The 61,499-nt window shown below is 40.3% G+C and overlaps 1 protein-coding gene and 1 non-coding gene across 2 annotated transcripts; both read left to right on the forward strand.

Moving 5' to 3' along the window:
• The first annotated feature begins 5,732 nt into the window (after positions 1-5,732).
• On the forward strand, positions 5,733-55,381 carry LRIG3 (leucine rich repeats and immunoglobulin like domains 3). Its single transcript, XM_039224908.1, has 19 exons — positions 5,733-6,061; positions 11,652-11,723; positions 11,936-12,010; positions 35,910-36,041; positions 36,838-36,981; positions 37,988-38,131; positions 38,442-38,585; positions 38,982-39,125; positions 40,057-40,137; positions 41,273-41,344; positions 43,687-43,758; positions 44,246-44,409; positions 46,914-47,234; positions 48,687-48,968; positions 49,942-50,394; positions 51,169-51,327; positions 53,140-53,283; positions 53,378-53,653; positions 54,854-55,381. The coding sequence occupies exons 1-19, from the start codon at positions 5,817-5,819 to the stop codon at positions 55,096-55,098; spliced, it is 3,369 nt and encodes a 1,122-aa protein (XP_039080839.1). The 5' UTR covers positions 5,733-5,816; the 3' UTR covers positions 55,099-55,381.
• On the forward strand, positions 40,802-40,886 carry TRNAR-UCU. Its single transcript has one exon. It is a non-coding gene; the product is annotated as a tRNA-Arg (tRNA).
• Positions 55,382-61,499: the final 6,118 nt, after the last annotated feature.

Raw genomic sequence — 61,499 nt, forward strand, 5'->3', positions numbered from 1 at the left:
CTGTTCATGCAAGAAGTGGAAGAAAAATATTCTGTAGAAAAGCTCCCAGGAGGGATATATGAGTCTTTTTAGTAAATATGCCTAATGATTCTTTTTGACCTCACAACATAAATCATAACAAATTGAGTCATTCAGTAACTTTTTGAGATGGCATAATAAAAGACCTATTAAAAATCTCAGGGTATGTATAGTGCGCTGTCATACACATAGATTAAGGCTCTTATATTAAGGTTATAAAATATTTTTTGTTGTTGGTTTCCATTTTAAAATCAAATATTATTTTCCTCAGGACAAATAGTTGAGGGTTTCCTTAATTCCAAAAGCCCATTGGTCAAAAATCCCAGCGGGAGAATGTTACTATAGTGAATTCACTTTACTTCCCTGAAATATTATCAGAAAACAGCAACTTGGGAGTTAAGCCACAGGAACTAGAATCTATGCAGGACTTTGTAGTAATGCCACACTACTGTTCAGCAACGTGTCATTCTTCACCTGGTTTACAGGCCAATGCGATGAGGTATGGTACGCCAGAGCTGCAGCGTGTATGACCTCCCTGTCAGACTTCTACCTTGCAACGTCTGTAACAAATTCTCAAGCATTTGGATTTCTGCATTTCTGACAGGGTGGGCTATTTTTTGTTTGTTGAGATTTCCAGTGGAGTCTTAGTATTACTGCTGGCAACAGAAAAAGAAGAGAACAGACACTGAAAGAAGAGAACTCATCTTGAAGACTCTTAAAGGAATGGAGTCCACTGAAAGGATCTATTGCTGGGGAAGGACACACCTCTGAGGAGAATCTAGTGGAGGTCACAGCCCTGAGACTTCACCCATTCCCCACCCCCACCTCAGGGCTCCCAGCTCCCAATGGCTCCAGGCTGGCACCTAGGTGATTTCCAGGGTATCCAGTTTTGTCCACAATATGAATTTTCCTCAGAGCACATATTATTCGCAGCGGGTGACTTGAGAAATGGGTAAAATAAAAGACAGCATATGTGTAATCTGTGGTTAAATGAATAGAATGTTCAGATAACATTGTTTGCTTTCAATTACAGTAATATCGCACGGTTGGCCAACTTGAGAGAAACAGATGGGTGGCTATCTTCATTTTTCTAAATATTTCCTGAAGAGTTAAGACATGTTCATGGTGTGGCTTTTATAAAGTTAAGAGTTTAGTCTCCTGTTCTCTAAGCAAAGCACTGCACTTTTTGTGAGAAAGGGGGGTTATCTATTTCTTCTAAAATGCCTTAATGAATGGGAAAAGATATGGTTAGGTTACAGAGTACAGCAACATTTGCTTTTGGCATCATTATCTGGGGATTTTTGTGCTTTTCTTCCTCCTTTGCCTTATCTCTTTTCGCTTTTCACAGTTCACACTTACACAAACTGTGTCATTCATTGTAATGATAAAGCAAGTACTGAGTGTTTAGCTTTCATTCTTGCCCTGGGATGTTAAAACTGACAGCTTAGCACCTCTATTACTTTTTATCGGTGAGTCATTGCCCTTGCCAACACTCAAGATAAGAAAGTCTCACACTTGCCAGAAGGAGAAAAAAAAAAAACAAAAAACCAGGAAAACTGAAAAGAGAACTGGGGCGGGGTTATACTAACCACAAAATGGGCGGCAGGAAGCTGTTTTAAAAGTGGATGGGAATTGCCATTCACCAGGACAAAGTTATAAATGAGAAACTGTCTGGTGTGATTTAGGTCATTTCCAACAGAGTCAATTTTCAAGTACCCAGTTAACCAGTGTAAACCTCTGAAGGAGTACAGAAATCCAGCACTTGATCTCATTTTAATTCAAATGTTAAAAGACCTCCACTCAAAATGAATCTGGCTACTTCTAAATACTAAATCCATATTTATGAGATTAGCCACAAGAAGAGAGAATCAACATGTGATACTACTGTATTTGTGTGTGCGTGTGCGTGCGTCCATACGTGTGTGTGTGTGTGTGTGTGTGTGTGTGTGTGTGTGTGTACAAACTACCTCATGAGAGGATCAGGGAATTCAATGACACAGTAAGACTATCTCTGAATCTCTGCTATTCACTGATAAATTTGGGAAGATTAAACAAAGTTTTATGTTCCTTTTCTTCCTCTATTACAGGCCATCTTTCCTGGCACTCTGCCTCCATTCCTATTGTCTGCATACTTAAAAAAGACATGAACAGGTCTGTGAGGAACCTTCACATTCAATAGATACCCCACAGATGTTCTGTCTGGTGGTTCATAAAGGGTTTGAGAAGTCCCTGAAAATATTACGGTGATTTAAAGTTCCCATGTACAACTAGTTCCTCTTTCTATCAACTGAATGGTTGAGGTCATATTGAGATGAAGAATAGCCATATGTGACGTGTGCTAAAACCTTTGCATGTCATCATAGTTTGCGTGCTCAATGACCATGTGAAGTTCTGAGTGAGCATAAGCCGCATCCATAAAACATCCGCTGCTGATTGATTCCCAATTACAATTACTTCGAAGTGAAATAAGAACTTAAAGATGCCTACAAAGCAATCTATGTGAAGAAATCTTCTAATCTATAATTTCTCTCCAGTTACTCAATTGCCTTGCCCATATCTAATCTGAGAGCATTGTGTTTTAGCGATTAACTTTTAAGAATACTCTCCAAGTTTCACATTCATCATTAGCTATCCAAATCAGTATTCATTATAAGGAATAAAGCTACTTTCTGGTTGCATTCAAATTTATTTCGTTAACATAATATTTAATTCACTTGTGTAATTACAGATATAAACAAGTCTGGAACTACTATGGATCAACATCCTACGAGTAGGAGCAAACATGCAAAGAGTACAATAGGGAGGGGCTGGTAGCCTCTAGATTTCAGCTAGCCATGAGCATCAGTCCTTAAATCTCACAGAGGGAACAGAGGGTGATGACTAATCCAGTGAACTGATAACCGAAGTCAGATTTAAATATTTCTTATTGTATTCCCAACTCACAGATGGAGAAACTGAAATACTGAAAATTTAAGTAGTTTAATTACTGCCACATATCTGGTAAAAACCCTTAAAGAATATACAGGAAAAATGATTATCTGGAAATTCTAAGCATTATCTAGGAAGTAGCAGAGTAAAAATGGCCAATTACATTCCAGGGAATAGTGGATATGCTAAAAGCGTAGGGATAGTTAAAATAGGACTCAAGGAAGCCTTCTAAAAAGAACAGTGCTTAAGCTGAAGTACAAACCAACCAGACAGAAGAAGGACATAGGCCCCAGGATATGAAGGAGGGCCAAGGCAAAGAGCACTGCATGGGAAGAGAATTGTCAATAATTCCCGGAGTGAAATGAACATGATTAAATAAAATGAGTTAAAGAGATGAGTAGAGGCCAAATACAAAAAAAAAAAAAAAAAAAAGATATGTTATGCTAGAGAATTTAAACTTAGGAATTAAGCATTTGAATCCCAGGCTCAGATTTGAGCTTTTGCTTATCACCTGAGTGCACTGTGGACAGAGGACTGGAATGCCAGATAGGAAGGGGGCTATAGCACTAATCCAAGCAAGAGCTGATCGTGTCCTGAGTTTGCATAACATCTATGGAGATGGAGAGGAGATATACATTTAGTTGCTAGCTTCATCAGGACTTGCTAATTAATCAGATGCAGAGGTGGTGGTGAGAATGAGGAATATTAAGTGTGAATGAGGCTTCTGGAGTAGTAGTCATCTAGATAGAGGGAGGTATCCTCATTCCTTGAGATGTCCAACTCATGAGGAAAAGGAGTAAGGTTCAGGGGTGATGAAATTTAATTCTTAAACATGTTACATTTGAACATAAAGTTTGAGATGACCTAAGAGTGGGTGAATAAGTCTAGAGTTTAGGAAAAAGATGTGGGCTGGAAATATGGATATGGTAAGTGTCAGCACATAGGTGTAAGGGAAATTCACAGAAAATGAAATAAGGAGAGTGGAAAATAGGGAAATAAAATGAGCCAAACTGCCCCCAAATGGTAGTCAATTTCTGACTGCTTCCATCACATGGGTGATAGGTCAGTCAGCAAGCCACCACACTTATACATAAAGGCACGTGTATAATGGCATACTTTTTAAAAACTCAAAAGCACTAAGCCTGATTTTCCTTACATGAAATAGATGGGGGAGACTGAACTGAACATAGGGGGACTCTGGTGTTTCTTGACCACTCCAAGCAGACAAATCGAGATGCCATCATTATAAATATTTCCTAATTGTACATCATCCAAAAAAGTGGTGGAGTTGACACTAATAGTAGTGGAAGGAAAAGGATGGGATATCATATCCAAAGTGTTCTTCGACTTCAAAGTGAGTCTTTACTCTCCTCCAAGAATGGGAGTGCTTATTAACAGATGATTTGCTGCAGTAGAAATCAAAGAGCACTGGAATTGGAGTTAAAGTCTCCACTGGACAAACTACTTCCACTCCTCCATAATGAACAGTTTAAGCAGTCCCTAAGGAATGCTTTGGCAGACGGCCTGCAAGAAACAACTGACTGCAGAGGTTGAACTATAAAATAAGCTTCCTCTTTTCACCACAAACAGGTTAATTACCTTTTCTGGGTCTATGTGCTCACCTAGAGGAGGAGGGTGTTCACAGATGATCTCTGGGGTTTCCAAAATCCTGTAGCCCCAATCACCTGCAGGAGTAAGTCAGGATACAGATTTCACTGGGGAAGTCCAATATGCCTGAGTCCTCCTCCGCCGCCACCACCACCACCCATGGCCCTCCTGGCTGAGCAGGCAGACAAGTACTTTTAGCCTGGTAGCATTCTCAATCAGAATTTGTCATCACTCAAAGCCCAGGTAGACTATGATGCCTATATTAATCTCTTCCTCCAAGGCCCTAGTTTTCATTTTGCCTTGAAATAACTGTTGACTATTTTTACTATTCCTAGCTGTTGCATACACTCGACGATTGCCATCACAGCTTACTCGAAGGTCATTTCCCAGAATTTCCCCCCAGCTCGATCCAGTGCACTAAGGCTGGCTATTTTAACGCAATATACCGTTTCCAATGCCATGACTTTTACATTGTATTGTTTTTATCTTTTGAGCTGACATATGTGGGAAAAAAATCGACCACTATTAACGTTAAAGGAACTGTATTTTCACAGAAACCATTGTTTCATCTGTGGATAATTTCTAATTTTTTTTTAAATTTGGAATTGAACATTTTCCTGTTAACAGAACTAACTTTACTGCTCTCACGTTCGCCAATATACCTCCAACTGCGAGAGCTGGCCTAGTGTTTGTTCAATTGTCTGCACACTCCCTTTTTCTCTTCAGCTCCATTTGATATATGTTTCCCAGGACGTAGTGGAGACTGCTGGCCGGAGAGGCTGGAAAATATAACTCCAAATTTCCTACAATCTCAGCTCCACTTTCTCCCGCGCTCGCGCAGGGGGCTGGAGCCCTGTTGTGGTCACGTGGACTCGGGGAGACGGGGTCTGGCCGGCCAATGGGCGCGCGACGGCTCTGCACGCCCCGCCTCCCGCCTCCACCGCGCAGGGACTTCGCGCACCGCCGCGGGGAGGAGGCGAAAAAGTTTCTTCGCGGGCGAGAGGGGCTTCGGCGCGCCGACGCTGCCCGGGCTGCAACGCCGCCACCGCTGGCCGTCCTCTCAGGTTTTCTTCTCGCCGCTCCGGGGCATGAACGGGCTTCGCTACCGGGCGTAAAAGAAGAGTTTGCCGAGGAGCGTCGGAGAAGGGCGCGCAGGCGCTGCCCCTCGCGCGGGCGGCTACTCTCGGCTGCAAGTTTGTGCCGGGCCCCGAGCACGCGCCGGCTGCGGAGCGCTGGGCAGAGCTAGAGGCCGCAGGAGCGCGATGGGCGAGCCGAGGCTCCGCGCGCCGGCGGTGGCGCTGGGACTGCTGCTGTGCGCGGTGCTGGGGCGGCTGGGCCCGGCCGAGGGCAGCGGTCGCGGCGGCCCGGGGGCACTGGGGCAGCCTTCCGGGGCCGCCGCCGAGCGCCGGTGTCCCGCTCCCTGCCGCTGCCTCGGGGACCTCCTGGACTGCAGTCGCCAGCGGCTGGCGCGCCTTCCCGAGTCGCTGCCGCCGTGGGTCGCTCGGCTGTAAGTATTCTCGAGGACAGTGGGGGAGCCGCCGGAGAGTCGCAAGGGGCCGGGGCGCCCGGCGCGCAATTGCCTCTGCTGGGGCAGTTGCTCCTGGCTCAGGCCTCGAGCGGCGGCGGGGCGTGGGGGTGGGAAAGGAGCCGTCGAGGCCTGTTTCTCTACCCAGTGCCTGCCTGCAGGTGGGCAAGGGGAGGGAGCTAGTGACAGCTCCGGAGGGTAGAGCCTGCGTGCCGAGCCTTGAGCTTGCCCAGGGGATGCCACTGCGCGCCCCTGCGAGGGCGGGACGGACGCGAGAGGTGGCAATCTGCGGGTTACCGGGGTTCGCAGTTCTCCCCGAGTGTATGATCCCGTGGCTCAGCCACAGCTTCTAACTGGTTCTGGTCCCCTTTACTGTTCCTAACCAGTAATTGAATGAGCTCCTTGTATGTGAGAAGTCCCCCTCAGCAGAGGTCCGTCACCGTCCAAGCTATAGTAGACACCCTTTTGTTGTTCTTTCCCCTGTGCTTAATTTCGCTCAGAGAAAACTCCGTAAATCCTGCACCAAATTGTAACACATCCTGGCTCCAGTAAGAAGTTGGCGAGACTGATCCGTAGATATGGAAAGGAAGGAACTAGTTTTCAGAACGAAGGGCGTGATTTCTGGAGCTTCTCAGCAAACAGTTTAGGACAGAGGTCTGGACGCTGTTATGCAAGTTTTTGGAAGCTAGCTGTGAAGTCTGAAAACCTGAAATCCCTGCCAATTGCGTGGAAGAACAAGGAAGAAAATGTAGTTTAGTTGGAAAGGCTGATTCCTTCCAAATGTCATCTTATTCTCTCCCGACCCTAGTCTTTTGTTAAAATTGGCAGACTTGTGTAAAATGTAAACAGTCAAAACTTATTTCTTTTTTAAAAAAAATAGTTTAAAAAAATTGAAATACAGCCCATCCTTAATCCTTAGATTTGGGCCTAGCAGAATTGCAATGCAAGTCCTACGTTCGTCCTAATAATAGTAGTAGAAAGTTGAGTCTGGTAGTTTAAGAAATTATGTTTTTAAGTCATTGTGCTAATCAGAATCTTTATTTGTGAATTGTGGGACTGTTGGCATCAAAAGCATATTATTTGTGTTAATATACCTTACTTTAACAGAAAAGGAGAATTAAAGTTTTAGATTATTTAATCTCTTATCATGGATGTCTTAATAGTTGTTTTGTTTTGTTTTTTTAAAACAATTGAAAGGAGATTAGAGCTTTAACCTGAAGCAGGAAGACTTTCAATTAGTTGTGGCTAATTCTGTTCAATTGCTTCTTGTGGAGGTCATGCTGCCTTATTCATGAAATGTGAATGGCTCTATTGACAACATATGGAACTGAACATTTGAATGACTGGAGGTGAACATGTATGAATAATAGAGACGAGAAAAAGAAAGTGAATAGTCCTTCCTGGGGGTGTGTTTAGAAATGCTTGAATCATTCACCAAATCTAACTTACATTAGCAGTTTCTCATCGTCAGGTAGTCTGTTGGGTCATGCCAGTGTGCAATATATATTTTTGGTGTGAATTTGGATGTCTGAAAAAAATAACTGTACTGGTCTTGATTAGAAGTTGAGTTAAACCAAAAGGGGTTTGATATCTATTGAAACATTGTCTTAAAAGTAGCTGACCTAATTAGGATTTTGTTTTGCAGACAATTTGGTGGCACACTAAAAAACAAATTACAGTTTATTTAGTTAGCACAATCTTTAATTACATTTCCGCCAGCAGTAAATTGTCTCAGTACAAGTCCACATTCCTTAAATATATGTGAAAATAAGTTCCACTTGTATAAATAAGCACTCGGTCTGTTGTCAGAAGCCCCACTGTGATCACTCATTGGACATCTCTGTCGTTCTATTACTTGTGTGACTTTTAACCAACTTTGTAGTCGTCACCAAACCATGTGCTCTAAATTCTTTATTGTAGATGTTTCTTTTGTTTGTGCCTAAAGCTCTCGAGGTCTCCTAGTTCCACCTTTGAAAGGAGCAGAAAAACACGTGGAAGTGGGCTTTACTTCTCTTACTTGGTGTTTGGAAACATAGGCATGAGATCACCGTTTCTTCGGAGTTGAGAACTAAATAGAAGAGTACATATCATTCTTTCCCATATCTTAACTTCTCGGGTAATTAAGATAGTAAACATTTGCCTTAGGACTAATTTATTGAGAGCAGCATTCAGGAAAACTTTGTCTTTTGTGTCATTTGTTGAATTTGCCAGTTAAAGAGTTAAAAAAAAAAATCAGTCTCTCTAATGTCCGTTCGTATGTATCTTTTCTCACTATATGTAATGTATTGCCCTAAGAATCTCCTGTGTGAAAAATTGAATAGTTTGAGCTGTAAAATAATAATACTATAGTTCTCTTTTCAAAAAGTAACTTGTACTTTACTGAAGGTGGCTTTTAAAACAGTAAGTATTGGAAGCCTCTGCTTACAAACTGCCTTTACAGTCAGACCTGAGTTTACATCTAAGGTTTGCACTTACAAAAGAGTTCTGAACCCAAAGAGGCGTGCTTGTTGGAATGTTACTTTAGCCAAGAGAGAGAGAAATTGCTCAATTGCCAGTGAGCGCCTAACGTATTAAAATCTCCCTGGAGTTTCAGAATTATTTATCTTATCACATAGAGATGTTTGAGTTAGCTGGGCTGAAGGCGAAAGTCCGAAAGGTACTTTCTGCTGGGGTGGCTTTAGTGTTCTCCTGTTAGAAATCGTCTGCTCTGTAACAGAATTGGGGCTGGGGTGGGGGTAATGGGCCTTATGGTTTTCACAGCTGTTTTTCTATATTTTCCAGACTAAAACTTGAGCATAGCAGGCTGATTTATGAGTCACTTTGGATCAGTGTCTTAAAACAGCTACAGCCTGGCTTTTTGTTTTTCAGCTTTCCAGATTTCTGCTGAATTAGCAGCTCTGCAGGCCCCAGTGGGATTGATTAAGAAGCTGAGCTGGATTTGCATTTTAAAATTTGACTTGGAAGTCAGACTTCCAAATGCTAAAAGGAACAAAATGATGGCCAGAACCAAATGTCAGTGAATTATTTTCATATATATTTATTCGCTTGCTCATGTCCAGGAAGACTTTTCCTTACCATGTAGAGTTTAATTTTCAAGCATTTGGCTGGCTGAGTTCTAGTTAAATAGTTAACACCGCCCCTGCCTCACCACTTTTCACATTTATTAACCTCACTCTACAGAGTTTTTTAGAAAGGTTTCCTGGGGAAGATATTCATTAATGGAACCCTAAACATGAAGAATCTGCATTTCTCCCTGAATGTTCTTACGGGTTTAAGAAAATATAGCCATTGTATGACTTGTGTTTGTTTTTCATGTGGTTTAGCCATAAAAACAATACAAGGAGGATTGAGGAAAATGTGACATCCTTTAACTGGAAAGTAATCATTTCTGAAACATAAACTGTATTAAATCTAAATTTAGATGCATTCAAAGTTGCATGGCTTTAAGTATTTAGCAGTAAAAGTCACTTAAGAGGTGATTTTTTTTTCCTCCCACATATAATGTGGTTTTAATAGTACACAAAACTCGGGAATGGAAGTGTGTTGCAATAACTGAAATATTTAAGGTTGCCAGTTCCCGCTTCTGGATCAGAAATGAGTGGTCCCCACCATGTGCACAGTTCTTGAAAGGCAGTTTCTCATTTTAAAGGTCTTTTGTTGGAGATCTCATCCCATTACTGGTTGAAAAAAAAGTTCAACACTCACTCTCTTTTCTCACAGGATTGCCCTATGAAATCTTTAAAAATACAGCTAAGAGTGTGTTTTTAGTTTTTCTCTAATTAAAAAGAAAGCCACCTGTATTAAATGTAAATGCCAGATCTGTTCCCCTTTCCCTTTTAAAAATGGAAACAATCGGGGGATGCAGTTTTATGCTGGTTCAATGTTCTTTAGTTAAGTGGATCCAAATGAGACTCTCTTGATTCAGGCTACCTCCCAGGTGAAGGACTCTTTTCGCTGGTTGTTTTTGAAACCCAGTGGGAAATCCGTGACTGTCTGTGGTGCTAAAAGCACACAGGTTTTGTTTGAATCCTAACATGAGTTGCTGGGCTCACGGGCTGGCTCCTTGATGAACTCCAGACGGACGTGAGCTGGGCCGTGAGGGAAAGTGTCTGGCTCCGGCGTGGTGAGCTTGCACAGCACTGGTTGTAATTGCAGGATTTTTATAGTTTAAAGACTGTGCCAGATTTTTTTTCATGTTATAACTCTACCAGAACAAATCTACTCATGTCTGTTACTGTCTGGTAGGTCTTTAAGCAAACGTGTTTCAAATAAAACCTTTGCAGATTTTTTTTTTTAGGTGAAATAGAGAAATCCAGGTTTATTCTCCAAACAAAAAAATTCAAAGACTTGAAAGGATCGCTGATTTCTAATTGTTAACTTAATAGACGTGCGCTAAGTTGCACTGTGTTTCTCTGAATGTGATTCTTCGGCCCTTTTAGTTTTGGCTCCTGCTTTTCTCCAGTCAGATTTGGTGACCTAAAACTTTGGTTAGTTAAAAATCTTCATTTGTAAACACTGAAAGAATTAGGTATGGGTTGGTAAATCTCCTTCATTGGGAGAGCTTTAAACCATACTGTTTGTAAGCCTGATTTTCAGTGGCTCCTCCAGCCATTTCATTTTCACTACACCACATGGAAGGAGCACATTCAATTAACACATAAACGGAATGCCAGCAAATATTTACTGGGTTTTCTTTAAATTTCTAGAAACTTAAATGCTCAGATGATGGCCTGGCCTAGTATATTGTATATGTAGGAGTTTTGTTTTGCTTTTTTTTTTTTTTAAATAACGATGTCTATGGACATTATTACTCAGTTAAATTAAGTCTTTGAGTAAGAAGCAGATTTATTTAATGATTGAAAAGAAATCTGAGCATAGGTTTCTATGCAGTCTACTTTGTAGGTGGTTTATGTGGTTTAAATTATACAGTATGTCATCAGATACTGAGATTTAGGGAATTCAGGAAAGCAGAATTCAGGTGACTTCTACTCTCTCAACACACACACACACACACACACACACACACACACAAAATGGTACTTGAGATAATTTGGTGCCTAAACTCAGAGAAACAAATATGTGTGAAAAGCAATTTCTGTTTTGTTTGACTGTAATAAGGACACTGAGGCTTAATTTTATGATGATAATAAAAAGGTTTCTTGAGAGGTTTGAGTTTCAGCAGCCTGTCTAATTAGCCACTTTTCATAGGCCATGACTTCATCATATCAGGTTGGAAGTGAGGAGATGCTAGGGGACAGGGAGGGTGAAGCAAAACAACCGGTTCACAAAAGATCTGTTCACCCTGTGCCAAAAAACATCTCCTAAAAATGTGTGGGCTCAGAGCACTTGAATCTGCCAGCCTCCTAAACTCATTTTGTCCTGAGAATTTGTATTTTTGACTTTGGCAGTTCAGTTACCATCTAGTTTGGGGACAGGATGAACCAGTTACTACTTATGTTGCCACTAGGGTTGATAGAGATATTTCATAAACCTGCTCTGTCTTGCACTTTATTAAGCACTGTTAGTGATTTTCTTTAAAACTACTTATAACTTTATTTTTGTTTTCTCCTAGGGACTTGAGTCACAACAAATTGTCTTTAATCAAGGCAAATTCCATGAGCCACCTTCAAAACCTTCGAGAAGTGTGAGTCTTAGTTTACTTTCTGTTTGAGGTTTGAATAAAATATACCACTTAACTGTAAAGAACATTTAGATTACAATATATTATTTAAAACTTTTAACTTGGGAGGTAGCTTTAATTTTTATAAAGTTTTTACCTCGGTGAATTACAGATTATCTAATCAACCTTCTTTTTGTCTTTTTGTTCTTTCTTTCCTTTTTCTTTGGTACTTAAAGGAAACTGAACAACAATGAATTGGAGACCATTCCAAATCTAGGACCAGTCTCGGCAAATATTACACTTCTCTCCTTGTAAGTGAATGTTAGCAGGATTTTGTGTGTATGTTTGCAAGGACCACTGGTGGTAGCAGTTCTGTACAGGCTGGAGTAAAGGTCTTACAGGCAAAATAGGAATACTTGTATAGGTAACGTAGAAGCATTTTTTAAATTGGTTGACTTGTTTTCCACCTCTTTCTTTCCCAAATTTTAAGTATCATTGTAACAACATGCTTTACGTGTTGCCGTCCTTGCTGAGCTGGTCTCCAGGATTCAGACATGCTGCCTTCACCTCAAAGAGACGTATGTTTGCTTATGTTCTATAGACTAGGACTCATTCTGGTTATACTCAGTGATTGGCCTGGGATCTGTGGGTTAGGTATTACTTAGTTCCTACTGGAGAGTGACTGGAGTTGCTTTGTAAGAAGTGGGAGTTGGTAATAAGACATTAGAGTCCTCTTTTACTTGTGTTACCTGTAGTAGAAATTGAGGTTCAGGGACACTAAATCAAAATGTCAGCTTTATACAGTTAAAATTAAGTACGTGATAGAAGTTACAAATACCACTGCATGTTACTTTGCAAAGATGAGTTTTCAAATAAAATTAAAATTATGCTGAATTTCCTGTATTTTTAGGACAGATAACATGTTTGTATTCATGCTTTGGAGATGTTTTGGCATAATTTTGACTTTTGGCACTTAAGGGTAGCATGTAGAATGTGCAGCATTTAATTTCTAAAATTTAAGTAGCTTGCCAGTGATCTTGACTAATTAAAAAATATATTTAAGCCATTGAGCTTAAAATGTTTTCCTTCCTTAAACAACTTAAGAAAAACCTACCATTGTTGCTTGCTTCTAGGAAAGGTGTTGTGAGGTTGAAATTATACAGTAAATTTCAGGAAAGCTGTTCAATTAATTAAAGTGATCACTACCCAATTGCTTACATCTGGTGATTTATAGACGTTGGGTTTTACTGAGAGCCCAGGTCACCTAAGTCACGAGTGCAGCCGCTGTGTCTGCTCTGCTCTGTTTGAATAAGAACTAAGTGACATTTGATACTGATGTGGTTTTTCCAAAGATCTGGAACAGAAAGGAATGAAAGAAAAAGGAGTTGGTATTTGACAAATAAACACTGAATTTAAAAAACATTTTTATGCTAGCATTAATACCTGTTTTCTTTGTCTTTCACAACTGCTTAAGAATTTGGTGTCTAAATGGAGTGCTGGCTTTGGTATCTTAAACAGCTTTAGCTATTCGCGTTGGACCAGTGGGGCCTTTCTAAATCCCAGGGAACGTCTCTTCCCCCTGCTGTTCTCGTCCTGTGTATTGGCAGATTCTGTCAGCATGTTCAAGAGAGTCTTAAGTTGAGGGTCATTGGGTGCTTCATGGTTGAGAGGGTCCACGGTGGAGTTTTGGAATCTGGGTGGGGTGGGGAAAACAATCCTGTCTTTGGCTTAGTCTAGAGTTGAAATTGTAAGAACTTGTAAGGAAATTAGAAACTTCTGTCGGAAATAAACAACCTAGATGATTTTACTTACACTTTCAAGCTTTCCTTTATAACTTGAAAACTGAAAAAATGCTCTGGAATGATAGAAGCCTTGGAAATTTGAACCATCCTCCTCCCTGTTTTTATTTGTGCTTCACTTTAGTGAGTGCTGAATATTCTTTTACTGAACATGAATACTCTCACTTTCTTTCCCCTTAATGTGTGGCACCATGTCTGACCAAGGATTACTTTGTCATTTTATGTAATGAGAGATCCTATTTATTACCTAGATGACATAGCATCAGCAAAGGGTCATTTATGTGATGGGACTGCTAATTCAATATAGGTAGTGAAAAATTGCTTTCTTGCCTATAAAATATGTTGAAAAATGTATTTCTCTGGCTGTTTTCTTTTACAGATGTGGTGTTTTCTCCTGTAGGCCTCTTTGGATATTGCAGTACACAGTCGTTGTTTCTAAAGCACTGTTAATTTCTGTCTTGTGTTGTAGAGGATAGAGCGTTATTTTTTATCTAGAAGTAGTTGAACAGCAGAGCAAGTCAGTACTTAAATTTCTGCAATTTCAAAAATTGTTAAACCACGTCCCATGGCTTAGCTTAGAAACCTGCTCTGTAGAAGCTTGCTGTGATACCGCAGCTAAACACCATGTCTATCAAAGTAGCTCTCAGGACTATTGGACTTTTATTTGATCAAGGTGTTTGTCTTTTCATAACATTTGTAGAGGAAAACAGGTTTTTTGGAGTCATTTGCACAAGTTAAATCATTTGGAAACATGTTAAAAGCAAAGAAAAACCAGTGGGGAGTCTTGAGCAAAAGATTTCATGTTGGTTCTCCATATCTTTGCTGCTCTGTTCACTGGGGACCCTTCCTCCTTGGAGGTGGAAAAGGCCACCTGGTGAGACCTTCCTCTTCTCTCGTCTTCAGGAGCCAGGAGTAAATGGCACCCCATGTCCAGAGAGGAATTCATTTAGGGACCACTTCTGATAATGTCAGGGAAGTCTGGTAAAATACCAAGGTCTTGGGATGGTGGTTAGATGAGCATTGAACTTTCCCTCAGCAAAGCTCATCTCCCACCTTTTCAGGGGTCCGTCAAAATGTACAAGACCTGAATAGACTTGCTTTCCTTTGAATCCCACCTAGCATGGGCACAGAAGTCAGCCAGCATGCTAGGGGCAGGGCATGGTTGGTGAGCTTTTTTTTTTTTTTTTTCCTTTTTTTCTATATTGTAGCCTTGACAGGATGCTATATTTTAAGAGAAGAAATGCAATAAAGCTTGGAACAAACACATATGAAAACTTCCCCTGATGGGGCGCGCCTTGGTGGCTCCATCAGTTTAGCGAATCTTGGTTTCAGCTCACGTTGTGATCTCACAGTTCATGAGATGGAGCCTCAGGTCAGCTTCTTGCTGACAATGTGGAGCCTGCTTGAGATTCTCATTCATTCTCCCTCCCTCCCTCTCTCCCCCTCTACCCCCCTCCCCTCCCCCCCTGCTTGTGTTCTCTCTCTCTCTCTCCCTCTCCCCTTCTTTCCCTCTCAAAATAAATAAACTTAAAAAAATGAATAAAATTCACCTGGCATAAGTTAATTTACCAGACATGATAGTTCTGGCTTCCTGTGAGGTGGCATGAGCCACTCAAACATTGGACATCTTTGAAAATTAGGACTTGAGTTAGAGCAGGTTTGAGTTAGAGCATGTTTGTTGAATTATATAATTGTTGTTATATAACATTATTATTGAACAAAAGAGTTCTCACTGGTCATTAAATAAAGCTGGTTAGGCCTTGGCCTTGACACTGATGGTTTATATAGCATTGCTCAACATGTAAGTAGTTGCCTATGTGTTAGAGTTGAAAAGATTTAGGTCCCTGAATGTCAAAGGAATACCCAGAGTACTTGTTAAAAAAATGTAGATTTTCTGACCTTATCCCTAGAGATTCTGAATTAATGGGATTGGGTAGGGCCCAAGAATGTCCAATTTAACACATCTACCTAGTTGGTTCTGATTAGATATTCCATAAGTATTTCTGGAACCTCTGCTAGAATCCAGTTATAATCAAATAAGCCTTTTCTCATTATTCCTTATCTCAAGAATAGAGCAGTTCTCCTAAGCCCATCATAGGTTCCTCATAGCCTGTAATTTTTCTAGAAATGATAATGTCATCCTTTCGGGGTGGTTATTATAAACATTGCTGGTGGGTCCCCAAAATGTGTGCTCTACCAATGGATATCCCATGAAGAGATTTAAGGTACAATGAAGTGATGAGTTTTGCTATCTGAAAGTTTCATTTTGTCTTTAGTGTGGAGGATGTCCTGGTGGTGGCCGGAGGGTGGTGTAGAGGGGACAGATGACAGGGGAACCACTATAGTAGCCCAAAAGTTACACCAGTATGATGTCACAGCAGCAGAACAGTGATTAAAGCAAAGCTTAGGTTGGAATTCTTTGCCGGCTCTTCCCTTTGGTAGTTTTGAGATATTGGACAAGTTTCTGTCTATGTTTCCTCATCTACAAAATGAGAATCATAACAGTGCCCACCTCCTAGAGTTGTGAGGATTTGGAAAGAGAATACAGATAAAACCATCTGGCATATGCTGAGCGCTCAGTAAATATGAGCCGTGATCATGATGATGATGATCATACACTCAAGTAAAATTCATGGAATATTCCAGGCAGTGCCAGGCTCCGTTTTAAGTGCTGGGGACACAGCACTGAACAAAGCAGACAACTCACTGCTGTGAAGTTTTCATTCTAGTGAGGAGTGAGAAAACAGTAACAATTTTTTTTTAAAGATTACTTCAGTTTCTCGATAAATGCTGTCAAGAAAAAGTGAAGACAAAGAAGAGCCCCGGCAGATGCCCTTTAATGTGTTGGGGGAAGGCTTCTGAGTATTTACCAAATTCGACTATGTGTTAGATACTATCTCAGGTTGAGATCCATCAGTGAACAAACAGACAACGTTCCTGACCTCACAGAGCTGACCTTCTCGTGGAAGAAAAAAGACAAGAAGTAAAATAAAAGATGTGGTCAGAAAGTGGTGAGGACTAGGAAGAAAAAAGACAAGAGGTAATGGATATGTACTAGAAGAGGGTGTTTACAGGTTTTTTTGTTTTTTGGGGTTTTTTAAACTTTTTTTTTTTAATGTTTGTTATTTTTGTGAGAGAGCGCACATGCAAGCAGAGGAGGGGCAGAGAGAGAGGGAGACACAGAACCTGAAGCAGCCTCCAGGCTCTGAGCTGTCAGCACAGGGCCCGACAGGGTGCTCAGACTCAAGGAAGCTGAGATCATAACCTGAGCCAAAGTTGAAAGATCAACCAACTAAGCCACCCAGGCATCCAAAGGGGGTTTACAGTTTTAATGGAAATGCAGGGAGGGACTTGTTGGGAAGGTGACACTTGAATCATGTGATGAAGGTGAGGGAAGGGCCCTCTCCTTAAGCCTTCCCTACTCTGTGCAGGCCCATCCCACCTTTTATGTCCAACTCCTACATGATAATGAAATGATTTTGTTTGTATTTTTCTCCCATAGTATACTTTAGAGCCTGCAGGCCTGCTCTTGGTTTCCCCAGAACTTAATGCAGGTGAATAGCATGTAGTTGGTGCTCAATTAGGTATAAAAATTAAGGAGTATTTATGGAAAGCTACATGCACTTAGCATTATTCAGGCAGATTTCCTATTAAGTTAGTCTATACCAGTGGCTAAAAATTTACAGTGGAGACCGAGCATACCTATGTTTTACTTAATGTGTGTTCAACTATGCGTGCTTGGTAAATAATAATAATAAATTATAACAGCAATAGTAGTAAGTAAAAGAGGAGAAGTTATTTAAGTAGTGAAAGGATTCAACTTCCCACTCTTGCCAGTGAGCGCAAGCCCTGCGGTGTGTTTGAGATGCAAGTGTGTAGGAAATAAAAGCCCCCTTTCATCATGTGCCTTTCTCAGTTTGAATATCTCAGCCCATTTTGGTGTTCAGGTTTTATGCCCAGCATACATGTGAACTACTTCATCAGGTCCTAGACTGAAAATTCTAAATAAGAAACAAGAGTAACAAAACAAAATCAATCTGTTCCAACACTTAAGGCAAAACTGGCCCTATAGGACTCAGGGAGGGAGAATATGCCTGCATAGGAACACATGGCTGCTGTTTTAAAGGGATCTTTGAGGGTGTGTTGTTGATGGATGTTTTCCCCTTGTGCACTAGTATTAGAGCCTGACGTGGTGTGACCTGAGCCCCTCGCCTCACATGCTCCCCTATTATATGGTGGGCACTCTGGGATGTGGGGAAGTATGGGGCTTACGCCCTTTCCCAAGGTCTAACGTGATTTATCTGCTACAGGGAACAGTCCTGGGCAGCCGGAGATGCTGGCAGCTTGTGTGGCCTGTGTGATATTGTGGAATTCTGAGAAGAGTGGTGGCTTTTTCCCTTCAGTTTTGAAACTCCCCCAAAGTCTCCAATAGCATTTGTCACATGGGTCATTCCAGGGTAGGACTCCTGTCTTCCTGAGCAATCAGTCCCTCGGCAGCCCAGTCCAGAATCTGGCACACAGGAGGTGCTCGTTAAATATCTGAGTCAGGAGAGAGACCGTGGGCCCTTGTACAACCATGGAGAGACCTGAACTGGGACTGGGGCACACGCGTTGTTGTCTTGTCTCACACCAGTGACGTGTCTGACCTCAGGCCGACTTCGTTACCTCTTCTTTATCTATAGAGCCTGTGTGAGATATCTGCCCCTCTAGCTCATGTGGTTCTGAAGCAGGATCCCATGGCACAGTGAGCAAGAGAAGGAGATGGCTCTGAAAGGTGAGAGCAGCAAGGCCAGACTGCATTCTTGACCCAGAGGGTCAAGGAAGAAGGCGGGATTGAGAAACACCCCAGCCACGTGGATGAGGGAGGGAGAAAGAACTTTGCGTTTGGAGTGGTTTATTTGGAAAGCTTTTGCTCTCCTCAAGTAGTTGAAAGAATTGGTGAACACTCAATTATAATTACTAACTAAACAGCATTTCTAGCCTGAGGGCTTGTGTATCTGTAGGTGGATTTTGAGCTGTTCAGGGTGCCCAGCAACACCACCTACTATGTGCTCAGTGCTAGGGAACAAAGAAAAATAGGACTTGACCTCTGCCATCAAGGGGCTTTGAATAAGGAATAATAGAGGAAGCCAGACAATAAAGGCATGCTGCAGGTAGGGTGATGCCCTGGATGCTGGAGGGATGCCTGGGCTCACCCAGAGCGGAAGATGACTGTAGTTTCAGTGTGTGTGGACTGTGAGGGTGAGTGAGGTCCAGAGAAGGAAAGGAGATGCGGGTAAGTTGATAGTGGTGCACTTAGGTGTTTTACAGGTTTGGAGGAAGAAATGACATTTTTGTTAAGCAGGGGAATGAAATGACTACATTTCATTGAAGCACAGAATCTTTTCCTTTTTTTCAAGATGTCATTTATGTCATCATAAACCATGTTCATTTTCAGAATCAAATGCCATGAAGACAAATAAATAATGTGTTTTTGATCATTAACAGATATGACTTCCCAGTTACCTGCTATCCATCCATCCTTAGAACTATCCTGTACTCTGGCCCTTGCCGTATGTTAGGGCCACATCTCTCTTTCCCACACAAGGAAATTGACCACAGGATGGGCATCATATAAGCATTGACTTCTGTATGATCAAAAGGGTGGAGTTGAACTAGTGATTAGAAATCAGATATACAGGGGCGCCTGGATGGCTCAGTTGGTTAAGCATCTGACCTCAGCTCAGGTCATGATCTTGCAGTTGGTGAGTTCAAACCCCGCATTGAGCTTTCTGCTGACAGCTCAGAGACAGGAACCTGCGTCTGTGTCTCCCACTCTTTCTGCCCTTACCCCCCTTTCAAAATTTTAAAAATCAGGTCTGCAGTATTCTGATATATATGTATTGAAGTCAGCATCTTAGTGGGAATTTCATCATAAGCATGCATTTTTTGTTACATTTCAAAAATCAGACTGATAGGAAAATCATCTTGGGAGATGATGATTCAAGAGACTGTTACTTGGTTGTATGGCACAGAGTTGATTTAAGTAATTCCTCAAACTCAATTTGTAATTTTAAAGCATGTTAATATTTGACTGGTTTATAGCTCAGAGATAAAGCTGCATAAAGGGAAGGCAAGCATTACATACAGTTTTCACATATGATGATGTAACATCAAGTGATGATGTAACTAAGTAATTGTGTAACTATGTGGTAAAGCTCAAATAGTTGTTTGTTTTTAAACCAAACCTTCATAAGTCAGCATTTGAAAGGAGGTTACCAGTGTGTCATGTTAATTAGAGAAATGGGGAGAAGCTTTAGCTAAAATTAGAATTTTAAGTTTCTGGGGAATCTGGGAGCTTTGTTCTGATTAAGTGGACATAAACTATATCTCATCTTTATGCATTTGTGAGTATAGATGAGCCCATAGAATTTGATAACCTTAACTGAAAAACTCATCCCTAAATGCCTGCTCTAGTGATATGGATGAATGGACTAGTGTCTTCATATTTAAAGGACATGACTTCAGAGGGCTGCAGCCTTAACCAGTATAAATAAGCCAGACGTTATAGTGTTTAATAGACATAAGCTCATAAAGCTCGTCTTACAAAGTAAACACATAAACATCTTAATATGATAAGTTGTATTCTTTTATTGGATTTTTAAATGCTTATATGTGATTTCTTTTTTATATAGTTTATTGTCAAGTTGGTTTCCATATAACACCTAGTGCTCATCCCAACAAGTGCCCTTCCCCATGCCCATCACCTCCCTTCCCCTCTCCCCCACTCCCATCAGCCCTCAGTTTGTTCTCAGTATTAAAGAGTCTCATGGTTTGCCTTCTCCCTCTCCCCAACTATTTTTCCCATTCTTCTCCCGCTTCGTCCTCTGTTAACTTCCTCCTAATCCACCTATATATGCAAACATATGGTATCTGTCCTTCTCTGCCTGACTTATTTCGCTCAGCATAACACCCTCTAGTTCCATCCATGTTGCTACAAATGGCCACATTTCATTCTTTCTCATTGCCATGTAGTATTCCATTTTATAAATTTACCACATCTTCTTGATCCATTCATCAGTTGATGGACACTTAGCTTCTTTGCATGTTTTGGCTATTGTTGAGAGTGCTGCTATGAACATTGGGGTACACGTGCCCCTATGCATCAACACTCCTGTATCCCTGGGGTTTATATGTTAGTTCCATCGAATAGTTTACTATACACAGAGATGTATTTGTTATACTCTTCGTTTATCTTTATAATGAATCATAAACCAGTCCCCACAATACAAGTTTCCTAGGTGTTTGAATTCTCAGTTTAGATTCAAAACATACATTTGTGATCATGCCATGGCTCTTTAAACCCTTCAGGAATCCCCCACTCCTCTTAGGTCAGGAGCAGAGTCCTTCACAAGACATACAGTGCTCTTGCCTGATCGGATCTTCTCCCACTGAGCCCTCTCCAGACTCAGCTTTCACTTCTAGGAGTGTGCCAGCTTGCTCTGCATCACTTCCCTTTGCATACTTTCCTCTCTGCCTATAATACTCACCCTTTTTCTAACTCTGACTTAGGTGTCACCTGACACATTTTCCTGTCACCTTTATTTACAATGTCTATGATGCTATCATACCTGCAGTTACATTTGTCAGTTGTGTACTTGTGATTTTTTAATGTCCATGTTCCCCACCAGAATGAAACTTCATAAAAGCTGAGAGCATGTATGTTTTCATCCGAGTTGTAGCCCTAGCGTGAGTGCCTGGCCACTGGTAGACAGTGCGTGGTTGTTGAATGAATGACTGAATGGATAGTCCAGTCCTAATTAATATTGTATACAGTTAATTGTACAAGACACTGTTCAGTTAACCTTTCTGTTCATGTCTCTCCATACACACTGAAAGTCATTTTTATTACTAAAAGGTAGCAGCAGCCTTAGATTTGACATTGTGACCCAGCGGACAACTTTCTTCAGTGGTGGTTCTCGGAGCCCGTAGAAGTGACTCCCCACTCTCTTGAACTAGGCCCTCCAGCATAGCTTGCCACAAAAACTCCTGTATTACCAGTGTTTACCTGAACCTGCGGCATTTTCTCATCTTCCCCCAACTTTATGCTATCCATTTTGACTGCTGCTTTGAAGTATCAAGTGCAACTTCTGCCAGAGACGTTTCTGTGCTCAGTGAAGCTTGTGCTGCCAAGAGATGAGACAGTAAAGTCACAGCCGGTTGCTTTTCATGACGGGATGGCAAGAGTGAACATGTCTCTCACCTGGCCTACTTACTTTTCCTCCTCCTCGTCCTCATTTTAATATCGCTGCCATCTTCCATAGATGAGAAGCTCAAGGCTCTAGTTAGGTAGAGAGACCAAAACAATGAAACAGGGCTCTAACCAGTACCACAGCTTCTTTCCTTGCCTGAAAGTTGCATAAGTACTAAATTCAAAACATGAAAGGAGAGCAATTATAAATATGAAATCACCTGCCTGAGAGTCTCCCTTCCTCCCTGTGAAGCTTTAGGCAGTACATAGAGCAGTCTCTCAAATGAGGTTGAAGGCAAAATGAAATATTGAGGTAACTTAACATTCATGCTGCAGGTACCCTACAACACAGGGTAAACATGGTGTACATTCCTAGACTGACAGTTTTACTGCATGAGTGATTTTAAATGTTTTTACTCTAAAACAAACATTGGAATTGAATCAAAAGGAACATTTTTTTTTAGGAAAAAAAAAATAAGATGCTTTTTGAAGTTAGTCACTCATTGCCATGTAACCCTGCACAAGGTACCAGCCGAGGAATAGAGGCATCACTCTTTAAAGATGAATAGATGTTTGCAAAACCAAGAAAGTAGGCAATTGTACAAATCCCTCTTTTCTCTCCTCCTCCTCCTGCCTTTTTTGCTTTCACTTCCTCACCATCATCCCCATTTAAGTATCCACTAAAGGATGAGGGGAATTTAAAATGGTTTGGTAGCTTGTATAACTGGTCACAACCCATTTTTTCTTGGTTTTGAGTATCTGCTGCAATCCTAGTAACTTAGAATGGGAAAACAATTTTCTCTATGGAGAAATCTCTGGAAAAAGAGGTTATCCAGCCTCCCTTTGAGCACTTCCAGGGTCAAAGTCTTCCTTCTTGGTAATAGGCCATTCCATTGTGAATAGTTGTAGTTACTAGGAGGTTTTATTTGTTAAGCTGATCTCTTCCCTTCCCTTTACCTATTGTCTTAGTTCTCTGTGTTAGGGAAAACAGCTTTGTTCTATTTTCTGCATAGTAATACCTACAATCTTAAAATATAAGATTTTCTTAAAGCCTTCTCTTTTACTAGCTCAAATTCCAGTTACCCTTTCCTATATGATATGGAGTCTAGATAGTGCTATTCACTGGCACTTTCTGCAGTGATGGAAATTTTCTATATCTGTGGTGTGCACTGTGGTAGCTACTAGACACGTACATATTGAACACTTGAAATGTGGCTAGTGTACTGAAGAGTTCCATTTTTAATTTTACTTAATTTAAATTTAAATAGCTGCACATGTCCAGTGGCAGTTGTCCTGGACAGTGCAGGTCTAGATGCTTAAAGTTCTCCTATACACACATCATCAACCATGACAATGTAAAATGTGCCCAGACAGGATATTTGAGGTAAGGCCAGCATAACATATGGTGGGACCATGTCTGTTGACCAGATTACTGGACATTAATGAAGCTTAAATTGTACTAGCTTTTTAAGGACTATGTAGTATTATTGGCTCATATTGAGTTGTGGTCAGCCAAGCTCCCCAGGTATCTTGTCATTTTCATGAGAATTGCTTTCACATAGACCTTTTTAAAATGATTAATTAGGGGTGCCTGGGTGGCTCAGTCGGTTGAACGTCCGACTTCGGCTCAGGTCGTGATCTCACAGTTCGTGGGTTCGAGCCTCGTGTCGGGCTCTGACAGCTAGCTCAGAGCCTGGAGCCTGTTTCAGATTCTGTACCTCCCTCTCTCTCTGACCCTCCCCTGCTCATGCGCTCTCTCTCTCAGAAAGAAGTAAAAACATTAAAAAATTTAAAACATAAATAAATAAAATGATTAATTAAACATTCAAAAACACTTATCCTAACTTAATTTCCCTAATTGTTTCTAGACCATCATTTTAGTGCATTGAGAGTTGTGGGATCATGATTCATCTAATAGATTAGGTATACGTTTAATTCTATGACATTTGCATTTGATCATTCCCACCTCTGTCCATGTTCATACGAATGTTGACAGCACACGGGCCCCAGACGACCCAATTGCAGTGACTAGCAGATTCCTTTTTCATTTTACTAATTTTATTTCCATTGTAGTTAACATAGTGTTTTTATTAGCTTTATGTGTATAATACAGTGATTCAACAGTTCCATATATTCCTCAGTGTTCATCAAGATAAGTGTACTCTTAATTCCCATAACCTATTTCACCCATCCCCCCACCCACCTCTGCTCTGGTGACTCAATTTGTACTCTATAGTTAAGAATCTGTGTTTTTGGTTTGTCTTTTTTTTTTTCCCCTCTCATTTGTTTTCCTTCTTTAAATACTATATACGAGTGAAATCATGTGGTATTTTTCTTTCTCTGATTGGCTTATATCGCTTAGCATTACACTCTCTAGCTCTATCCACATTGTTGCAAATGGCAAAATGTGATTCTTTTTTATAGCTGAGTAATATTCCATTGTGTGTATGTTGTGTCACCTCTTCTTTATCCATTCATCTATCACTGGACACTGAGCTGCTTCCATAATTTGGCTATTGTAAATACTACTGCAGTAAACATTGGGGTGTTTTATATTCTTTGGTAAACATCCAGTAGCACAATTAATTACTGCATTTAAGGTAGTTCTATTTTTAACTTTTTAAGAGCCTCCATACAGTTTTCCAGAGTAGCTGCACCAGTTTGCACTCCCACCAACAGGATAAGAGGGTTTCTTTTTCTCCACATCCTTCCCAACACTTGGTGTTTCTTGTGTTTTTGCTTTCAGCCAGGTGTGAGGTGGTATCTCCTTGTGGTTTTGATTTGCAGTTCCCTGATAATGAGTTATCAGTTATCCAGTTATCTGGATGTCTTCTTTAGGAAATGTCTGTTCATGCCTTCTGCCCATTTTTAATTGGATTATTTATGTTTTAGGTGTTGAACTGTGGAAATTGTTAATGTATTTTAGATACTAACCCTTTGTAGGATATGCCATTTGCAAATATCTTTTCCCATTTGGTAGGTTGTCTTTTAGTTTTGTTGATAGTTTCCTTCCCTATGTAGGTTTTTATTTTGATGTAGATCCAATGAGGTTATTTTTGCTATTGCTCCCTTGCCTCAGAAGGCATATCTAGAAGATGTTGCTACAGCCAGTGTCCTAGAAATAACTTCCTGTGCTCTCTTCTAAGATTTTTATGGTTTCAGGCTTCACATTTAGGTTTTTTATACATTTTGAGTTTATTTTTTCTATGGTGTAAGAAAGTGGTCCAATTTCATTGTTTTGCATGTTGCTGTCCAGTTTTCCCAACACCTTTTGTTGAAAAGGCCCTCTTTTCCCCATCGCATATACTTGTTAAAGATTAGCTGACAGTATAATTGGGATTTTATTTCTGAACTTTCTTTTCTTTGATCTATGTGTGTTTTGGGGGGTCAGTACTATACTGTTTTGATTACTATAGCTTTGTAGTGTATTTTGAATTCTGGGATTTTGATACCTCTGGGTTTTTTTTTTCTTTTTTAAGATTGCTTTGGCTATTTAGGGTTCCGTACAAATTTTAGGATTGTTTATTCTAGTTCTGTGAAACATGCTGTTGGTGTTTTGATAGGGATTGTATTAAACCTGTTGATTGCTTTCAGTAGTATAGATATCTTAATATTTGTTTTCCATTCCATAAGCTTCTAATGTTTTTACATTTCTTTGGATTGTCTTCAGTTGCTTTCATCAGTGTTGTAGTATAGCTCTTTCACCTCTTTGGTTAATAAGTTCATTCCTAAGTATTTTATTTTATTATTTTTGGTGCATTTGTAAATAGGATTGTTCTCTGAATTTCTCTTTATGCTCCTTCATTATTAGTGTATAGAAACCTACCATATTTAAGTACATTGATTTTGTATCTAGCAGCTTCCTTTAAAGGTTCATGTCAGTGTGTGAATAAAAGTTAAGGGATGTGAGCTCAATTGCCTGTATGATCATCGTCACCACATTTTCTATATCTTATTCACAAGAACAATTTGTTTTTAAATTATTTATTTAACTAAACTCTAGACTGAACATGGGGCTCAAACTCATGACCCCAAGATCAAGAGTCAGTTTAAATACTCGGTTAAATCAAGACATTTGGTGTCTGTGATCTTAGTCCATTCGTCTGTGAACCATATCAGTAAATACAATAACATTAATTTAGCCTGGTGTTTTCATACAGAATTAATTTTCTGAATGAATACAGAAAATTAATTCTGTATGAAAACAGTTTATTAATTTGAAGTTCAAAATAATGAGGTCATGTTTTCTGCTTTGTAGCATCATCATAAGTGAAAATCCTTTATATGGGCTAATTTTTCACTAAAATATACAAATCTAAGTTGGATGACTTTTTTCCAGCAAAAAATTACAGTAGTTTTTTTGAGGGAAGGGTTTGTGGTTTATTTTGTTTTTTAGAGAAAAACCATTTTTCTTCATTGATTAGAGTTCTGTTGAAGACTTCCTATTAAGCATGGTGGACTGAATACATTCATTTCACCCTGCTCCTGCTTAAAACTCCCTTAAAAGGGAAGTAAAGGTCTAAAAACAAAATGCATACAGTCAGGAACAAAGATAAAACTGGAAAGGAGGCAGTACACATGAGAGATGTCATAAAATTTTTGCACGCAAGTGGACAAGTTGTAACTGACTTAAAAGAGAGAAAATAAACAAGTTTTGTTGTTATTGTTGTTGTTTTTCTGCAGAACCATTCTGAGTTCAGAAATTCAAAGCATTCAAAGCCTATAAAGGTTAGGGTGCAGAGTAGGACTGAAAATGGGGGAAAGGTTAAAACTCTTTTATAAGAAGGAGTGAGACCTCCAGATTCCTTCTCCAAACTCAAAGCCCAGTAACTGACATGAGCAGAAGACTGAGAGACACACCCTCTGGAGAGCTGAAACAGTGAGTCTCTAGAATTTGGGACACAAGCCCAACTGGGCAAAGAAGGGGTGAGGATTGAGAGCAGCATCAGGGAAATTAAACTAATCTGAACACTGAGGATGACACTCCCTCACCTCAGCGTATTTACCTGTTAGCTCTCCCAGAGGTGAACAGTCATGCTTAGACCCACCAGACCGGAGATTGGAGGATCGGAGCAGTAGGAGGATCGGAGCAGTAGGACATGTGGGGCCCCATCATGAAATAGGTTGCCACTCTGCCTGCCACCTGTGGTTGGGAATCAGCAGGCAACATGTCTGTTCCACACACAGCCCTCAACTTTTTTTTTTTTAATATTATTTATTTTGAGGGAGAGAGAGAATCAGAAGCAGGCTCTGCACACTGTCAGCATGTGGCCCGGTGTGGGGCTCAGTCTCACGAATCATGAGATCATGACTTGAACTGAAATCAGGAATCTGTCACTTAACTAACTGAGCCACTCAGGCGCCCCACCCTCCGTATGCTCTTGAGTGTTTTTTTGTTAAATATAAATGGATAGCCCAGTGATTGCCAGACTTTTGTAGAAGATTCTAATAATATCAGTGTCTGACTGAAATAAATGAGAAAAGAGAGCCAAAGACAGTGGAAGGAAAAGGAACCCACCTAATATGCATGGAAAGAAAGATATTATATCCACAAAACAAGGAAAGAATGGTAAATAATTAGTAAATAACAATAAGGAATATTGAGACAATAAGGAGGAGCTCTTAGAAATTAAAAATGTAACAGACACTTAAAAAGGCAACACAAGTGTTGGAAGAAAGCTGAAAACTCTTTCAAAAAGCAGAGCCAAAAGACAAAGGGATGGAAAATGGGAGAAGAAAAAAATGAGAAAACAGGAGTATCAGATTGAAATCTAAAAACTGTCTAATCAGAATTCTACAGAGACATCAGAAGGGAGGAAATTATCAGAGATACAAAAGAATGTCCCAGAACTGAGAAACACACATTACTAGGTTGAAAGGCCCTACTGAGTGCCGGCAGTTGAAAAAAGACCTACGCAGGGCGCCTGGGTGGCTTAGTCAGTTGAGCGTCCGACTCTCGCTTACTTCATGATCTCACGGTTCGTGGGTTCGAGCCCCGCATCGGGCTCTGTGCTGACTGCCAGCTCGGAGCCTGGAGCCTGTTTCAGTCTGTGACTCCCTCTCTCTCTGACCCTCCCCTGCTCACGATATCTCTCTCTCTCTCTCTCTCTCTCTCTCTCTCCTAGAAATAAATAAAACATTAAAAATTTTTTTTAAAAAAATGAAAAAAGACCTATGCTAGGGACATTACCATGCAGTTTCAGTATGCCAGGAGGAAAGAAGCTCTGAGAGGAGGGGAAGAACACCTGTACAGCTCACCTGAAAGGGTTGACAGTGGCGTCACTGGGGAACTTGGCAGAAATGCTGAGTCTCAGGTCCCACCTAGACCTGCTGGAAGAGAAGCCATGCCCCCAGTTCTGATGTCTGCCAAAGTCTGAGAAACCCTGATGGAGAAGCCCCTGATGGAGAATCAGAATGGCCTCTAGCTCCTCAGTGAGTGCTTCCATGTGTGCTGTGGATATAGAGTAAAACAATGTCTTCAAAATCCCAAGGGAGATTGACTTCTAAATTCTGCCTACACCTAACTGTCAATCCTGTAAAGCCATCTCCAAACATGGGGGCAGAGGGAAGCACCTCTGTGCATGGTTCCCTGGAAAGCTGGTAGAGGATGTGCCCCAGGAAAATGAGCATGTGAACCAAGCATGAAGAGTGGGCAGCCAGGCCTTGGGACTCCCCCACAGAGGAAGGAGGTGAAATCCCCCCCAAAATTAGGCCAGATTCTGTAAGAGGCTTTGTTTTCCAATAATGGTTCTGTGAAGCCTTTGTGGCAAATCCGGTCTTCTGCAGGGCTTATCACCCAAATCCAGTATCATAGCTCCATAGACGTGGATAAGATCATTCCATTCAGTGTCCTCCTGGTTAACAGGTGAGAAACTCAAGATCCACGGAGTGGAGTAAATCAACACAGAACCAGGAAGAGAATCAGAATCTCCTTGCTAGGGAACTGTGATTTTAGTTGCTGCCTCAAGGAGATCCTACTTTTAACTGGTTGGTTGGTGTATGGAATGACAGTTTTGCTTTCTTTTGGCTGGTAGGTGTAATGGTCATACCATTTTCTGATATATATATATGCGTTTTGAACCATAGTTCAGCTAAATCCTTCCCATGTTCCCAATGTTCTAGAATTTCTAGATGAAACACTGGTCACTTTAGGTCTCAAATCCGTTCATCTAATCCTGAGTTCTGGGGAACCAAAGATGAATTAGTCTCTCTACTCACAATAAATCCCAAGTTAAAGGGAAGCTCAAACTCAAAGCTGAACGGTAACAGTGGTCTGGCATATGAAACTCTTTTATGGAGAGCCTCTTTTTATAAAATTTTAAATTTTATAAATTAATTTTTTGTACATAATTGTTACAGATTCAGATAATTGTTCAGTGTCTTTGGCATTTAACATTAGGGGGTTCACCCTGAAATTTCTTTTACGTAAAGAGCTAAATTGAATTCACACACTGGGCACCCAGGTGGCTCAGTCTTGATTAAGCGTCTGTCTCTTGGTTTCAGCTAGGTCATGATCTCATGGTTTGTGAGTTCGAGCGCTCCATTGGGCTCTGTGCTGACAGCATGGAGCCTGCTTGGGATTCTGTCTCTCCCTCTCTGTGCCCCTCCCCTACTGTGCCATCTCTGTCTCCAAATAAATCACTAAACTCAAAAAAAAAAAAAAAACAGATTCTTAAATTGAATTCATACTTGGGGACCAAAAGAGGTTGCTTTATATGTAGTTTATATGTAGTGAAAATGGGTTTTTGACCCCTGTTTCTTCTTTTCATTTTTAACATGTATTATAATTGGCACATAAAGAAGGCCCTGAATTTTGCAGAACCTCTACATTAAAATATGGCCATCTTTATTCATGTTGTTGATCTGAAAGACAATTATATTTTATGTTGACCTGGCTTTTAGCTGAAAGAACTCTTTGCTCCTTTCAGTGGTTCATTTGCTGCTTAGTATCATTAGTTCTTAATCAAGAATCTCCTTGCAAAAGTTTCCTCAATTGGCTTTATTCTTTGATGCCACAGTACCAGTGGACCAGTCTGAACATGTGTTCTTGTAATGAAACTTCTTAATTATCTTTTTAGAAAAAAGATGAGCAGAGACAGTTTATTTTTATCTGCTTGGGAGAGGTCCTTTGCTTGCCAAGTCTCTGTTGAAAGAAGCCTAATATTATGGGGTGTTAGTTATTCTAGCTAAGGTACTTTTCAAGGAAGCATTTTGTTGGGGAAAGAAGGTTATTGTTGGAAGTGTAAGTGACCTTTAATGTGTTTCAAAATGTAACCTTTTCTTTAACAACTTGTAATTCTTTTATAAATGGGTGCTAAACTGGTTGTTTGCAGGTTATTATACATAGAAAGCAGTATTTCCTTGGGGCCAGGCCGACCCCAACAGTATTGGTCCCCATCAATACAGTTAATACTGTCCTGTGGATGTATAGAAAGACCACAGATTCAGGATTTGTTAGTGGCTGTCACTGAATTGGGCATAAGTGATGTGGTTAGAGTAACGCATTCTAAGAAGAGAGGGCATTGCAACATACAGACTACGGTTCAGAGTAAACATCACTGCATACACCTTCTCTAAAAGGTGAATGCCACATGCATATAACCATCTCTAAGAGTCAAGATTGCATGTCTTTACACCTCACAGTTGTGAGGCTTTAAGCTGTCTGTTCTCTTGTGCAGTAGGTAGGAGATAGTTGGAACTATTGACAGATATTTCTTATTCATCAAGAAGCTGCAGTTTAGGGGCGCCTGGGTGGCTTAGTCGGTTAAGCGTCCGACTTTCGCTTAGGTCATGATCTCGTGGTTCGTGGGTTCGAGCCCTGCGTCGGGCTCTGTGCTGACTGCCAGCTCAGAGCCTGGAGCCTGTTTCAGAGTCTGTGACTCCCTCTCTCTCTGACCCTCCCCTGCTCACGCTGTCTCTCTCTGTCTCTCCTAGAAATAAATAAAAATATTAAAAAAAAAAAAAGAAGCTGTAGTTTAATTGGTTCAGGAATTCCAGTGTGGGGAAAAAAAAAACCACCTGATATTCTGGTTCCTCACAAAGAATATTCCACTCTTCTTTCAGACTCTAGAAATAAACTGACACCATTTATATCCACTTAAGTAAGAGTCCATGAAATTCTTTTGAGAGTCTTTGTGGAGATAGCAGTGAGTCACAAGGTAAATCATCATACCAAGCGATCATGTCACTAGCTTCATGAATTATATTTTATTGTTAATAGTTTGGTTTACATTGAGTGCAGGTGTTCAGAGTATCAGGACAATTTGGACATTCTCATTGATGAGAATAACACATTTATGCATTTTCCCAGTGATTACAGACCTTAAACTGCTAGTACAGGGCTATTCTGGTCAGTAGCATCTCACACCTGAGCGAGGTGCAATCCTAGTCCGTGCCCCATGCTTCAGAAGGCCTTCCATGTCAACAGCACAACACGCGCATGGCAGTGGAGATTGGTGCCGGATTGGGTTCCAGTGTCCAGACGCTACAGAGCTGGAAATCTGAGCCTGAATGTCAGGGGAGGAGGAGAGCACAGCCTGTGGCCTAGGGAATCAGATGCAGAGTGGTGCTTCGCCCCCAAAGTGGATCGCTGGTCAGGAGGTCATTGTTAGCCCGCCACACCGTCATTGATCCTCTGCACCTCCTGGTGCCCCTGCCCCTGGCCTTGCCTGTCCCCCACCAGTATTTCTCCCTACCACTGCCAGAGCAGCCTTTCTAAAATGCACATCTTACATTGTCACCCCATGTTTGAAGTCCTCTGCCCTCCTCCCCCAGCTGATTGAGATCAAGGCCCAAAGCCTGCCATGGTTTACAGGGTCCCACTTGACCTATACTCCTCTTCTCCAAGCTACCTCACTCTTGGATTCACCTCTCCCCAGTCTTCACCCAGGAACTCTCTACTCTAGCCATCAAGGCTTGCTTCTTTTCATTTCCTCAAAGGGAAGCCATGCCTTACTCCTACTTGCTTCTGCTTGGAACGCTAGCCCAGTCTCCTTGCCCTGGGAGGCTCTGCTGACCATTCCTGCCCCTTTTAGGAGGCTGCTCGTTCTTCTCCCACTACAGTCTTATCACAGCAGTTACCACTCTGGTGACTGGTTTCATCTGCCTCTTTGCCCCACCAGAATGTAAGCTCTGTGAAGTCAGGGACCATATCCATCTTGTTACTTGTTAGATCTTGAGCACTGTCAGAGCCCATATCCCATAAGCAAATGGTAAACTCTATGTGCGTCTGCATTCTAAAGGTATTAGGCAAGGTGGGCTGGAAGGGGGAAATTAGCAACAAAGTGAAACCAGTATGGTTGGGCCTGAGAAGCCAAGGCTAAAATACCTGGGACTCCTGTTTTTCCTCTGGCTTCTTGGAAGCCTCAAGAAACCATCTGTGTTCTGACTGCCCAAGCCCCCAAACCTGTGTGTGTCCACAAGGGACTAATTATACTTGACCTCGGCAGTGATTTGACCTTGGAACACCTTGTACTGTCAACAGACACAGATGACCAAAATGTTCAGGGTCCTTTTGAGGTGGCTTTGCACAAGGTTGAGATGCCTTCCAGTACTTATACAATGTACATATTGTCAGTTTTGAACAATGTAGAGATGCCATTTTCACATCAAATCGTGGAAAAAGGCATTCACACTGCTTTGTTTTGTTTTCGTTAAAGCATTGCACATATCCAGCCAAAAATATTCACTGCAATGCTTTTAGTGTGTTCACCAATTTTGGCTTTTATCCATGTTTGGAGAAAAATTAAAGCTGGAGTTGAATTGAATCTTTGTCTTTTAGAAGCGGCTACTTGTGACCAACTCTATTAGAATTAGGTTTATTTTGAGGGTTTTAGGTGATTAAAAAGGTTTTTCAATCTAGTTTTTAATGGAGCTGTCTCCTTTTTTAAAAACTTTTGCATGATATAAAGCAAGTTTGTTTTGTTTAAACTGGTACATATCAGATGGTTATTTGTCAGTTAGTCTGAGTGCTAATATGAAACTGGTATTTGGATTTAATTCAGTTCCATTAGAACAGCGTTAAAATTCTGTGATACAGGGACTATTATCCTGGCAGTTGTGAGGGATGTTTGTGCGAGGAAGCAGGGCTGACAAAGAGGGCACTGTGCATGCTCCGTCTGTAACTGAGCACTTTCACACTGCAATTTAGGAAGTGTGCAGTTCAGGAAATTGCTGGCTTTGGCTGGAGCATACTTTAACTGCAAGGAAAATTTTATTCGTCACTCAAGTAATTGGCAGTTTTAATACCTTGTTCATAATTACTTAATAAACAAACGAACATATAAACCAAAGATTGTATGGCCTGTTATCTAACTTGTAGCCTTATTTGACCAACATGATGGGCACCTGTAGGCCTCCCTCTTCTTCCCACAAAAAACCAGGTTGTTCCATTTATTGCAAAAATCTATGGCTGAGCATTTTGTGTTGTTAAATGTTAAGCGTAGCTGTACCAGCGTCAGACAGCCTGGGGGCCAAATCCAGATGCAAAGTTTGATGGGAAGTATCGACTAGGGACAGGGGAGGGAGGTGGAGACAGAGGGGCATTTCAGGGTTACTCTCCTGTTTGTGGGAGGACATCCTGGTAATGCAAACATTTGGATTATATGTTTAAGAGAACATTTTTGTCCCCTAAAGTGTGGTTTTATTTAACCCACACACCCTGACCCTAAGGCCCTGTGGCTTTTCTCTTGGACTAAATCCATCTCCGGGACTAGAAATTGACTAATTGTCTCGCTTGCATTACCCTATACCTCACAACTAGATCAAGGAGTTTAAACACTGGCAAATCCAGATGTGGGAAATGGTCAAAATCAGAGGTCATGGCTGACTTGACTCTAAACAAAGTCTCTAAGACTTTATGGGAGTCTAAGTTACGGGGCTTGATATTTGTTACTTGTAAATAGGACTGTTAATCCTTTTTTTTTTTTTTTAACCTTACTGTTATCTCAGACAGATTCAGCTCTTAAGATACACATCACCTATGCCTGTTCCCTTTATAGGATCTTTCAAAACTTAGAGTTAAGATTCCCAGATGACTTGGATCAAAATGTGAATCCCTGCAGTCCTTAAAAGTAACAGATGGAGGGTTTTAAAAATATTTTCAAAAATTCTGTTTGTTGTTTAAACAGAAAGCATCCAACCTGTTTTCTGCTCTTATTGTCCTTTCCTGCGGGGAACTCAGCACCTGACATAGGCACATATTCAGGAAGTCAGTCTTCTACTCTGGTGAATGGCAAAAATACATGCAAACCCCCTGGCTTATCTTCCTGCAGTACAGGCAAGACTGGGGAGACCCTGTTTCCAGGGCATCCTTAGTGTTGGTATGGTGATGGCTCTATGAGCCAGTGTTGATTTCCACATTAGTTTGAAACCAGAAGCTAAACATACCTGCAAGGGTGAGAAGTAGTGGCCCTTTATGGATGTGCATCTCCATGTAAGAATTTAATTGCCAGAATATATCTGACACTGTACTCTGTGAAATAAGCCTTCCTTTGGGACCAGTATGGCTTTGTTAGGTTAAAAGCTCTAGTTTCCTAATTTTACAGTTGTCTAGATATCCATACCAGAGAAATGCTATTATGATTAAATGGCATAATATATGAAAAAATGCTTAGTTAGCCTCAGCTTGACATGTGAGATGTTCTCCACATTATTAGATTTCATATACAATCCAAGACAGAGGGGTAGAGACCTATCCCTACTTTAGACGAGCTCACAGTATGGTAGAGAAAATCTGCAGTGTAAAAGTGCAGTGTCAGAACACAATGAAGGATTTTGTGAAAATACATACAGGGTATTCCTAACTCAGGGACCTTCTGAGATTGTGAGAGGCCTGTGAGTTATAATAATGCAAAAGAGCTTAATAAACTGAATGCAGTATAGAAATAAGTTATTGGTACAAAGATACACATATAAGCTATATTTCCTAGGTTTTCTCATTAAATGAGGCTTAACTGTAGACTCTGTATAAAGATGGCAGCATGTGACATTCACCTACAGAGTTCTGCCTAGAGCCTTCAGATGGTTTCACTGTTCTTGTATTGTAAAGAGAGCTTCTTTTATAGGTAGACTCTGTTTTCATTCTGGCCTTCCTACGCTTCCTACCTTGACATGTTGTCCCCCCCCCACCACCACCAAATGATGGTTTAAGAAGCCCAAGCCTCCTGATCTAATATGACAAATGAGATGGTTTGCACATCACTTTGATTCCTGTTTTCTAAGCAAGGTTGTCGTTTAATGCTGTATTTCCCCCTTGAAAGTTGTTTTATTGATGACCTTTTTAGAAATTTGACTTGGCTTCTTTTTTTGTTTTGTTTTTCATTTGTGGTCTAGTGTAGGGCTCACCAGTGGAACTTTCAGTGATGAAATGTTCTGTATGTGCACTGACCCATTTGACAGCCACCAAGCACATGTGGCTGTTGAGGAGAAATGTGGCTACTGTGATTAAGGAACTGAATTTCAACAATTTGAATTTAAAGTGCTACATGTGCCTACGCTATTGGTCATCATGGTCTGGTGTTAAAGACTGTTAATGTCAAACTTTATGAATCTAGTTCTCTAGGAATTCTTTAGACTGCTGTGCTTTTATGTAATGCTTTTATCATATTCAAAGCCCTGGGGCATATCCACTGGTTTTGAAGACTACATAGCAATACATTGAAACTTACTGTCTCTTAAAGAAAAAGAGAGCTCTCTAGCGTGGCTTTAAAAAACAACCTCAGTCATGAGTATTTTAAGTTTATTCGTACCTGTAGTGTGGGTACTCTTCAGGAGAAGAATTAGAAATAGATTAGGAATCAAGAAGAGGGAACTAACACACCAGTGTGTGTTAGTGTGTAGAATGCCAACTTGGTGTTAGTCATTTTACATAACATATAATAAAATGATAAGGAAGAAGGACTGGTAACAAAATAACATAAAGAAAAATCAATTTAAGTGCATAGCACCAGGTAGCCACAGCTATTAAACACATTCAGATTTATATAATAATGTTTTCCATACATTCTAATATTATGATTTACTGTTTAAGGCGAAATTGAAGTGACTTAAGAATTGCTGCTTAACTTTTAAAAGTACAGTGTAGAACAATCAGTTTTTCATAATTCTGAAGAACAAATTAGGAATGGCCTTTCAGATTGTTGTGCTGTTAACGTTGTCATCTTTGTTATTCTTAAATTCCAGAGCTGGAAACAGGATTGTTGAAGTATTACCTGAACATCTGAAACAATTTCAATCCCTTGAAACTTTGGACCTGAGCAGCAATAATATTTCAGAGCTTAAAATTCCCCTTCCACCTCTACAACTCAAATATCTGTAAGTCAGTTCTTATTTAACAAAAATATTCACCTATGATGAAAATATCATTTAATAATAACAAAAAATCCACTTCAGGATATAATGAAATCTGCCTTTTTTAAAATCCTGATGTATCAGCCATGTAAGTTTTTATTGATGTGTAATTTGCCCAAATAACCACAATTTTTATTTTGTTGTTGTACTTTTGGATTACAAAAAATTAGACATCTGGGGCACCTGGGTGGCTAAGTCAGTTGGTTGTCTGACTTTGGCTCAGCTCAGGATCTCATGAGTTCAAGCCCTGCATCAGGCTCTGTGCTGATAGCTCGGAGCCTGGAGCCTCCTTTGGATTCTGTCTCTCTCTCTCTGCCCTTCCCCCCACTCGTGCATGCATATGCATGCTCACTCTTGCGCTCTCTCTCCCTCTCTCTCATACACACATAGAAATAGACATTTTAAAAAATACAAACTCTAAAAAATTTAGACATCCTTTGATAGAAAAAATATGTGGAATTAAAAGTGCTCCTTTGAAAAAATTAAACCACTCCTTGTTTCATTAATAAATGAGTTTTCTAAAAATTGGATAAGTGTCTCTAACAAATTTGTATAACCTTCAGATATTCCAGTCCCTCTTTCCTGAGCAGTGTGTGAACCCTAGCCAGCATTGGTCCACAAGGACCTGAATACTTAATTTTTAAACTGTCCGTTGTTACAAATGATGGTTAGGTTCTCTGGACATTATAATACAGAGACTGTTTGTGCTTTAACTTTCCAAAGAACCAGAAAGAGAAGCTCATTTTCAAACCTTTAACAGGTATATCAACAGCAACCGGGTCACGTCAATGGAACCTGGGTACTTTGACAGTTTGGCCAACACGCTCCTGGTGTTGAAGCTGAACAGGAACCGAATCTCGGCTCTCCCACCCAAGATGTTCAAACTGTCCCAACTACAACACCTGTAAGTAAAATGTTCTCTTAGATATTGTGTCTGCCGCTCTTCTAAACCCTTGGTGTCTGTTGCCTAAAATCCACAACGTGGCCCAGCGACTTTAGAAGCAAGGATGTAGCTGTCTTCCCATTGAGAACTGGAGTGGTAGAACTTAGGAAACGCAAAGAGCCTTCGCAGTCACCTAGTGCAAACTCCTGCCTGACCGGACACGTTAGATTGTTACTGAAGGAATGCACAGGGTAGTCACTGAACAGTGTCCACACAAAGGCGTCATTGTGGCACTGAAGACATCGTGGTGACTCTCAACAGCTGTGGTTTATGAGAATAATACCGACAGCTCCAGGAGGCTCTGATAGCTTAAGTGGCTGCAGAGAACTGTCTCGTTAACAGTGGTGGAATGATCTGTGAACAGGCTCCTGCAACATAGTGGTTTTCAACCCTGACTGCACATTATAGACACCAGGGAACTTTTAAAACTCTCAGTGTCCAGGCCACACCCTAGACCAATTATAATAGAACCTCTGGGGGTAAGATCCAGGCTTTGGTAATTTTTAAAACTCCCCAGGTGACTCGTGTGCAACCAGGGTTGAAAACGACTGCCTTAAAGAGAAGGCATTAAACATAAAAAGAATCGTCAAAGAGAGTAACCAGCTTTTGTAAGCAGGCTAAGCTTGACAGCCCTGCCCCTGAAATAGACCTCAGGTTTTAACATTATATTCAGTATCCTCACTCTGGATACTTTAGAAACAAATATACTGAGTAGGTGACCATTTAGAAATTAAAGTGTAGTCTAGTTTCAGTATGTCATTATTCTAAAAATACATCACACATTTCAGAAAGAAATGTCCTCACTGCTGATAAATCAGAATTCTTCTCACTAAAAATGTTTAGAAATTTAAAACATTCTATGTAATTTTTAATACCGGCTGGTTTAACTATATTGTAGTAATGTCGCATTTTATTACTAACTCCAGAATTTGTCATATAAGCTGTTTAACTGTTATATCCAACGCAGTGAACTGAACCGAAACAAGATTAGAAACGTGGATGGGCTCACATTCCAAGGGCTTGGTTCTCTGAAGTCTCTGAAAATGCAAAGAAATGGAGTAACAAAACTTATGGATGGAGCTTTTTGGGGGCTGAGCAACATGGAAATCTTGTAAGTGTGGCTTATATAATTCCTGCTTAGGTTAGTACGTTCATGGAGTGCTCAGTGAACATGCAGTAGCTTTATTTGAAATCCTATGTTAAAATCTCACAATTTACAATCTTATAATACCCAGTTTTGTTTCAAGTAATGTGACTGAGAATTTAGAAGCACATGGCATTTTTGGCCGATGTCTTTATATCACAGAAGCTAAACATCTTGTAACAATAGGAATATGTAATAGGTTGTAATCATATGTCTCCTTTGAAAAGACCAGATAATGGACTTTTGATCCTGCTTTTGATTCTTATTGTAAATGTAGGCAGCTGGACCATAACAACCTAACAGAGATTACCAAAGGCTGGCTTTACGGCTTGCTGATGCTGCAGGAACTTCATCTCAGCCAAAATGCCATCAACAGGATCAGCCCTGATGCCTGGGAGTTCTGCCAGAAACTCAGTGAGCTGTGAGTTGCCTTTTACTCTCCCCAGGTGTGAGAGCCGGGATCATGCCAGAGCATGACTTACCACTGATCTGTGACATTTTCATAACAGAGTTTCCAAGGTGACAGCTATTTTCACATGCAACCTAGTCATATTTGTGTTGTGATAAGTTGAAGCCAACTCTGCTGTTTGACTTCTGGGGCACATGGGCTAAATCAGTGACGGTCATTTTCAAATAAAGAGAATTTTTTTAATTACTAGGATTAGAAATGATGTTTACCTGGGTATTATTAAGAAGGCAGCGTGTTAAAATAAGAATTATTGTGGTTACTTGTATTACCTGTTGTTTAGAAAACAAGTCATTGTGTTGAATTGTAAAATAAAAGCTGTTATTTGTTTTTTATTTTCTGTTTTTACAGGGACCTAACTTTCAATCACTTATCGAGGTTGGATGATTCAAGCTTCCTGGGCCTAAGCTTACTAAATACACTGCACATTGGGAATAACAAAGTCAGCTACATTGCTGATTGTGCCTTCCGGGGGCTTTCCAGTTTAAAGACTTTGTAAGTTACACATTTTGCTCTCCATACGTGTACCTAATTGGTTCCTAAATGTGCCCACTTTTCTCCAAGCAGATTTCCTTTGTTGTGAAGGAAATATACACAGCCTCAGAAGGAGTGTCTTAATCTTTCCCAGATCAGTTTGATTAAAATAGGTCCATTTCATCCATATGTGTTTCTTAGAGGGATAAAAAAGGACAATGATCAGATTGGTTTGATGATTACACTTAGCCTTCTCAGGATCTCCAGGAAGTTGGTAACTGCTCAAAAGGGAAACAATTGTAAACCCACTGATTTTTCTTTATAAAAACACAGATTAGAAATTACCCAGAGCAAAAAGATCTAAAAGGGCAGCAAAGGAAGATAGATGCCTGTTTATCATACAAGTTATATCCAGACTTGATCCCTCTAAGAGAAAGAAGAGAAAATTTTGGATTAATTGACCTTAGAAGAAAAATCTCTGCAATGTTCATTTTAATGTTGTGCAATAGGCTTTTGGTTTTTGCACTGTCAGAAATTTTTGCTCTGTTCACTATTTGAAGCATGACATAACTGAAAGACATGCTGTGTGCTTTGGCCAACTCCTGCTTATGTGGTTGGTGGTTTTAAAGTTTAATGTATTTTTCAGACTGTTCAGGTCTTTGAGAATGTAGTCATCTTGATAGAGGAATTAATAGGACAGAGTCAACTGTCCTGATTTGGGGCAAAAAAAAAAAAAAAAACTTAAAATGTTGTTGAGAGAGTAGGACAGGGAGAAAGTTTTCTATTGTTTCGAAAGGGGTGGAGATGATGTGGGGGATTATGAGGAATTTATTACAAATTACATGCCACCTGGGTGGTGATCTTAGCTTTCTGAGCGTATCTTTAAGGGGAGTGCTTGTTTCTTGTGTTAATACCTGGTACCAGTTTTAGTAACATCTCTTTTAATAATTAGGGATCTGAAGAACAATGAAATTTCCTGGACTATTGAAGACATGAACGGTGCTTTCTCTGGGCTTGACAAACTAAGGCGGCTGTGAGTGGGATTTGTTTGCTTCATGTTTGCCTCACTTTCTGACCTACACTTTCACTGAAGTCCAGTCCAGGTTCACATTTGAGAGAGTTTAGAACTAAAGGCATTTTCTGGTTGCTTCCCTTGGTCATTTCCCCAAATGAGTCTTGTTACACAAGATGGATATTAGTTAGCTTTTCTTCCTTGAGATAGTGGTTTTGCTCAACACTTTGGTGAGTTGTAACTTATTTAAATATCTAGATAAGAGTGTTAACTTGTTTTGAGTGTTTAGGCTCTTGGGAGTATCATTATGTAAAAGTTAACATGCTTACTAAGTCTGCCATTTTGAAAAGTTCACAGTTGTATTCTGCTCACAGAAGTGTTGAAGTGGAGTGATCCAGTGTCCACTGATAATACTGCAGTAGGTTCCAAGCAGTACAAGAGAAACACATGCTTCTGTTTAGCCTTAAAGTGGTCTTGTAGATAGCCAGATTCTCCATTTTAAGTTTTCAAGTTGAACTCCCTATCTCCCTAAGCTTCTGTGGATGATGAAAGTGTCCATGGGGAGGAAGGAGAGAGAGAAGATCTCCACTATTACCTGCTTTACTGCTTATAGTTCTTGACACCATTTATGTGGAAGAAAGTTGCTACCTCTTCCTAAAAAGGCTCGAAATCACTGCTTTGGGGTGCCTGGGTGGCTCAGTTGGTTGAGCATCTGACTTCTGATCAGGTCATGATCTCACGGTTCGTGGGTTCGAGCCCCGCATCAGGCTCTGCTGACAGCTCAGAGTCTGGACTTTGTCTTCAAATTCTGTGTCTCCCTCTTTCTCTGCCCTTCCCTTGCTCACGCTATCTCTCTCTCTCTCTCTCTCTCTCTCTCAAAAATAAATAAAACATTAAAAAAAGTTTTTTTAAATCACCACTTTAACTGCCAGAGTAACTTATTGGATATCTATTTTTGTGGCGTTTGCTGCTGAATGCTTTGAGACCATGCTGAAGTGGATTACTGAAATAGATGACATGGATGCATTTTTACAGGATATATTATTTAATTGAAGAAAATAGAATTATTCACAAATGATTCTAAAAGCAGTTCTTTTCATGAGAGTCCCATCCTCAAATGGCTTTAACTGTTCCAATGTAATTTTTTTTTTTCCAGAATACTCCAGGGGAACCGGATTCGATCTATTACCAAAAAAGCCTTTACTGGTTTGGACGCATTAGAGCATCTGTGAGTATCTGGAATTTAGTTACCCTAAAGGAGTCTGAGATGGTTATCTATGTATGTGTCATGAAAGATAAAGTAGAATGTAATTTCATTGGCATCCTTTCTGTAGCATAAAGTATATTTACACATCTGCTTGTCCTCTACCCATTTATCTACCTATCCGTATCTATGTGGAAGTATATAGAGAGATATTTTCCTTTTCATTTGAGGATATTGTTACACATTATTAGATTTTCTTTTAGTTATTTTTCTAAAGTAGGGACATATTTAATTTTCAAAAATCTACCATTTATTATATACTTACTATACATCAGGCATTATGCCAGGTATTTATGTATATTCTCATTTAATCCTCAAAACTATTCAGGAGCACCTCTAATTGAGCATCTCTTGATTTTGGCTCAGCCCCTGATCCCAGGGTCATGAGATTGAGCCCCACATCAGGCTCCGCGCTGAGCATGGAGCCTACTTAACATTCTCTCTCTTCCTCTGTCCCTCTCCCTTGCTTGCCCTCTCTCTAAGGAAAGAAAACTGTTGAATAGCTATTATTACCTTTATTTTTAAGTAAAGAAATGGAGGCTCAGAGTGTCCATGGATTCCATTGAACAGTTAAGAGGGTGACTTGCATTTTAAAGATTAAAAAAGGCAATTACCTGAGGTCATTAGGAGTGACACTAGGAGAGTAGTAACACTACTTAGAGCCTTTTATTAGTTTGTTGTTGTGGTTAATTGTAAAGCATACGGTCCATTGTCCTCCTTTGTTCTTTCTCTTGTTCCATTTTGCTACCAACCCATCAGCTAGCAATTGAGAGAAGTAGGATTCAAACCAGGGCTGCCTCCATGTAGGCGTCCCCTGTGCTGTACAATGTCTCGCCTCCAGGAGCTCTGCACCATCTCCTCTTAGCATCTCCTGGCACACAGTTTTGAAATGACATTCAGGGGCCCACCTGTTTCCAGCCACTAGGAGGGCAAGCTAGCCACCCTTGATAGGAGTCAAAACCTGCATGAGCACTAAACCAACTAGCTTCTTACAACTGGATCTGTGTTGTATACTTGTCTGCAAAAGTACAAAGTAGTATCAGATACCTCCATTCTTCTAGGGAATGTGTGTAGCCAAAAGGGTTAGTACCTATTGACGTGGACAAAACACCTCCTAATTTGCAACACATTTGGTTGTACCCACATTTGCACTGTGTGTGGAGAGAAGGTTTCGCCATTATCCGTGACTCCCTCCTTGTCTTCTGACTCACTTGTTAGTTTGAGGGAGGTTGGGATGGCTAGCCACATTGACAGAAACAGTTTGGGCTGGAGGAGGGTGATTCTGAAAAGTAAAATTTGGAAGGGCAGACCAGTGTTGCTGGACTTTTGAAACAAATTATTTTCACAGGGAAACTAGCCAAAGGGCTTGTCATCTGACCCATTCCATTTCTGGGAAAGTGGAATTAGTGGATCAGTGGAGTGTTAACCTCGGCTTCGGCTTTCTAAGCCTTCTTGACTCTCCCAGCCTCTTTCTCTGCCCGTGTTTGGTACCTTCACTCTGTCCTCTGTTGCCCCTCATTTGTCTCCTTCAAAATCCTTTTTGTATACTCTGACCCCATAAAGAAAACCAGAGTAGTAATTATTGTGGAGAGTGCTTTAATTCAAACTGCTTGTAGGTACTAGTTAAAAATAAAGTCAGCCTAGAATATTCTCTGGTTTTATTAACGCCCTGCCCAGAGTGTGTTACAGCAAAAGTACATCTCATCCGAACACCAGGCCATCTCTAGCGATGACCCATGTGTTGCAGGTGGGCTACTAAGAGCAGAGGTTTTGAAATTGAAAATAATTGAGTTTACATCTTAGCAGCGCCTTTCATGCTGAACAAGGTAGTAAAACCGTGTTCTTTTGGGTTGCTGTGAGGAGTAAATGTTAACTCATTTAACCCAGTGCATGTCATAGAAAGGATTTTATACATGATAGGTCTTTTAAAAAGCATAGCTATGAAAAATTTTAGATGTATATTTAAAAGTTACTCTCAGTTACTAACTTGAATAATGAGAAACAATAAAATAACAGCAGAACAAACCATGTAACTATAAAAAAAATATAGCAGAACAGCTTAGGCCCTTATGAGTCAAATAACCTGCACATAATGACATAGAGCAAATCTCTTTTACTATAACAGAACCTACCTCTGATACAAATAGGTATTCTTTCATCCAAGCTTCATGTTCTTCTGGAGTCACACGGTTTGTACATTTTAGCACATGGAGGGGTTTGGTGAATGAGCCGTGTGTGCCCAGCCTTTCCCTGAGGCATGTGGTGACCATAATTCACTCTAATGTATTTGATTTGATTGTTTTCAGAGACCTGAGTGACAACGCAATCATGTCATTACAAGGCAATGCATTTTCACAAATGAAGAAACTTCAGCAGCTGTAAGCTTTTCTTTTCCTTCCAAGAGTTTCAAATAAAATATGGCAGGGGGATCTCTCGTGAGGCATGCCATCCTAGATCACGTGCCTATAAAAAGTGTCTAACATGTTCTTAACATCACTTAATTTTTATCCCAGAAAGTAAAGGGAGTTGGTTATTTGTTCCCTTTATCGAAGAAGAGTGTCTTTTTGTTTCTGTTATGAACCTGTGATGTGCATTTGTGAGACCTAATGCAGTGCGATGCAGATCCGATAACAGGTTTTCAGTAGTGACAGGTTTTTGATGTAACTCAGCCCTTCTCCCTCCGTGGGTCGGTAAGAACAAACAACATAGGCACTAATACGTTTCTTACGTTTTAAGGTAGACTATTGCATAGGGTGTGTGTATTTGGTTTTCACAATCATTGCTTTGTTAATATTTACTTGAGTTAGTTTTCTTGTAGAATCTGCATCTCATATAAAACAAATTGAATGTAATTACTCTCCTCAGGCATCTAAATACATCAAGCCTTTTGTGTGATTGCCAGCTAAAATGGCTCCCACAGTGGGTGGCAGAAAACAACTTTCAGAGCTTTGTGAATGCCAGTTGCGCCCATCCTCAGCTGCTAAAAGGAAGAAGTATTTTTGCTGTTAGCCCAGATGGCTTTGTGTGCGGTGAGTGTGCCTGTTGCTTCTTTCTTGTTCCTTTTTCCCTCCAGCTAATAAGCTTATGTCCCCTCTCTCTCTCTCTTTTTTTTTAATATTTATTTATTTTGAGAAAGAGTGCAAGTGGGGGAGGTGCAGGGAGAGAGGGAGAGAATCCGAAGCAGGCTCCAGGCTCTCAGAGCTGTCAGCACAGAGCTCAACGCGAGGCTCGAGCTCATGAGCTGTGAGATCATGACCTGTGCTGAATGAAGTCAGATGCTTAACCGACTGGGCCATCTAGGCGGCCCCTAAGCTTCTATTCTCTTAATGAAGCTTTTATGTCTGCTGAGGTAGATTAAGATGGTCTATAGTGTGCTGATAATTTTACTCTTACAGATGAGAGTTTTCCAAAATGTCTTTGTTTTGACATTAGGGTAGTTTGATGGAAAGAGCAGGACATGGGGTGTTGGGAGAATTGAAGGTGGGGCAGGGGCAGCCCTCCTGCTTCCCTAAATCTCAGTCTCTATGTCTGTGAAATGGTAACTCTCTGGACTGCCCTTCCCAACCCTGGGGTTGTTGAGAAGCTGAACCTAACCCTGTGTAAATGCTGTGTATTAGGGGTAAAAAGAGAAAAATTATCAGCTCATGATTGATAGGCCACTAACGATTTTGCTCCCAGTGGGTAAAGCACTGTAAGGAATAGAAAGCTTGAATTTATTATAAATAAACATGAGGTCCATTGTTGTAGCATCTGAGAATCTCAGTGCCAGAAATCTCATACCTCACATAGCTAGTCAGCAGATCAGATCAAAACCCAGGTTCTCATCTCCCTAGTGCAGGCTTCTGTCTACTACATCACACTGCTGTTTACTATTCACTGCCATGGAAACCTTCATAAAAATAAATGTGCATATAGAACACGAAATCAACGTTTGCTTAAATTTTAGCATGTGTGTTAAGATATTACAGAACCTAATTTTACATTGGCCTTTAAAAATTTTATTTGAAACTGCTTTGCCTACGATTGTTTAGTCAAGTACAAGAAAAATATATTTTTTTAGGTTGCAGCATTAAACAGTGCCAACGGTTTCTGGAAATAAAATGTCTAATGTAGCTTTTGGATCTAAATAAGCTTTTGGCACTCATCTAGAAGGGCCTGAGCCATGCCTTTCCCATGGTGCTTATTTCACAGTTCTCTAGTCTCAAGATAGGGACTCAAATACTTTGAGACATACATATGGTATCCTTAGATTTTTCTGTCACTCCTTCCATTGTGGATCTAAACATTGATTTACCAGATGAGAATTTAATTCCACAGAAGAAGAAACCATCCTGATTACAGCATGGTATTTAAAGTGAGCAGCATTGGGAGAGCATTCCCTCCCCCCATTCACACACATGCATGTGCAGACACATAGGCCCACAGTCTGTCTGTCTCTCCCTCTCTCTCACAGTCTGTCTGTCTGTCTCTCTCTCTAACAGACACACACACACACGAGTCCTTTTTCTTTTTTTTTCTTTTTTATAGTTTATTTATTTTTGAGACAGAGACAGAGCATGAGCAGGGGAGGGGAGGGGCAAAGAGAGGGAGACACAGAATCCGAAACAGGCTCCAGGCTCTGAGCTAGCCGTCAGCACAGAGCCTGACGCAGGGCTCGAACCCACCAACCGTGAGATCATGACCTGAGCTGAAGTCAGACGCTTAACCGACTGAGCCACCCAGGTGCCCCACGAGTTATTTTTCTAGAGCACCCAAGTAATACATTTCATTAGATCCAAGCTATTTTCCTTCTGGGTTTAGACCATCTCTAAGAGACTTCAGTTTAAGAAGGTAACTTTTCCAAACAGTAACAGAGAGCTAAAAATAACTACTTGGAATGAAAGAGTTGCTCGGCTCTAATTATAATGTAGCTCTGACAGGGAAGCACAGCGGCCTGATTCATTGTCCACCCGAAACCCCAGGCTGAAGCCAGGGTCTCGCAGGAAGTTTGGGAGATGCTTTTTCTTTCACTGCAGGATTATTTTTTTTCTGCTCGGTCGAAAAATTACTGCTTTTTAATATGGGCTCTGTCTTTAGTAAATTGGTTGTTAATTGCCGTCTGTAGTGATTTCTTAATTTTGCTGCTGCTTATTCGTGGGTAACATGGAAAAAAATTGCACTTCGCAATAGGAGCATTTAAATATCCATGAACGTGCAAGTTTTAACTGATTTCTTCTTGTATTTATATATATATATATATAAAAAAAAAAACCACAAGCAGCCTGGGATAAACTATATTCCGAAATAGCAGTCTCCTTATAGTTAATGACTGGTAAATAAGTTTCAGTCTCTACTTGAAGTGAATGAATTAGTTTATAAACGCACTCCCCAGCCATTATTTCAACACTAGGACTGTTAGCCCATCTGTGAAACATATACAAAGGGTAAAACCTAAGCCCTCATTTATTTTGACTTTCTTGGTATTAAAAACCAAGTAGCATTTGGACTCTGGAGCCTTAAAATTGTGTTGTTTCCTCCTCTCCATTTTGAACAGATGATTTTCCTAAACCCCAGATCACGGTTCAGCCAGAAACACAGTCAGCAATAAAAGGCTCCAATTTGAGTTTTATCTGCTCGGCCGCCAGCAGCAGTGATTCCCCGATGACTTTTGCTTGGAAAAAAGACAATGAACTACTGCACGATGCTGAAATGGAAAATTACGCACACCTGCGGGCCCAAGGTGGCGAGGTGATGGAGTACACCACCATTCTCCGGCTGCGCAACGTGGAGTTCACCAGTGAGGGGAAATACCAGTGTGTCATCTCCAATCACTTTGGTTCATCCTACTCTGTCAAAGCCAAGCTCACAGTAAATAGTATGTGATCTGACTTTTCCTTTTGCATTTAAAGACCCCGTTTAGATTTGGTTTTCTCTTACTCCTGACCCTGTCTTCTGCCCAAAGTTCCTCACCTAACCCTTTCTCTTATTCTCCACAAAATTAAGATTCTTGGCATCTACACAAGCAGTTCATTGTATTGAGGACCCCATGGTGGCAGGTAACACTGAGATGAACCAAACACTTTTTGCTCTCCTGGGAGTTCACAATGTATTAGTTTCTTTTTTTTTTTTTTTTTTTAACATTGCTTCAGTGTTTATTTTTTGAGAGAAGAGCACTGGGGCATAAGCTCGGAAGGGGCAGAGAGGGAGGGAGACACAGAGTCTGAAGCAGGCTCCAGGCTCTGAGCTGTCCGCACAGAGCCCAACACAGGACTCGAACTCACTGAGCCAAAGTTTGATGCTTAACTGTGTGCAGGCAGTAGAGGGGCAGAGGGAGAGAGAGTTCCAAGCAGGCCCCATGCTGAGTCCAATGCAGGGCTTGATCCTAAGACCCTGGATTATGACCTGAGTCCACATCAAGAGTCAGACACTCAACCAACTGAGCCACCCAGACACCCCAACAATATATTAGTCTGATGTGGGGAGGCCATGATGTATACTGTTAGAGCATTTCACCTTTAATTCCGAAGTCTGGGTTTGAATCCTACAACTCATGCTTATAGCTGTGTGACTCTTAGCAAGTTACTTAACCTTTCTGTGCTTCCATTTGCACATATTTTCCCCCATAACTTTCAGTTAGGAATAATGGTACCTACCTTACAGAGAGGTGTGATCATCATTAAATAAAATAATTGGTGCAGAGAACTTAGCAGAATATGTAGAATATGGTGAATGCTCACTAAAGGCAGTAAGTATTAGTTGGTGTTAGTAAAAATATGTAATTGCTTTTTGTGACTGGTATACATTTTTATGACTGGAGCCTTACCACTTTATCATTTAATCATTTGTACTTTCTGTGGTAGGAGATTTTTTTATACATTAATGTATCCATGCCACAAATGATTGCTGAGGCCTAACACAACAATTTTGAGTTTAAAATTGTAGGACAAAACATAGGAGGGACTTAAAAAAAAAAAAAAAAAGAGGATGAGAAAGAATGGTCAGGGTTCAAAGAGATTAATTGGTTTGCCCAGGATCTCACAGATGATTACTGAAGAAACTGAAAAGTATCTCGAAAATAGCAGAAAGACCTTCAGTCTGACCATCAGGTGATCTGTGATTCAGCCTGACTTCATCATTTCTATGCCTGTGTAACCTTGATGGGATGTCTTCATTTTAGATTCCTTATCTTCCAATCAGAAAGTTTTTAAATATATATTAACTTTGTCAGGGGCATTTGTAGGTACATATTAAAAAACAAAAAACCAGAATGGAAATGAACACCTAAAACTCCATAGCGCAGATACCCATATTCTTTATCCAATTTCAGTGCTTCCTTCCTTCACCAAGACCCCCATGGACCTCACCATCCGAGCGGGGGCCATGGCACGTCTGGAGTGTGCTGCCCTGGGACATCCGGCCCCACAGATAGCCTGGCAGAAGGACGGGGGCACAGACTTCCCTGCCGCAAGGGAGAGACGCATGCATGTTATGCCTGAGGACGATGTGTTCTTTATCGTGGATGTGAAGATAGAGGACATCGGAGTCTATAGCTGCACAGCTCAGAACAGCGCGGGAAGCATTTCTGCAAATGCAACTCTGACTGTCCTGGGTAAGTGGCTCTTGTCAGGTTCCATGATACAAATTAATCTTAAGGATACTAGCTCACCCAGAGGCCCTAAGTGTCACAAGTTATAAGGGTGAGAGGTAATCCGTAAGACACTGCCTTTCCTTAGAGAGAACAAATGGCTTCTAGGGAGCTTGAAGTCTGGAGTATGTTACATCTTCAGGCCTGTGGCCAGAGAGATGAATCTGCTTCTTCTGTTCCAAGGGGAGGGGAAAAGTAAATGCTTTGACACTTCCTCTTTTTGTAGGAGTCACCTTTTCCTCTGCCCTCCTTCCTATTGCCCAGTTTCTACCAATAATCTTAACACTATAAAAAATATTTTAAAACACACACGTAAGCAGATTGGGAAGGACCTACTCTCTTTTCATGGCCTGCGCTGCCATTCTGGAAATCAGAGTGTATCTTTTACCTTTTGCCAAAACAGGAGCTTTTTAAACTTGTGGACATGTTAACCATTTGTGTATCTTTGAAAGAGTTGAGTGAAGTAACCTATGGACACCAGATAATAAAAATACTTTCATAATTTAAATATAGGTTTGGACATCTAGTACTAGAAAGTTTCCCTTTAAAAAATTTAAACGTTCTGGTTTCTTTCATCCATCAATACAACTCCCCTCCCTCCCGCTTAAAATTATTTTTATACATTTTCTGTTTCAAAGAAATGTCTGACATGTTTCGCATTGCCCTTCTCCCACCATTCCCAGTCTTGCCAAGAGAGAGAGAGATTGAGATTTGGAAAATAGCAAATATTATCCTTAGCAGGTGTCATGATAAATGACAGCCAAATAATGGAATGAAACCCCAAATGTTGTATATACATTTAGGCTCTTCAAGAAGTGTACACATTAAGTTGTGGAAGCATATGTTAGGTTCCAATTTTAGTAAATTCAACTAGTGGGTCTTCTGATATGCAAAACCCTAATTTCATTTAGCTTAAAAGCATAACTTGCCGTTTCAGAAACGCCATCATTTTTACGGCCCCTGTTAGACCGAACCGTAACCAAGGGAGAAACAGCCGTCCTGCAGTGCATCGCTGGGGGCAGCCCTCCTCCCAAATTGAACTGGACTAAGGATGACAGCCCCTTGGTGGTCACCGAAAGGCACTTTTTTGCAGCAGGCAACCAGCTGCTGATCATTGTGGACTCTGACGTCAACGATGCTGGGAAGTACACGTGTGAAATGTCTAATACCCTCGGCACCGAGAGAGGCAACGTGCGCCTTAGTGTGATCCCCACTCCCACCTGTGACTCCCCTCAGATGACCGCCTCGTCATTGGACGATGACGGATGGGCCACCGTGGGCGTCGTGATCATAGCAGTGGTTTGCTGTGTGGTGGGCACGTCGCTCGTGTGGGTGGTCATCATATACCACACAAGGCGGAGGAACGAAGATTGCAGCATTACCAACACAGGTGTGTAAACACAAGCTTGGCACGGGGGGCTGCCGTCATGTGTGTTTGTGGTCCCGTGGTAATTCTCGTCTAGAATGTGTGTCTCACAGCCTGAGGCCGTGTCAGAGGGGTGACTCATTTGTTTCAAGCTGCAGAAATACGGTTAGCTAAAAATAACACCTCAGCCCCAAAGAGAGCTGATGTTTAAAGATTAATCGTTCTGCTTAAAACCTCATCAGAATATCCTGTTGGCTGTGACATGCAGCCCAAATCACAGAGTAATACACTCAGTCCTTCACGCGGTGGGGATGGAGACCAGGAGCAGCCCTTCAGTTGTGAGGTTTACACGCTGACATAGTTCTCAATCTTGTCATGTGTGTGCCCGTGTATGAGTGTGTGCACAGCCATCTGGGGAGGGTCCTGTTCCTAGCAGGAGGGGGCCATGACTTGACTAATACCTGCAAACTGCTCTCTTGGTAAATACTAAGTTGAAAATGTGGCAGAAATCAAGCTTAATTCAAGAACTTAGATACTGTCCCATGAAAATTCCTCTAAACTTCTGTTTCTGAAATTTGGGAGGGGAATTCTGTAGATCAGTAGAAAATGGGCTTGTGCTTCCCAGATCAGCAGAGCCTGAATCTTACTTACCCAAGCACTGCACAATCAAGATGGGCTTTCAGGAGCAGATTTATTTGATTTGTACAAAAACCCAAACAGTATTTACTGTTCGTCAGGGAAGGCTGTGGGGTGTGTATGGTCATTCTTGGTTAACAGAGTGCTGTTGTTGGATTGTAGATGAGACCAACTTGCCGGCAGATATCCCTAGTTATTTGTCATCTCAGGGAACCTTAGCCGACAGACAGGATGGGTACATCTCCTCGGAAAGCGGAAGCCAACACCAGTTCGTCACTTCTTCAGGAGGTGGATTTTTCTTACCACAACATGATAGTAATGGTAAGTGTTTACAATGAACATGGGCTCTAGTCGTTTTGAAACAATTTGATGGAAGGCTCAAATACAGTATTAATTTTCACAAGAAATCGATCCACTCATATATTTAGGAACTGGCCTACCATTACTGGCAAAGCTTGAAATTAAATACTTTTGTGCCGTTCTCTTAAATACCAGAAAAATCTTTGTTTCTGTTAATAAGAGAAGTGGGAGAATTAAAGTTTAATTTCCCAGTGTAACACAGTATTTTCTTTACACTGTAAATGCTCTTTTGCCCTAATGTTCCCCTTTTTTAAATGACATTAACTGGTTTCATGTATGGTCTTAAAAGTCAAATGAGAGGAATCAAATTCTGACTCTTTAAGAATGCCATGGTTTTGGGGCACGTGGGTGGCTCAGTTGGTTAAGCATCCAACTTCGGCTCAGGTCATGATCTCACAGTTCCTGGGTTTGAGCCCCACATTGGGCTCTGCTGACAGCTCAGAGCCTGGAGCCTGTTTCAGATTCTGTGTCTCCCTCTCTATCTGCCCCTCCTCACTCGTACTCTGTCTCTCTTTCAAAAATAAACATAAAAAAAAGAACTATATGGTTTTAAGAACAATCACGGAGGCAGCGTAAGACAAGCATACAGGCTTGGTTCAAGACCCACTTCTGACATTCCCTGTGTACCCTTGTGCAGTTATACAGTACTTCCTTACTAGGCTGTTGTGAAATTAAAATGATATTGGAAAACTGCATGTTGCTTGGCTCATATTAAAGGGCTCAAAAAGTGAAAGCTATTGAATTCTTTTCAAACATTTTACCATCTTGTCCCACAAGCATTTATTGAATATCTGCTCTGTGCTGGACTCTGTAGTTGAGAGGGAAGATATTTGTTTTCAGTCTCATAGTGCAGTCAGGAGTGAGACAAAAATTTCAACAAATAATCACAAAGTGCTTGGCAGGCAGTGGTAGATAGAAGATTTGCACATACAAGTGGGTGTTCTGATTACACGCATTTGTTTGCAAAGGGCAGAAGCCCAAGCTTATTCAGAAGTAGCAGGGGTGACTGAAAACATTTTGAAAGGTTGAAGCAGCAGAACTGGAACCCAGTGGTGCTGTGTCCCTTCGATGCTGGGGCCGGAGATGGGTGCTGTCAGCGGCTCCAGAGGCCCCAGCATCCCTGATCGCGGCCTGCACAGCCTCCTCTCTCGAGGATGGCCCAGGTCCTGCTTCCCAGGCACATGGCCCCTCATGGCATCTCTCACCTGCACTACCTCTCTTGTCCTGCATCTGCTGTGGCCACTGCTAACTGGCATGCCATTTCTGGGTTGTTTGGCTCACATACTCACAATAGGGATTTTTTGTTTTGGTCGAGCTCATCTTTGAGCTGGGCATTCAGAGATCATTTGTTGAATGCCCCTTCCTGGTCCTGCTCACCTGCGACATCCTGGAGGAAGGGGGCAGTGCTGATGGCATCATGTGTTTCAGACCATGGCTGCTTTAGGGTCTATATGCATATATAGATCAGTTTCTCTCATAAGCCAGGGCAGAGGCCAGCAGTCGGGGGGGTGGGGGGGGAGCCTGCACCCAGGTAAACACATCCCATACGATGATTAATCAAGTGCTCTTTCTGCAAGATGGCACAGATTTACTCAGTTACTAATCCACAGGCCACAGTAAATTTCCTGCTATAAATTTTTGCACCTTTTTTCTTTTATATGCCATTCTATCCAAAATTTTTATCTATAAATAATGGAAAATACCAAAAGCGGAGAGAATGTTGAAGGGTACTTGAATCAAATTCATTCGGTGACCAAGATGTCTATTTTAAAGGGACATGCCACATCGACAGTAGCAGTGAAGCCGATGTGGAAGTTTCCACAGATCCATTCCTTTGTCCCTTTTTGGGATCCTCGGGCCCTGTGTATTTGAAGGGGAATATATATGGCTCCGATCCTTTTGAAGCCTATTATACAGGTATGTGGTTTTCTTATCTGAGTTCTGTTTCCTGAAGAGATCTCCAGAAGCACTAACTCTGGCTCTCTCCGATATTGTCCCCCAAATTCAAAAGGCTGTGGCCCTGACCTGAGAACAGCTTTAATGGACCACTGTGAGCCCAGTTATATAAAGAAAAAGGAGTGCTACCCATGTCCTTATCCTTCAGAAGAATCCTGTGAACAGAGTGGCAGTGATACAGGATGGCCTTCACACGTGAGGAAGTTAATCAACTCTACTTATTCTCAAAATGAAGGACCAGGAATGAAAAGTTTGTATCTAAACAAGTCCTCTTTGGATTTTAGTATAAGTCCAGAGCCAGCATCAGTTACTTCAAGTAATTCTTTCATGGGTAAGTTGATTAAATTAGTAGTCACCTTAACTCCAGACTCACATTCCGTGTTGCATGTGGGAGAGCAATGAGAGCCTCAGATGCCAAACTTGTGAACAGTGTCTTGTTGTTGTTGTTGTTGTTGTTGTTTTAAATGGTGTTGTCATGACATCCTATGAGTTAGTATACGTGTTTCTAAAGGCAAAGTCAGCCACGGGGGATTTTCCTTGATTATATGTAATCCGTAACTAAGCCCTAGGAGCTTTCTGGTTAACACTGTGTGTGGCATCATCTAGAAGACAAGAATTTGGGGAGTGACTTAGGAGCTCCATTTGTCAGCCATGTGGAAAAAGTGGTTTTGGGCTACAGCAGCCTTTGGGGTGGAGCTGTGTGTACTGCATGATTGTGGTTTGGGATGTCTGGTGGCGCTCACACTTGGACCACGGTCAGAGGGTGGACAGCATCCCACCTGGCAACATCTGCCATGGCCAGGCCAGACTGCTTTGGCAGAGGAGATCGTCAGAGCCTTAAAGCTCAAGTTGTGGTGGTAGACACTGGCCAGCGCCAAGATTCATTTGTGAATTTTTTTGTCTGCTGCTTCAGCCAGGCAGTGGATAGAACTGAGACCATCTTTTTAATGAGTGGAGGTACGGGAAAATGAACCACAAATTATCTGGTTTTTAAAAAATGGAATTTTAAAACCGTTTACCCAGCTTTTAAGAAATTTTATGTCTTGTCACAGTTTATATTCCTTCTTTAGCAATGAACATATCTTTTATATGACTGTCACAAGAATTTGAGTCAATTAACTGTTTTGTTAGTGAAAAAGAAAAGGCAAGGTATAAGGATTATCTTGAAAGTTTCTCTGTCCAGGCACAATTTACTTGTAACCAACAATCCAAATCTCCTTCATAGAAAATTGTGGGCCCTTAAGTAACAAAGCCAGGATTTGGAAGAGCTTATGTTGGGGAACTTCATTGCATGATGATTAGTATTACTGTAAGTTATGAAATGCAGCGAATGGACATAATGTTCATTCCTCAGCTCCATCCCGGAAGTTCTCTCTCCATAATACAGATGCACATACACCTGATAACATAAATGACTTGTACAAAACACTTACTTGTGCTTACGGGTAAGTTGCTCCTTCATTTAAAATGTGTTTTGATGTACATACTAGCCAAAAGGACCCAAATGCTCAAGGGTTTTATTTCCTTTCAGGAACATTTGGAAAGCCTCTGAAGAGAGCTCACATGGACACTTTCTCAAGCTGTGGACAGCCATCAGATTGTCAGCCAAGAGCCTTTCACCTGAAAGCTCGTTCTTCCCCAGACTTGGACTCTGAGTCAGATGAATATGGGAAAGAAAGGACAGATTTTCAGCATGAAAATCACACGTGTGCCTATAAACAGACCTTGGAAAACCACAGGACTCCAAATTTTCAGTCTCCTGGCTTGGACACCTAGACTGAACAGGAGCAAAGAAGAGCTCTAATGTACTACCTCAAGCAGACTGTTATTTAAAAGAAAGAGAATCCTGTGTTTTTAAATGGAGTTATGAATTTTAAAAGGATAAAATGTCTTATTTATACAAATGGACCAAAATTACAAAAAGTTATAAAAAAATTTATACTGGGAGTAACTTTCATATAAGAATACCTTTTTAAACTATTTTAACTTTGTTTTATGTAAAAAAAATCTTATGTAAGTTAATGGTATGAATCCATGACTATTTTATGTATTTTTATAATGCCAGATTTCTTTTTATTGAAAATGAGTACTAAAACATTTTAATTAATACCTGTCTTGTACCTTTTTTGAATAGAGGTCACTTCATTTTATTTTGCACATTGCATTTAATAAAATGTGTCTTTTTGATCCTAACCCCATCTATACAGTTATAGTTTTTATGGTTCACAACACGTTAGGCTTCATAATTTCATATTATCATGTCTCAAATTGATGGAAATTATATTTAGCACATTAGAATATGAGTAGAAGCCATTTTGCCTATCACAGAGTTGAGGTAATACATACTGAAATCAGATCAGTGTATATAAAAGCACATTGTAAACGAAAAAGAGCTACAAAGATTTTGAGGTGTATTAATTTATTTCTAACTTTACGAAGATTTGTTGGTACAGTCTGGTATAATGTAGTACAACCGCCCTTGCTTAAATCACTGTTCAAGCCATGTTTCTTTAATTATAATAATGCCTTTTATGGTCTAATGCCCTGTGCTTTGCCAAATAGTTTCCCATTTACTATCCCTTTAATTATAACAAGAGCGTGACTTATTGCACATTTCTATAGTTAAAATAGCTATAACAGAGGTGATTTTCATTCACTGTTCCAGGTTATAATGGGACACTGATAGAAATCTTGGCTATTTTTACTGATTTTCTGCTGGATGAGCAGTTCTGGAACAAAAAAGTACTTTTAAGCTATTCTAAAGAATTAAAATATTTTCCTCATCTGGTCATCCTGCTCTTTTTAAAAACTGAGTATCAAATCTGTTACCTAAACTATTCAAAATATTTGTCCTAAACAGTATTTAAGTGAAAATGTCATTATATGGTGCATATATACAAACCAAACATGAATAGAATCATCTTTAAAATTAGGTGACATCATTTCAAGTAATTGAGATAAACTTGTTTGATAATTTAGATGATGAAATTAAACTTTTTTAGGCAAATTCTTGTTTACATCTAAAGTTTAAAGACCAATCCTCTTGCCCAAGAGTAGTTAAATATGCATGGAAAGAGCTAATATATAGCACATTAAGCTTTAAAATCCAACCTGCCGAAGGTGTGAATTTATGCCATTGTCCATTCTTTGAACTAAAGTGAAAGCAGTTATTAGAAAAGCAGATTCTTCTCAGAAGATATGTTGAGGGTGACATTTTCGTGCTTAGTGTAATTTTGTTGTTTGTGAGCCAGAAACGACCCCAGATTGTAGTAAGATTTTCCTCCTTTAATGTGTAGACCCCAGAGTCCAGGACAGGAAGTTGATCCTTCCTTGGACCACCAGTGACTAAGTGTACAGAAGTGATTTGGTATGTTTTGGCTTTATCATACTGCCAGATTTTCAAAATCTTATTTTTAATTTGTGTTCATTATTTCCAGATGCATTGCAAGCATTAATAGGGAGCTGTTCAATGATTATGAACTTCTATTAAAGGATTTAATTTTTCTGGACTTAGCCACGAAGGTTTAAATCATTAACACTTGAAGTTCAAAAATTAGATTCACTCTAATATGATTTTTTTCCTCTTACTCTGTGTGTGTATATATGGATTATGTATAATTTTAGCTGTGTGGAGAAACAGGAGCTAAATTTCTCTTTGACATTTGCAGGAAAAGAATATATAATCGCAAAATGAATCTAGTAGATATTAATATATCCTAGAAAAATACAAACTTTAGAAAAAAATACCAAATCATTTAGTTTATGAGAAAGAATGCTTAAAATTTTTCAATTTATTTCCGTGCTTTCTGATAAAGACCAAATCATGTACAACATATCTTAATAGATGTTCACATAACTTTCATAGTGTTTTCTTTATTACCAGTGCTAATGATAACATTGTTACCATGTATAATCTTACCTATTTTTTTAAGATAATGGGAGATAAAGGTTATATAATTGTGGCAGGCAACATTAAAAAGAAACCTTTTTTAATGTTTGTTTATTTTTGAGAGAGACAGAGCACGAGCAGGGGAGGGGCAGAGAGAGAGACACAATCCAGAGCAGGCTCCAGGCTCCAAGCTGTCAGCACAGAGCCCAATGCGGGGCTCGAATCCAGGAACCATGAGATCATGACCTGAGTCAAAGTCGGACAATTACCCGACAGCCACCCAGATGCCCTGGCAACATTTTATAAAATACAATCTGTAGGACCTTTACAACTTATTTTCACAGTCCTTTTACAGAAAGAAACCAGAAGATACTTCTCAAAATAAAGCCAATGGTACTATTTTTAAAATCTTGATGTAAAAAAGGAAAGTGATAGGCTATTTGTACACACCTGAGGAGTGTTAGTCCTTTTGATTTAACGTGATAGGAAGTAATTTATAACCAATATTAACAATAGATGTGCTCCGGTGGTATTTCTCAAAGAGAATGAGAAACAAATGTCACCACAGAGAGCCTGCTCTGTACCTCCCACTCTCAAAATCTGCAGTGGTTGGACTTGTGTAATAGAATAATTTAGAACTCACCATTTTTTAAGATGGCATTCTATGAACACATTGAGTAACTCAGCATCATGCCAAAAAAACTATTAGAGTCTTTGCAGAGGGGTACAGTTTCTTCGTGAATTGAAAAATTTCAATATTCTACAAATATCTTGTTACTACAACTTATCTTTTTCCATGAGGCCTGCCTTAAGCTAGGATATGAAAAGAGAGTCCTGAAACAGTGTCAAGAGGTTTTAGATTTGCCCAAAAGTGGCACAGAGGTACTTTTCATTGGTATTTTATTTTAACAGAGACTAGAGTCGGCCTGCATATATTTACTGAGTTATCCCAATATTTGGGATCTTTTGGGGGGAATCTGATAGTGTTGGGTGTCTTTTAATAAAGATGTTTGATTGAACTTGAGATGTATTATGGAGATTAAAAAACACATGAAAATCTATATTATAGATTGAAATGTATACAGTTTCTCAAAGTCTCTCTATTGTAAAAATTGCAAGATAATTTCTCATTTAGAAATTCTATATTTAGAGTCTAGGGTCTGAATTCTGTCTCCCCCTAATGATGATTGATATCCAAGAGCATCAGAAATAATAAGTATTCACATGTAGCTTTTTATTAGAATTACATTTTTAAATTAAAGAATTTTTAAGAATACCTCTTAAAGAATAGGCAGAACAGTTCACAGTTGTTACAGTTTCAATCTTGGATTCCTATAATTTTCTCTTTATATCTCTCTATTGGGTTTTATGGTTGATTTTGGCTTTTAACAAGTTTAACTTTTTTTTAATCCTGTTTAAACAAAACACCTAATGCCTTCATGAGATTACTGTCATTGTTTTGGTAGTTATTTTGATATTTCTGCATATGGTTTTGTTTTGATCTATCTACAGCTCAGAGTAGAAATTCGAAAACACACTCTCAGCTGTCAAACATTTCTTATATACTTAGTTGTATATTTTGAATTGGTGATCTATAAATGAGTAAAATGATCCTTGTCCTAATTATCAGAGGGACAGGAAGCAGGTTCATAAATACTTTAGTACGTTGTATTAAATGCTATAGGCCCCTGTAGCTAATGCTAGTTTTGTCTCTAATGGAGCTATCTAGAAGTGTTACATGCACTTCACTCAGCATGTCCTAGAACAAGTTGATTATCTGGGTTTTCCACCTGCATCCCAGAACAATTGCATTCCTGGTACCCCCTTCCACGGTTTAATCATCAGTAATCACCACTCCTGTTGATTTTGCACCTGAATGTCCTCAAGATGGTTTATGCCTTCCCTCTTAGCCCATCACCACTGCCAAGGTCAGACCCTCATCTGTCTCTCTCCTACCGAATTAGTTTTCTAAACTCGCTCTGAATTGGTCACTTTCCTGTTTAAAAACCATTGATGACTAAGCTTTAAATCCTATTTGTGGTGTATAAGACCTTTCACTCATAGATTCAGCCCACCCTTCAAACCGTACGCCCTTTGCAACTCCTACTCCCAGCTTTCCAGAGTATAGTACATTTCCCTGACCAGCCCCCTAGGCTCCCTTGTGGCTTTATATTGACACATGTACAGCCCTAAATTGAAATTTGGCAAAAACACACTTGCCCTTGTGTGTATTTCCTCATTTTTGTTTTTGCAAACATTTTGAGTACTGTACTAGATGTTACCTTAGATGCTTGGGCTATTAACAAAAAATTAAATATTTTAAATAAATATTAACTGTTCTTAAATATTCTTTCCAAAGAAACTCCTAGACATATGACAACCTTACTGCCCTGAAATGGGTTTTTTTTTCCCCTTCTGTTAGAATCTAGATGATGTTTCAACAGCAAACCTTTCCTTTTTGCCCCACACGTAGCAGTGTTCTCCCACAGAGCTTCATATGAACTATCACAGGGAAACTGTTAGTTACAAAGCCAGCTGTGATGTCATTGTATGAGACATACTAAGAACAGTTAACCTGTATGTCAGTAGGGCATCTTCTAGAAAGAACTAAAGGAAGTCAAAAAATCCGTGTTTCTTTTCAAACAGTCACCAGATCATTTGGTCCAGCAGTCAGCAAGAAAATCATTTCCTGTTCAGTTTACTAAAGGTAAACAGACGGCCAGGTGTGTCAACAGATTTTTATTTTGGTAGGAACTGCTCATATGGCCGCCCAGCTACTATATATTTCTCAGTCACCTTGCGTTTAGGTGTGTCTATAGCCGTGTGACTTTTCCTCCCAGTGGAATGTGAACAGAAGTAGAAAGCCTGGACACATAACCTTTATTTACACACATAACCTTTACTTACTAACTTACACACCCATCCATGTCCTTTCCCTGAAGCTGTCTGATTGGAAAGCCATAGCCCAGAGCTACTCTACCTTGACTTCACCTGTAGAAGAGACTGGGTCTCTGAATGGCTGTGTGGAATATGGTCTCCCCACCAACCTGGGATATTTGCTTTAAAGCCTAACTTAACACAAGTGAGGAAAAAGTGTTTATTGAACATTGTATTTTGGATGTATTTATGACAGCTTGTCCTGTCCCTGCTTGAAATGGTAATTTTAATATGCAGAACTGCCCAAGATTCTCACTTTGTTCTTCATTAATTTATAAAGTTCCCTTTTAAAAATGAACAGCTTGGCCTTAGTGACCAGCCCCAACACAGATGCCAGGTCCTGGGTTCCACTGTTGTGGCCCCGCTAAGCCTTTGACCCCGCTAGCATTTACTGAACATCCGCTTGCAGTGGTAAATCCTGCAGCTGTTAACAGTGTGGTCTATGTCCACCTCAACCATGGATACACTTTTAAAGGAGGCTTACTGAGTATATTTGGTCATACAGATTTTTGCAACTGTGTTTCAAGGTCTCTTTAATTCTTAACAACACATGAGTACCAGCAATGTGATTGACTCTTGGGATATCAAAAGTAAATGAGACATGATCTCGATCACTAAAGGATTCTTTTTCTCAGGAAGTCACACCCTGATAAAACAATGACGATTTTCTTACTGTAAAATTCTCAATAAAAGTAGATATTAATATAATCAGTTAGAGGAGGTGATTTGCGTTTCTCAGAACACAACTAGTTATAAGCTGATCACAACCAGGAAAAAAAAAAAATGGACTGTTGGCCTACACAGCATAGCTCCTTTTGAGTGGCTATGTAATTTACATATCATATTACATGAATGCTAATATCGAAGAAGTTCTATGCTAATAATAATAACAGCCATATAGGAAAAGAGAAGCCATTAAATCTATGCAAAATACCATTGTGATCAAAAGTTAGAATTTAATCAATAATGATTAAATTTTATAGCTATGCATGTATAACTTCTAAACGTTACTGTTGACATTATTATTACTTTAATCTGAAATCTGCCAGCTCCTAGCTTTCCCATTCTTTTCCTCATTGAAACATGATTGTTGAAACAATCATTTTCAGATATTAGACATTGGGAATCACAAAGCAATGATCCCTAGGGAAATAAAAATTAATAAGGTGAGCCCTGTTTTATCAGGCTATGGCAATGGAAGAGGGGGCCAAATGGAGTCCAGCCATCTGTCTGAGTGAAAGAAAGATGGCAGTCTTGGATACTGCATTAGAGAAAACTACACAGACAATTCCAGAGATCTGCACAGATCTCCCCCTTGAGTCTTTTTTTTTTATGTGTTTTAATTTTTTTT

This window comes from Hyaena hyaena, unplaced genomic scaffold (genome assembly GCF_003009895.1).
Source record: "Hyaena hyaena isolate Hyena2069 unplaced genomic scaffold, ASM300989v1 scaffold_1807, whole genome shotgun sequence".
Lineage (NCBI taxonomy): Eukaryota > Metazoa > Chordata > Mammalia > Carnivora > Hyaenidae > Hyaena > Hyaena hyaena.

Coding starts and splice junctions, on each gene's coding strand:
- LRIG3 (XM_039224908.1), top strand. CDS start 5,817: ATGGGCGAGCCGAGGCTCCGCGCGCCGGCGGTGGCGCTGGGACTGCTG. Junction 11,724..11,935: donor CTTCAAAACCTTCGAGAAGT/GTGAGTCTTAGT, acceptor TGGTACTTAAAG/GAAACTGAACAACAATGAAT. Junction 12,011..35,909: donor AATATTACACTTCTCTCCTT/GTAAGTGAATGT, acceptor CTTAAATTCCAG/AGCTGGAAACAGGATTGTTG.